Source organism: Callithrix jacchus, chromosome 4 (assembly GCF_049354715.1).
Source record: "Callithrix jacchus isolate 240 chromosome 4, calJac240_pri, whole genome shotgun sequence".
NCBI lineage: Eukaryota > Metazoa > Chordata > Mammalia > Primates > Cebidae > Callithrix > Callithrix jacchus.
Window position 1 is genome coordinate 80,001,069 of NC_133505.1, and position 72,089 is coordinate 80,073,157.

A 72,089-nucleotide genomic window follows, 5' to 3' on the forward strand; every position below is an offset into this window, starting at 1 on the left:
CTTTGGGACAATCGTCAAATATCAAAGAGGTTTTTAAATAACCAAATGGCTATTTGTGGAAAATTTATAACTGTTTTCCATTATCAGATGGATAATTTCAGAGCTGCTCAACAAAATATTGCTTTGTCTATAATGTCTTTTAAGTAAAACGTGACACGTACAGATTTTTGAAAGCAAGTAAATTATTTCTTCTTCAAAATACATTAAGTACTTGATAAGTATCAGATACTTGAAAAACATAAGGATTGCCCTTGAGAGATTTATGGCCTAGTAAGGAAGCAGTTAACTAAATTAGGTTAATATATTACAGATGGGAGGGGAGCAGTTACCCGAACCAGCCTCATCCCACCACCCAGAATCTGTCCCCCTTCTTGCTTAGAGTAGAGAACTTCCACTGATACAATTTCATACATAAAGACTTCCCTACAAATGAATAAGAAAGGCAAAAGTATCTGAATGAAAAAATGAATTAAGCCAATAAACATATAGTATACCAAAGAAAAATACAAATGGCTAATATATTGATTCATTGAGGAGAAACTTAAGAATTTTTAAAATAAGGTCATGTGATAATTAGCTAATGGAATTTTAAAGAATAAAATTAGTAAATTAGTAATCATGCATAGTTTTAAGGAGAATATATCTGATCTTTGACAAACGTGACAAAAACAAACAATGGGGAAAGGATTCCCTATTTAATAAACAGTGTTGGGAAAACTGGCTAGCCATATGCAGAAAGCAGAAACTGGATCCCTTCCTTAAACCTTATACAAAAATTAATTCCAGATGGATTAAAGATTTAAACATAAGACCTAAGACCATAAAAACCCTAGAAGAAAACCTAGGCAATACCATTCGGGACATAGGCATGGGTAAGGACTTCATGACTGAAACCCCAAAAGCAATGCCAGCAACAGCCAAAATAGACAAATGGTACCTAATTAAACTAAAGAGCTTCTGCACAGCAAAAGAAACTATCATTAGAGTGAATCAGCAACCAACAGAATGGGAAAAAATTTGCAATCTACCCATTTGACAAAGGGCTAATATCCAGAATCTATAAAGAACTTAAGAAAATTTACAGGAACAAAACAACTCCATCAAAAAGTGGGCAAAGGATATGAACAGACACTTCTTAAAAGAAGACATTTATGCAGCCAACAAACATGAAAAAAAGCTCATCATCACTGGTCATTAGAGACATGCAAATCAAAACCACAATGAGATACCATCTCACACCAGTTAGAATGGTGATGATTAAAAAAAATCAGGAGACAACAGATGCTGGAGAGGATGTAAAGAAATAGGAAGGCTTTTACACTGTTGGTGCAAGTGTAAATTACAAATTAGTTCAACCATTGTGGAAGACAGTGTGGTGATTCCTCAAGGATCTAGAACTAGAATTACCATTTGTCCCAGCAATCCCATTACTGGGTATATACCCAAGGATTATAAAACATTCTTTTTATAAAGATACATGCACACATATATTTAGTATGACACTGTTTACAATAGCAAAGACCTGGAACCAACCCAAATGCCCATCAAAGATAGACTGGATAAGGAAAATGTGGCACATATGTGCCATGAAATACTATGCAGCCATAAAAAGGGATGAATTCATGTCCTTTTCAGGGACATAGATAAAGCTGGAAACCATCATTTTTAGCAAACTGACACAAGGACAGAAAACCAAACACCACATGTTCTTACTCATAAGTGGGTGTTGAAAGATGAGAATACATGGACACAGGGAGGGGGACATCACACACTGGGGCCTGCCAAGGGGTCAGGGACTAGAGGAGGGATAGCATTAGGAGAAATACCTATGTAGATGATGGGGTGATGGATGCAGCAAACCACCATGACACGTGTATACCTATGTAACAAACCTGCACATTCTGCACATGTACCCCAGAATTTAACATATAATAAAAAATTAATTAATTAATTTTAAAAAGAAAAATAGATGCTTTTCAAAAAATGCTAAAAGTGTATTACATTTTTGGAAGATAATATGAAAGTGCATTTTAAAGCCTTATTGTATGTATACCTGTCAATCTATCAACTTAATTCTTTGGAACTTCACTCAAAAAATTAGATGTATATATAAGACATTATAAGGATACCCCTTGAAGCATATATTATAAATAGCAAACACTTGGAAACAACCTAGCTATCCAAAAGATGAAGATTACAAAGAATAGCATTATATTGGTTTTAAAAGCATGGATTCTGATTCCATCCCTGACCTTCTTACCTGTTGTATGGCATGTTCAGGGGAGGGAAAGAAACATGGATGTATATCTATATATGTATTTTAAATATGCAGATTATATTTGATGACAGAGAAAAATATTCATAATATATAGTTTTTTGGAAAGCAAGTATTATTTTATAGCATATTTCATTTGGAGAAAAAGTATTTATACACATATACATACAGACACTATTTGTTGTTTATCTAACAATCATTCCCTAAACCTTCTTACTGACTAGCAGAGCTCACCTCACACTTTAAGGCTGGAAATGCCAGTAACTAACTTTCCCAGATTGCTTTTCCCTTACGGTCATAGGCAGGTGACTCATAGGCAGGTGACTCAATCTTTACGAACAGAACTTGAGAGGAATTATACTTGGGGGCTTCTGGGAAAATTTTTCCTTCCTGAGAAAAGAAAGATATAAGGAGAAACTCCACATTCTGTCTCTATAGGAGGCAGTGAGAGAAGTGATATCTGAGCTTCAGTGACCATTTTGCAACCATAATAAGACAAGCCAAGAAACAAAAGCCAGTATACCATGGACACTAGAGCAGCTTATACAGTGCATTAGTCTGCTCAGGCTACAGGAGATTAAAAAAAAAAAAGACTGAGTGGCTTAAACAGCACAAATGCATTCTCTCACAGCCCTGAAGCTAGAAGTCCAAGATCAAGATGCCAGCAACGTTGGTCTCTTGTGATGCCTTCCTGCCTTGCTTGCACAGTCACCTTCTTGCTGTGTCCTCATATGGCCTTTCCCCTGTGCATGCATAGAGAACAGAGCTATTTCTGGTGTCTCCTGCTCTTCTTTTAAGGACACCCATCCAATTTTAAGGCAACACCTTTATGACCTCACTTAACCTTAATTACCTCCTTAAAGGCCTTATCTCTAAATATAGACATGTTAGGGATAAGGGCTTCAACATATGAACTTGTGGAAACACAATTCAATCCACAGTGGGCAACAACCATCTAACTATCTTGTGATTACACATGTGTATATACCTTATCAATTATATTTAATGCTCAGGGGGAAAGTCTGGGAAGGTCGAAAGCTGGAGTTAGATAAAAACACAAAGATTTAGTTTTCATTCAATTTCACTTGAAAATAAAAGCATGACTTTACAAGCAAGACATAACATTGCAAGGCAGAAGAACCAGCTCTGTGGATTAAAAATCACATTGTAGTTAACAAATGTTTCTTCAAAGAGAAAGCATTCCTGTTGCAATCTATATTTTAAAAACACACTAAAAATAGGTCAGAAAATCATTTGCACATGGAGAATATGTAATCTTAGCCCCTCCCCACAGATTATAAAACTGTGTCTCTGAATGTGAAACAGTTTAATAAACTATGTTAACAGTAAGCATACTTTCCTTAGGAATTTGTTCTATTACTGGAAATTATGTAAATAGCTTCCCCTGTTTTTTTCAGTAATTTTTAAAACTTTATTTACATTTGTCTTCCACATTTTTCAGAGAAAATATTTACTAACAAACTTTGTGGGATTATCTCAACTATTTACATGGTTCTTTATTTCTCTTAAAGTCTGCACCATTACACAACTTTGCATTCCTATTTGTGGAGTTGCCATACTGATTAAAATAAGATTGGCTATTGTACTATTCTCTGAACTGAATTTTAATGGTGGAAGTTTTGCCACATGAAAGGAACCAGATTTGTCATTAAATTTCATGATATTTGGAAACATAATTCAGTCTAGGAACATTATAAAAAATGGTTCTTTGGAAATTATGAAAAAGGCTCAGAAAAGAATCGTGTCATTTAAGTGTAAAATACAAAATCATTCAACTGCCATTTAAGTCACGTCATTTAAGTGCCTCATATGGAATCATTCATTAGTAGACAGCAGGAGTCCAGAGGGTGACTGAGGGATCTGAAAGATGTGCAGGTGGATGGCAGGAATAGGGCACAGTGGTGCCAGCTGGTACTTCAGTGGCCAATGAGTTCTTGTGACAACCAGTCATCCACTGTTCCAATGATTTTTCTTTATTAAAATAATTTTCAGGCCAGGCGCGGTGGCTCACGCCTATAATCCCAGCACTTTGGGAGGCCGAGGCAGGTGGATCACGAGGTCAAGAGATCGAGACCATCCTGATCAACAAGGTGAAACCCCGTCTCTACTAAAAAAATACAAAAATTAGCTGGGCATGGTGGCGCGTGCCTGTAATCCCAGCTACTCAGGAGGTTGAGGCAGGAGAATTGCTTGAACCCAGGAGGAAGAGGTTGCAGTGAGCCAAGATCGTGCCGTTGCACTCCAGCCTGGGTAACAAGAGCGAAACTTCGTCTCAGAAAAATAATAATAATAACAATAATAATAATTCCTAGTAAGTGGAATTATTACTGCCTAAGAAAACAGGTCTCTCAGTAGACGACATACCATAAATTGAAGAGAAATTAGAAGGGAAAAATCTAGACAGTTTAGGATGGTATGCTGGCTTTCACACGTTTGCTTTAGTTACTATTACTGCTAATAGCTGTATCATCAAACCACTTAAACCTAAAAACGTCATTTGGTAAAATCACTCAGTTTTCACTTTAATGGCAAATGAAAGATTTCATATGCATTCTAAAAACCCACAAGTGCTGTGGAAGAACTAAATCAAAGGAGACATACTCTTTTTTGTACCCCTTTTGAGAAATAGAATTCTAAATGCAAAAATAATTTAAATACTAGCTAGAAATGTAAAATGTGTAACTTATTTTTACATTAGGTCAAGATTTGACTTTAACAAAGGAGATGTTAACATTACCAAGGCCAGAGAGCAGGCATCTGGAGTAGAAGTGGGGGCTGGCAAACAAAAAGCACACTTTTTCTTTCCACGCAAAGAAACATTTGTAGAATAAGTTTATGAAAAGTCCAAATTACTGGATACAAAAGTTGAAAAAGACACATTTTGTGACCGGGTGCAGTAGCTTACACCTGTAATCTCAGCACTTTGGGAGGCCTAGGTGAGTGAATCACGAAGTCAGGAGATCGAGACCATCCTGGTCAAGGTAGTGAAACCCCGTCTCTACTAAAAATACAAAAATATTAGCTGAGGGTGTGGTGGTGGGTGCCTGTAATCCCAGGTACTCAGGAGGCTGAGGCAGGAGAATCTCTAGAACCAGCGAGATGGAGGCTCCAGTGAGCCAAGTTCGTGCCACTGCATTCCAGCCTGGGCAACAGAGTGAAACTGTGTCTCAAAAACACACACACACACACACACACACATTTTGCTTATAATATGAATTCAGTTTATAGGGCTCTTCTGATTAGTAAAGCAACAGATTTACTGAGCCAAATAAAAAGAGAAAAAGTTACTTTAAGCTGCTTAGTCTTGGTTCAGAATTTCAGCTCATATTTTGGATAAAAAAAATAATTTCAATAAGAATTTTGTGCTTCAACTTTTTATAACTATTTTAATAGGTATATTTAAATGTAAACCTTAAGTTATTACATTTTTATTCAGTTTTGGAATGTTGTTTGGGGCCTATTAAAAGGTTTTAAATACAAATTTTTAAGTATTTTTATTATCAGAAAGGTCAGTAAATTCACTGAATTTAAAAGTCTACTATAACTTCATTAAAGCACTTTGGTGTTTGGAACCCTCTTGATGTTTGGAAAATCTTTGCTGTTTGGAAAATTCCAAGTAAATCAGAGTAAATGTGATCACATTTCAGCATCCTTACCTTATGATGATATAAAATACCCCACCGAACAAGATGTTTTAGTAAAGAATTTTTTTAATGAGAAAAAAAGTAGAGATTCAAAAGGATAAGCAAACAAGCCTGAAAAATATTCGTTATTATAAAATGTTGCAATAAAAATCAGACTATTTTTATTAAATAAATACAAGTTATAAGCAAAAAATTTTCTCATATTTGAAAATGCTCTTAACTGTGACAATATGTGTCTGGTTAACAGCTTAGAGGTATGTATTGGTTGATACTAAACAGTTATATTCTGTAGAAAATGGAAACTAAACATGAAGACTAACAGAAAAGCAGTTACCTTTTTCCTTTCACTTATTTTAATTTGTGGGTTTATTCTGATGCGCACTCACAAGTTCTAAATCTACATGTTATGTCATCACCACGGTATTAAGTTTCCTAGGGATATGATAACAAAATATCATAATCTGTGTGGCTTAACTAACGAATTTACTGTCTCCTAGTTCTGAGGCTAGTGATCTGAAGTTAAGTTATTAGCAGGTTCAGATTTTTTCCAAGGGCTATGAGAGAAGAATCTGTTCCAGGGCACTCTCCTTGGCTTATAGGTAGCCATCTTCATGCTCATGTGGTCTTCACCAATATGTGAGTCTATCTCTAAATTCCTCCTTTTTATAAGGACGCCAGTCATATGCAATTGAGCCCACCCTACTTACCTCATTTCTAAATTGGTAAAGACTATTGAGGTACTGGGGGTTAGGACTTCAGCACAGGAAAGAGCACACAATTCAACCCATAACAATCATAAATCTCAACAGTCATCACTGCAAATACTGGAACATACATGCTTAAGAGGCAGGTACTATAGACCACCTTTCCAGCTCTTTGTGGAAGCAGGGGATTTTTTTGTCCAGGGGAAAAATACTGGCAGTCTTTTTTGTTTTCACTAACACGAAATAATCTTACTATCTGCTTCTCTAATTTCTCAAAGTTAATGTACTGTGGTTATTAAGTGGTGTGAGATATTTACAGAATGGAAGATGGCTTAAAATATATGCTTTGTGCACATTCCTTTTAAAATTATAAGTACACTCTTGAATCTAATCCTAGCAACTTTGGGAGGATGTGGCAGGCAGATCACTTGATGTTGGTAATTCAAGACCAGCCTGGCCAACATGGTGAAATGCCATCTCTACTAAAAACACAAAAATTAGGTGGGCATGGTGGTGCATGCCTATAATCTTAGTTACTTGGGACACTGAGGCAGGAGAATCACTTGAACCCGGGAAGCAGAGATTGCAGTCAGTCAAGATTGCACCACTGCACTCCAGCCTGGGTGACAAAGCAAGACTCCATCTCTCTCTCTCTCTCTCTCTCTCTCTCTCTCTCTCTCTCTCTCTCTCACACACACACACACACACACACACACACACGCACACGCACACGGATACTATGCTCTTTAATCAAGTGAGTCATTGAAGGTCTACCTCAAAGTCTACTCTGCCAAACTGATTGATACTTTGGATCTTTTTATATTAACTACTTGCAGGGTGTTGGTCACAGACTTACATTTTTATTTTAGGGTTCAGTTTATCAAGGTAAGTACTGGAAGCAGGCCTTTGAATTATGATTCTAGATTTGCTGAGGAACTACTGTTGTCAATTTTTGCTAAGTTTGTTCATTAGGAAAATAATTGTCTTTCTCAACAGCCAGCTTGTTTTCTCTTAACTAAAAATGAAAATTGCATTAATATAAAATGTCATCTTTTTTTTTGCATTGGTGTTCTGTTATCAGAATGTATGTTTTCAGAACAATTATGTTGAGTTTTACATTGGACATATTTGTTTTTCTCCTCTTAAATGTATTATTGTCTTTAAAAAACTCAGTTTATGTGTGTATCTACTGTTTGGCAAATTTCTCTCTAAAACTTTTTGGAAATGCAAAGGGGAACTGAGTTAACAACTTGAAATTTAATGTACATGGAAATGAACACATTTTTTGTTCTTTATATTGTCTGTTAAACTGTGCCCACATATATGACAAAATTACTCTCAATAACTAAGGATAATTAACACAATTCTATCTGCCCACAGGTTGAATGGTTCTTAGAGTTTATAATTATCTGTTATTCCAACTGCAGCACTTGGCTGAATGAAGATTACTGGATGATTTAAGCAAATATCAGCCTGAAATACTATGGGAATCTTAATAGGCTCCTTAATAGACATAGTTAAGAACCACCTTGTCTTAGTAACATGTGACTTATTAAGGGCTTAATTAAAATTAAGTCGGCTAAAGTTATTGTCAGTAACTTTAAAGCAGAAGTTATGCTTCCCTACTGTCAGACACTTCTGTTAATTTGCCCTCAGTAGGGATATAAGAAAATTTTATATCAAATATAAAACCAAGTTCAGAGACAGAAATTTTCAATAATGTTTTTTCTTTCATATATTTTATAAATTAATTTTGTTGGTTTTTATCTGTAGTATCACCAGAATTTGATGAACATTTGAGATTGAACAACATTCCATTCATGTGCATTTGTAAGTTGGGTAACAGTGTTAAATTAAGGAATTAAACAAATTCCTTAATTTATCTGACTCTCAGAATCCCCCAAATCAGATCATTATACATTCACATCAAGGTTGCTTTTGCTATTAAATGAGTTGAATACCTCTTTCCATTGCTTGATGTATAACTCTTAGACAATTACCAGTTGGGTAATAACCAAGTTCTTATCTTCCCACTTCTGTCCAGGAAAATATTTGATATCTGAGGTATATTATTTTAATTTTTGTTTTATAAGCTGAATCAATCAGAGTATAAAGTTTAACTCAGAGTTTAGGCCAATTGCAGCTTTCTATCTTGGCTATAAGAATTCTATTTCACAAAGGATATTAATCCAGAGTCCTTGCTTACCTAACAAGTTCCTTCATGCTACGAGAAAACCTCATAACCTAACAATTCCCACTACTAATTGATATTTATACTATTCTATCTGCTGGGCCTATTTGCCTGTGTTTGATAATTCAATAGCATTTTTCTTTTGTGATGAGATGTTTATGTCCCATTTTTCATTATGATGTGGTGTTATCCAAGTATCTGTCTCATTCTCACAGGTCATCTGTTCACTCTCCTGGAGACAGCTTTTGAAATCTTAATCCAAATGGAGCTATGATGCCTGGAAATGAGTCAGATGAGTTTATGCAGGGATAGGTTATCCAGTCTTGGTCAAAACATTTTAATAAATTCTATGTGGGTTCCACAATGTTCTTTTCTAAAAATAGATTAAGTTATATTCTAAATCTCAATAGAAAATCTGAAAGTCTAAATTAGGGTGTGAAACTTCTCACATCTCAAGTTATAGAGTCACATATTTTCACAAACCATTCATGAAAATAAGATATTATAATAATAGTTTGTTACTAAAATGTATTGGTGCATTTCAGATCTTTGTAGAGCAAATAGATCTAAGCCAAAATTAAAAGGAAAGAGTAACCAATATCTAAGAACTAAATACTTGAAATTTTTTAAGTTAATATATCATGTTCTCCACAGTGTTGACTTAACCAAAATTGGAGAAGCTTGATAGATTGCTGAATGGCAATAACATACTTTAATCCACACTTGCAATCATTTTATTCTATTCATATGTATGTATTTCCATATATTTCCTATAAAAATATTCTAAACATAACCCATTCCATTTATATGTAAAACTTTTCATGAAACAAATATCTTTAAACTTGTAACCAAAGGAATAAAGTTACTTGTGTTTATTTTTAAGTATATTTCAGTGTCTGTGGGACTCAATATTAGAGGTGTTGTCAAAAGAAACAGCTGGATAATTCAATATTACTTGTCAACTAAGGCTTTTTTGGTGTTTGTTTGTTTGTTTGTTTCAGATGAAATCTCACTCTGTTGCCCAGGTTGGAGTTCAGTGGCATGATCCCAGCTCACTGCAACCTCTGCCTCCTGGGTTCAAGCCATTCTCCTGCCTCAGCCTCCAGAGTAGCTGGGATTACAGACCCACACCACCACATCTGGCAAATATTTTTGTATTTTTTAATAGAGATGGGATTTCACCATGTTGGCCAGGTTGGTCTCAAACTCCTGACCTCAAATGATCCACCAGCTTCAGCCTCCCAAAGTGCTGGGATTACAGGCATGAGCTACCATGCCCAGCCTCAACTAAGGTCTTCAAAATAATTTGCAAAATTTCATCTTCCCAATATCTATAGTTGCTATAATTGCCTCTCACTTATCTTCTGTTATGGCAGCAGAAATCTGGAACTAATATGTTTAGAAAATGAAATAAACAATTTAAAAATATTGTGAGTGGTAACAACCAGAGAAGGCTGTCAGAGCTTTAAAAATTCAACTTCATAATCCCATAACATACATTGTAGATCCGTTTGGTGACAAGACCATCTGCAACTCCTGGCGCTAACAGAAAACTTTACACGACAGACTTAGTTGCTTTTTTTTAAGTACTTTAATCTTATTTTATCCACTTGAATGTCAGTACTGCTGCCAAAGCAATTTAGCAATTACTCTATGTAGTGTTTGCATCAGAAGCTGCTAAAAACAATAAGAAGATGGTGAATAATTTCCAGAAAACGAAACTCAGAGCATGAGAATGTACAAAAAATATGCTGTTGTTAATTTACCTCATAAAAAACCTTGAGAATAAAGTACAGATTTCTTTTTCTTTATTGAGATAAAATATATGTCTATGATTTACCATCTTTATCATTCTATCTAATTTCTATCTAATTTTAAAAAGTAGGATTTACTTTTTAAGGAGCAGATACTTTTCAAGTAGCAGAAGGTTATTACATTAATAATACGTTAAGTCATTTTCAGTCAAGTTTTTATTTGTCAAATAGCCTAAATTTATAAAGTTTTAAACTTCTCATCTGTATAAAATTATACAAAATAACATCATAAGTCCTAAAATCAGCAAGTTATATCATTGCTCATAGGTTTCCGTAAACTGAAAATGATGTAAGATAGGCACTGAAATACATTTTCCCGATTTTTATATGTAGATTATTTAAAAGGCATGAAGACAGTGAAATATAGTTAAATACACAGATAACTAAAACTACAAAACTATTATGACCAAAGGAAAAAAAATTGATTTCTTTTGCATAAAAAGTAAACACCACTAGGCCACGCATGGTGCTCAGCCTGTAATCCCAGCATTTTGGGAGGCCTAGGTGGGCAGATTACAAGGTCAGGAGACTGAGATTATCCTGGCTAACAGTAAAACTCCATCTCTACTAAAAATAAAAAATAAGCCGGACGTGGTGGCACACGCTTGTAGTCCCAGCTACTCAGGAGGCTAGGGCAGGAGAATCGCTTGAACTCAGAAGGCGGAGGTTGCAGTGAGCTGAGATTGCGCCACTCCAGCCTGGCAACAAAGCGAGACTACGCCTCAAAAAGAAAAGTACACACTGCCAACTTTATTAGACATCTATGTGCTTTTATGTAGGATTTCTTGCTATGATCATGCAATTTACTGCCAACCACGAAGCTTGGGTGATGACCAAAATATTTCTTGCTTCACCCACCAAGTGTTGCTATTTCACTTCCACTCTGTGAAGCCAGAGGGAGATTCTTTTTTTTAATTTATCATTGTAGACAGGGTACCTTTTCTAAGTTACTGCATGTGATGGCAGGGAAGCCCCATCTTTTGTATCATTCTATTTTTAGTAAAACCTACCCAAAAGTTTCCATTAAGTCTAGTAATTTCATATATTATCAATCTGAGCAGTTTGCTATTTAAAAGCCTTCTGGAAAGATGGTATTTTTGGTGTACATTGAAAATTTTGGTGTACATTCTGAAAACACTTTCAGACTAGTGGAAACAAAATAAGAAACAATAGAGAGGAAAATGTATCTATTCTCAAATTGGGAAATACCTCATAATTTATAAAAGGTGCATTAAATAATTTAAGAAAGATATAATTTGGTCTAAAATGAAGGAAGACCTTGGATGTGTTCCACTGTTCCCAAGATGTAGGCACCAGCACTGGAGATTAGATAGAGAGGAAATTTCTATACATTTCCACATATCTACAGGTCATCTGTGGGGGTGAAACTGGGAGGGACACCAGGAGCTTACATGCTACCATTACATGTTACTATTACTTCTCCTCTCTAACCTTACTTCTTAACTGAGAGATGTTAGATGTGAAGGTGAGAATGAATTGTTTGAGAAGTGGAAGAGAATATTCCCAAAGCCAACTCTGCAGTTTCAGACCAAAGATAACTTTGGAAGGGGAAAACAAACAAACAAGCAAACAAAAAGCAGTGATCTATGAAACAAAACTTGAGCTTTTTTCTAAACTGGATTCTCACCAAAGTGCTGGCTTACACAGAAGCAGCAACAGTGAAGTGTCACAATGAACAGCACGAGAGTCTCAACCAATTTATAGAAAAATTGGGCAAATAAATGTAAAACAGAGTAAAACAAGAACTCAGATATTATCTGCCCATGGTGTGAAATTTACACTGTTGATGACTGAAGAAAATATAAACTATCAACATTTAACCCTCAAGCTTGAAAGGGAATATTTATACAATGCACAAGTAAACAAATAATGAAGTCAGAAAACTGCAACCACATTATTCTGGAGCAAATAGCAGGTGCAGAAATAACCATCCACTGTAAAACAAATAGATGGAGAAAATAGCATAACCTGAAATTTCGATAAAAAACTTATTGCTACAAAAATGATTAAAAGCAAAGGAACAGTGGGTATCAGAAACATGTAAATTTTTAGAAATTTCTATATATATATATATATATATATATATAAATTTTTAAAAACCACGTCTGTACTTTCAAGATATGTTGAAGACTCAGTGAAGCATGCTAAAAGATGAGTTAACAATATTATCATTAAGATGCTATTTTATTTTTGAAATTAAATAAGCACAACCAAATGAAAATTATGGAGAAAAATAATACCAATGGATAACTTATAACATCAAATCATTAGTATACAAAACACTCTAATAGCAGTATGGAAAAGTAACATCAGAGAAATTTACACAAAATGAGGAAATGAACAAATCGATAAAATGATTAGGAAAAAACATTAAGACTAATATTAGGGATCCAAAATATAAAGAATTAGAGTTCTTCCAAAGTGACTGGGGTAAATAGAACAGGAAACTTCTCACAGATATTAGTGGACTTCCATTTATATATGACAGCTTAGCTATAGTTGCTTATATCTTTTCTGACACAAATATGCACTAAAATGGCTTTACAGTAGTGAAAAATTGTATTAGTCAATACTGTTGCAATACCAGTGACAGATTGCATTCTGGAAGATGGAAAACTGATAGAAGGTGATATTGAAGAGAGATTCAGAGACTGGGCACACCATAAACCTGAGAGGTAAGGTGTACTCTTACTTCCTTTGGGTATCCCACGACTACTCACACTTTCAGGGATTCACCAGAAGGAATCATAGGACTCAACAGCTAATTTTACTAATGGCAAATGTTTATTACAGTGATAGAATAAGAATCAGTAAGAGAAAAGACATACGTGGATTCTGGAAGAATGAATGTTCAGGCTTCTTATTCTATCTCCCTTCCTTGTCACATAGAGTACACATTCCCTCCATCACGGAAAATGCAGCAACATTCTGTATTATATTTCTTCCTAGGGGAGCCTGCTTGAGACTAATAGAGTTTGTATTTGGGGCAGCTCAGTAAGTACCTTTTGGCTAGCAACTACAAGAATTCCAGACTCCTAGAAGGAAAGCAAGTCTTCATTATAAATCGCAGTGTCTGCCCAATCTAGGCACAGAAAAACTACCTTATCAGTTAGCGACAAAGTGAACATTTTGAAAGCCAAGTTACCAGATGCTGGCCAAAGGCCAACCATGTAAGCAAGCCCTTCTACAGACCTTCTAACCTCAGGTCTGCTGTTAACTCCTCTGCACAGTCCCATTCCCAGGCTTTCCTAAAAGACACCTTCCCCTACTCCTTTGCCAGATAAAGAGAGATAAAATTAGACGAGACAAAACTTAACTAGGATGTTTTAAGCTGCAGACCCAAATACAGAAATGAAACAACTAAATGCAAGAAGAGTAATTAAAAGTCTGTCTATTGAGCTGAAGGGCTCTCAGGCTACCCCACTGCCGAGAGGATTGGAAGATTCTCCTCTGAAGAAACGAAGTATTTCCCAAGAAAACCCTATATGTTACTTCATGTAAGGATTTTTCAGTAAAATATTAAAATATCTGTAATGTATTCTTAAAATTAAATAACTTACTAAGTTGTTTTTGTAGGTACCTGAGACGGTTTGCTAAGTATTCCTTTTCTAAAATCTGCCTCTTCCACTATCAACATGATTTATATGGAAGTGCTTCTTTCAATATAGTGTAACGCTGACCCCTGGTCCAACTTGATTTAGGGTTTATGCCCAATTCCTCTTGCATCCTTTTCCAGGATATCTTAATTCAGCCCTAAAAAAAAAAGCTTGAGGTAATTCTCTTCTTAGTGCCTTCAAAATAATGAAGTGTCAAATATGGAAACCATTGGCAACCACATTTGCTACCATGTGGATAAATTTGTCTTCCAATGAAAGAGGATAAAGTTCAACAGTGAAGAGGAATGGTAACAGGTGAGAACTTGGTATAAAATGTGCCATTAGGCATTCAGCTTTAGCCCAATTACATGTTTGCCTTTCCATAGTTTGGTATTCAACATTTTCTTGAATTCTGTAAGCCAATGTATTTTGCTTTATTCTTATGCTGTGTAGGGGTGGCTTTCTGTCACTTGTAAATAAAAGAGTAATTACTATATATATTTAAAAATAAATTATTTTTATTAGATGAATTTTAAAATTTATTTTTAGTTTTATGCATTTCTTCTTAAACTCAAATGCCATTCTATCAACACTCCCTATAACCTAATTATCTCATCAGTAAAATAAAGGAACTAGACACTGGTTTTCAACCCTGCCTTGGCTTATAGGGTCACCTAGAGAGGTTTTTGTTATGTGTTTTTTTACAAAATCCAGATCTCACTTTCCATACTTTTTCTTTTCCAGGTACCAAATCCTATCATCCTATGATTCAACATGAAAGGTTATTTAATACATTAGGCTAACCTGAGAGATATTATGGAGATGGAGATTTTTTTAAAAAATTAATGAAATGAAATTAGATCATGGAATATATATGCATATAACTAATCTAATGTACCCATATTCCAAAAGATGCTAGTCAATTAAACATTAGATTTGTTATTGTCACTATTTATCACAATGAGAAAAAAGGAATAGAAGTACCTGAAGCAAAAGAAGAGTACAAATAATACCAATGTAGAAACATAAGCTTTTGTAGTATTTAAAGAAAATCTTGCTGTACAAAGGCAAGAGGTTTTTAAAGACAATAATATTAAATTCAGTCATCTACAAAGAATTCAAGAATTGTTTTCAAATGTCTATTTTCTCTTAGAGAACAACTATAAAACAAAGATAAGTAGCTCTTCCAGCAAGGCCTTCCAGACTTCCAGCCTAGTATAGATAACCTGAGAATACAACACACCCAGAGGTCACAGCCTTCTTTCCTCCCTCCCAAGGAAAGAAACAGAAGAAACGTGTCCATTTCTCATTTTCATCTAAGTCTTAACATCATCAAAAACTTATCTTTCAACAGTTTTTTTTAATTTTTATAAATTGAGTCAATTAAACATTCAGAGCATCTAGACACAACACAATACCAGCTCTAAAAGAAAAGAAAAATAAATACAAATTCTGCCTTACTCTGAATTTAGGGGATAAAACATGTCCACACATAAAAAAGTAGAGACACTACAAATATGTGTGTATACATACATTTATATAATATATACACAGAGAGAGAGAGCTCATCTGATATAAAAATTTATGTGTATATAATCTTTATACCTTACCTGATATATACTGACACATACACACACACACACACACACACACACACACACACACACATTAGGTGAGCTGTAAAGATAATAAGATCACATATTAGAGCCATTATAAGTGAAGAGCAAAAGTCCAGATTTGGAATCCAGGATACTCGCTTAATAACAGTTTGTTTAGTCTCAACTTGCCTATTTTCAAAATGGGAATAATGATATTTATTTCAAAAAGCAGTTGCAAAAATTAAACAGGTTTATATCCAATATGAATATCATAATACCTGGAATAGAGAAACTACTAAAAAGAGTAATTGTCTTAGTCAAGACTCTTGATGGCAAGTTTCAAAAATAACAAAAAAGCTCAACTATTTTAAATATCTTTCCCAAGAAAATTTTTTCATCAAACTGACACAAGAACAGAAAACCAAACACCGCAAGTTCTCACTCATAAGTGGGTGTTGAAAAGTTAGAACACATGGACACAAGGAGGGGAACATTGCACACCGGGGCCTGTCAGGGGGTTGGGGGGACCAGAGGAGGGATAGCAGGGGGTGGGGTGATTGAGGAGGAATAACATTAAGAGAAATACCTAACGTAGATGACAAGGGATGGATACAGCAAACCACCATGGTATGTGCATACCTATGTAACAAACCTATACAGTCTGTACAAATATAATATTTTTTAAAAAGAAAGCTTAATTGGGCATCAAGAAGCACAGAAATTAATAATTGGAACTCTAAGTAACTATTCTCATAATTGTTTCTCTTTTTCTTTTTCTCTCTGGTCACATAGCCACAGCACATGTAAACACACACTTTGGAACCAGCAGAAAACTCATAACCACCCATCCAGATCCAGTTTAAATATGATTTGTTCTGTAACGTGTTCACAAATGCTGCAGAGCAGAATTAATTAATTACCCTCCTCTTTGTGGTCCCATACATACATGAATACTGGTACGTACTCTGTGAATCTGTGAAGGTCTATCCTCTTTGACAGTGGTAAGAGTGAGAGCTCATAACCCATGACTACAGGAACAATCAGAGTTAGCTTGGTTCTCTCTACAAATGGTTTTCAAACTGCTGCCTCTTCTATTTCTTAAAGTTCATAGTTTTCCTTTTTGGTTTCTAAAAATTATGTGCAGATGTTCTCGTTATCTATCACTAGTAAAAAATAACTTCAAGACTTAGTAGCTCAAAACAACAACTGTATTTCCGATCACAGTTTCTATGGATCAGGAACTCAAGAAGATCTTGAATAGGAGGTTCTAACCCAGGGTGTCTCATGTGGTTGCAGTCAAATGTTGGCTGGACCAGGTGCCTGGAGATTTTTTCTAAACATTGTCCCAGAGCTTCTCCATGAGATCTCCATGTAGGATCGTTTGGGCTTCCCTATTACTTGGTCTTCCCAGGACAACTAAATTGCTTGTAAGGCAGTTTAGGGTTCTAGTGTTATTGCTACGTAACAAACTACCCCAAGTGGCTTAAAACAACAAAAAATATTTATTTGCTTAGGAACGCTTTCAAATTTCATGGTCTGAAATTTGAGCAGGACTAAGCATAGTGTCACCAAGTCACTCAATTAGAAATTGGAGAGTTCACTTAAGATGTCTTGTTCATGTGGCTGACACATTAGTATAGTGTATTGGCTGAAAACTCAGCTAAAACCATGGAACCAGGATCCCAGAGTAAATCTTTTAATACATTTTTGGGGCTTCTTTAAAGTACAATATTTGGATTCCAAGAGTGAATATCCTGCAAGAACAAGGGAATTTTATGGCATTTTAAAATCTAGTCTCAGAAATCACATAGTATCATGAATGCCACATTCCATTGGTTATAAAAAGTTGCTAAATATGCCAAAATTCAAGGGAAAGGAATTAAACTCCACCTCTGGATAGGAGAGTGACAAGGTTCTAAAAGAATGTGTGGAATGGGAAATTTTGTTGAGGACATCTTTGGAAAACACAATTTTTCTCAGCATATTTCTAAGAACTGGAAAATGTGAAATCTTTGGGGTAGGATGTGTTGTAGAATTCAAAATTATTCAGCTATTAGATAGGTTACAACGTATATGGACTATTTCTTTTGTACACTCCCCAGTAGATCTGGGAAGTAATTGTAATCAAACACATTAATACTTTCCCAATACGGTAGTCATTCTAAGTAAATAAACATTACAGAGAGATGGGTGTCAGTTCAGATCACATTTGCCACCAAATGAACTGGGCACATGTATACAAAAACAAAACATTTTCAGAACTTTGTGGGGTTTGGATTGATAAGTACATGATTATATAACAAATGTTACAATGTTTAGGAGAGATTAATCCCTTGGTGTTTTCTCACGTATCTAAATCTTTTAAAACTGTATTTAGTTTTTAATTATTTATTTTTAGGTCACCAATTTTCATGGAGTTTAATACCAGTATGCAATATTTACATGCCAAAGTGAACTAAAAGTGGAATATTAACATCTCAAGATCTCCAAGATTTTAAGAAGGAAATCCAAAACTATGTTGGCAGTGACAATGAAAAGTGTCTTCTATCTAGAAATAAAACAGAATATGAAGAAAAAAACAACGGTGCTGTCAGAGAAAAGTAAGGCTATTACATTAACATTAATTCAACATAAATATGGTTTAGAAGTTTCTCAAGAGCAATTTGTTGTTGGCAGTGCTCAGAGATCATTGCTTCTGCACAATTTAACCCCTTTAAAATGTTTAACATTTTCACATGAAAAATTGTATAACAAATTTTTTGATAAAATTTTGGGTTTTTCTCCATGGCCCTCTATGATGCTATTTAACCTCAGCTTTAACTGGACATTGCCTTTAACACCCAAACTCTCAGCATCTGTTCAAAATGTGTATTTTGCTACCTCTTTAAACAGTTCAACATACAGAATTGTTACTCATTTACTTAAATAATACTTGACTACAAAAGCAAGAAAAGAACAAATTAACTATTACTTGATCTTCAATATTTAATAATGTACATTTTCCCAAAGACTTGTGTTACAGTACCTATGTTATAGTACTATATATTTTTCAATCAACTTTTCTTTAGGTAATTAAGAAGATAAAAGAATCATTACATTATAAAGGTTACAGAAATGTTGCATACTTAATCTCACCCCATTTATATAAGGGATAACCAAAACACAGGGTAGCAAGTTGGTTTGCTCAAGCAAGTTTTTAATCAGTGTTGTAGAAATTTTCTTCACTTCAGTTTTCTCCATAAACCCATGTTTCAAAAACCAAATTAACCCTGACACTATAAATGATAGTAGAAGCTTGACTTCCACTCATTTTCACAAACTAAGAAAAAGAAATTCTTTTTACAGTTTTTCTTCAACAAAATATTTCTTAACCTCTTTCTGATCAAATATTAGTAATATGTATAGTTTTCCTGATGAATAGATGATTTCTTAGGTAATATTAAGAAATAAACAGCTGAATAGAATATTCACTGTTAAAAGTTTATAAACTATAATAAAATAATACATAAAAGATTTTTATTTTTTGTGTCAAATGTGAGTCCATAAAGTTATATGCAACTCAGATCTGACCTATACATCAGTAAAATCTGAATAACAAACTAAATAACAACGTTTACTTTCTCTTTGAAATCTAATTGAGAAATTTTCTAATCATCACTCTTCACACTCCCAATGAATGCTTTTTGGGTGGTAAACTACTTGACTTTCATTTTGATAAAGTGTACCTGCATTCAAAATTTATAATATATTAATTTTCAGCATTTTTCCAGAAAGATTTCTACACTCTATGTTTTTCTATAAAATATAAACTGTAAGTCATGTATTCATTCCCCCTAAACTTTATTTCCTCCTTTCCTCCACTACTTTCTCAAAAAGAGGAAAAAAACCAGCTGATTTAACACTTTTAACATTAACCTCAGCTATGTCTGCGAGGATGTGGAGTGACGTGATTTTGTTTCGAGGTTTTTCTTTTTCCTTTCGGAATGTGGAACGTTAATTCATGCCTCCGTTTTGTCCAGACTTAAACACCCATTCTCTATTTTATAAGTCTTGTAGGACCCACAGAGTCTGAGAATGTGACAGAAAAGCCCTTCCATGTCTGGGAATGCAACAAGGAACATATTATATCTATTTTTAAATCTTCAAAATTCTTGTAGTAGCTGAAAGCTGGAAATGCTACTTGGATTATCTCACTGTTGGACCTCACCTAAACCCAGTTATCCTTTCCCTCACATTGTGTACTTGGACGTTGCTCCTGCCATTTATTTGCTCCCTGCAATATCGTCATAGACCACCATCACCTCCACATTCATTCTCCAACCACTGCTAGCTACCACAATACGCTGACTAAATGATAATCTGTGGCTGGAAAGAGTTAGGATACTTTTCTAAAGGACAAACTAAACTCCACTCAACAAAGTAATTGAATGGTATCTTTGTGAGTGTGAATAGTTAAATAAGGTATCTATAAAAGATACCACAGGAATGAAGATTGGCAGAATCCAATATGGATTGGACAAACCAAGAGACTAGAGCCTCATACTTTGGAGAGATAATATGAGTTTTTGTTCCATTGAATGACATTCATACCTGAAAGATACCTGAAGATATTACAACCACAACATCTCCAGATGTGTTTCCAATGGACTCTTCCTCTGAAATTCAGTTTGACTGAATATATGTTAAATGATTTCCTTCCACATGAAAGGCTTTATGTTTACTGACTTTTCTGTGGCAAGAACTATGATAGGCAATAGGAAGATAGAGAAGTCATGCATCCTCCTTCCTTAAATATGTCACAATTTAATAGGGATGACAGACACTGGTGATACTAGGAAAAAGTAGATGTGCTAGAAATACAGGCAGAAAGAGCTGGAAACCCAGAAAAGGGACACCCATCCATCCTGAAGATAAAAGTGATACTTTCAGGAGAGATATTTACATGGTGGATGACAATGGATGAATGACAAAAGGGATTGGGACATAAGGTGATTCTAGGCAAGGGAAACAAAACAGATAAAAGCACTGGATTAAGCAAAGCACTTCAAGAAACCACAAATTGGTGTGCTGGGAACACATATGTAGGTGTGAGATGAAATGGGGCTGGGGAGATAATATCATGGAGTAACATTATGAAGGGTTCTATACTACCAGGCTACAGAGTATGGATTTTTACCTACAGGCAATGAAGAGCCATTGCACAATTTAGCCACGGGACAGGAGAGATTTGCATTTAAAAAAATTTCTGGAAGCAACAGAATGATGAGATAGATTTCTGAACTAAAACAGTGGTCATGGAAATGAGAAGGAGGAATTTGAAAGTGATTTAGAGTTTAGTCATTTGAGAAACAAAAAAAGGTATACAATGATCCTCATGTTGCATATTTGTCTTAATACAGGGTATCTGCAAAAACAAATGAGTTAGAGAAATAAGTTTGGTTTTGATGAAGCTGAGTTTGAGAAACCTGAGAGATATCCAGGAAAGAGCCCTCAAGGGCTCATAGTCTGGGGAAGGTGGCTGCATGTGAACAAACATTAGAATGTGAGTGATATGGTTTGGGTGTGTTCCCACCCAAATCTCAACTTGAATTGTATCTCCTAGTATTTCCATGTGTTATGGGAGGGACCCGGGAGGGGAGGTAACTGAATCGTAGGGGTCCGTCTTTCTTGTGCTATTCTTGTGATAGCAAACAAGAGGTTTATCAGGGGTTTCCACTTCTGTTTCTTCTTGATTTTCTCTTGCCCCTTTCACCTCCAGCCATGATTCTGAGGCCTCCCCAGCCATGTGGAAATATAAGTCCAATTCAACCTCTTTTTCTTCCCAGTCCCAGGCATGTCTTTATCAGCAGCATGAAAACAGACTAATACAGTGAGTACATAGTAAAGGCATAGACAGTGGTTGTTTAGAATATAGTTCACCTTTCCTAGGAGACAGTCTTGTCGAGGCAATGTCACAGAAAGTCTCTCATAGGAGAGGTGATATGTTAGAAAAGTCTCGAGGATCCTTAAATGTGAAAAGGAAAAAGAGGCAAAAAGTACTAAAGTACAGGATCATCAAGTTCTACCTAGTGGGACTCTGGATAGTTCAGTAGTACCAGACCACAGAACAGACCAAAAAGAAGGAATGACTAAAGATTATATAAGGCTTAGTTTTTATGTTTCCTTGCTTATTTTAAAACCAAATGGTGGGTTTTAAAAATGAATTGGATTAAGTGAAGATTTCTTAACATCAGCATTATTGACCTTTGGGCCCAGACAATCATTGTGAGGACATGGGGCTGTCCTGTGTGCTAGAGGATGTTCATTGTTCATCACCATCCCTGGCCTTTACTCATTAGACACAAGTAACACACTTCCCCCTATTTGTGACAACCAAAAATGTCTCCAGACATTTTCAATATCCCCCCTGGTAAGGCAAAACAACTCAGTTGCGAACTACTAGGTTAAGTTATCCAAATTATTGGTTTCCCAAATCATATACAGAAAATGATCATTAAAAGGACCATGTATCTGTTTCATTTTTTAGTCATCTCATATTTTTGCCTACTTATCAAAATTATATTAATATTTGAATCAGGGATCACTAGCATCACAGTTTTCTAATCTCTAAACAAGACATGTTATATTTTTTCTCTCCTGTAATTATCACTACATAATTAAATTTTTCTCTATTTATGCCTTTTTCTCTTTTTTATTTCTATCATTTTATTTCTATTACTTTCCTTTTTCTTCCTATGGCAAAGTTTACCTAACATTATAGTACTTTATAACTGTTCAGAGCTCTTTCACAAAGAGTTAGTCATTGTCAGTGGTTGTGAAGAAAGGAAGTTTGGAAGTTTGTTATTGACTAAACCTGGAAATGAGAAAGAAATGAAGAAGGTTATGTCAGTAGTAGCTAAGGAAATACCCTATACTGGGAAACTGAAGGGAGGAGGGAGGGTCGCCTTCTTAATAGACACACTCCTTTTTTCTCTCTCTCTTTTTCATTGAGAAGCTTGTTAAGCCTGCAGAAATAGAATGATTCATTTACATATATAATTGATATTCTGTAGATATCTGTAATTATGCTAGCAGTGAAAATATAACGGAATGCACTGGAACAATGCTAAGGCCTCCCAGGGTTCATATTGCTACAAATCATTTAACAAAATATAAATGCATAGCAGTAATACAGCCAGGTCACCAGGTAAATGAGTTCCATCCCTATTCTCTCAAATCTTCTGACACATTTCAACCTAAGAACATCAGTATCCTTTCATCTAAAAAATTGTTTGAAATGTTTGATTTCAAGAAAAGACAAAGTACTTTTTGCCTTTCAAATACCTTATTTAGACATTGAGTCGTTAATGTTTTATTTAGAATGATTAATCACTCTGCAAGATTTATAAAATTCTATGAGAGGGAAAAAAGACCTTTAAGTTGGAAAATTCCTCTCAAAGGAATTCTAAATGTCGCAAAGAAAATACTGGGCCAATTTTTTTTTTTAATTCTCTCCGCATCATAGTGTATAACTCACATCTGGGTTGCAACAGAGAGGCCGTGACTGTTTATGGATCATCATTATCAGAGACAGAAAAATCTAACTGCAGTGAAGTGGGGTCCAGGATAACTGAAATCGCAAGCAGATCTCCCTGAAGGAAGCCCTTGAATCTGGTCTCCCATCCAAGCCAAAGAAATAGAGATGAAAGCATTTTTGTGTGAATGCATAGCTCCCTCCTGCAGAGGGCTGCCTGTAAGAACAGTGACTTTGTAGTTAGTGCTTTCCCATCATTTTTGTCCCCTTCTAGTCTGTTTCTGGAAGAATTTTACAAGTTTAGACAAGATAAATGTTTTTCTGTTAACCTCCTTGTTAGCTGTAAAAAGTGTATTACAATCCTTTCACTGAAATGATTGTATGGCTTCCTACTAGTAGTTTAGGTTTATGTTCTGAGCACCTCAAGGCAAGATTTCAGAACCAGCTTTACTGCCCCCACAGTCTATTCTTTTTACATATATTCCTACTGGCCTTGCTGAAAATCCAGTCCTGCCTAACAGAAAGTACTTCCAATTCTAGTGCCTGGGGAAAACAAGGCCAGACTGGGAGGTAGTGAGAGACCTCTGTGGGAAGAGGGATTAGGGGGAACATATGAAAGAATTCAAAAGCATTGTGTCAAACAGCTAAGCATCCTGTCCAGTTGCTCTAAAGGTCCTTCTTTCTTCCTCCAGACATCCAAGAAGAAATATTACATTAATTTGTTGTCTTTTCTTTTGAGCAAAAGCTCTAGAGCTCAGCCACAACAGACAGTAAGATAAATCAATGTCCAGAATTCTGCCAGCACTGGTATAGAGGTGTTAGGAACGATAATAAAATAAAACAGCCATGCTGCCTATGGAGAATCTACCCACCTTTGATGGGTCCCCAGCATTGAATAGGCAGCTCTATTATTGCTTATTCAGTTATATTCATGGTTTGCATAATGGTATGATCCTCATAATTATTCTGTCAATAACAAGCAAAAAAAGGTTTTTCTTTCAGTAAATGTGTTTCCTGGTAAGAAACAAAACAAAATCTCAATGTTCTTTCCATAAAATATCAAGAATCCAAAGAAAACTCTTAATTGACTCTGTACCTAATCCAATCGGAGTAATGGAATAGGTATCATCATTTCTTCTCCTTATGCAGAGTATCTAAGAACATTTTAAAGAATATCAGTATTTCCTGGAAAATAAAGTGTTAATAGAAAGTGCTTGACAAATTTGTGATGGAATTTTATTTGCATTTATGGCTTATGATAGATTTTCTTTTTAATCTGGTGTTTATCATTTCTCCTAGAACTATAATTTTATCCTATTTTTCAAACACCAGATGTTTAAAATCAAATTACTTCTACAAATATTATGTTTTTAAAAATTATATCTCATTGCAGTTCTAATTTGCTTTTTTGTAGTATTGGGAGTGAGATCGTTATTTTTTTAAAATAGGTTTAAGAGCCATATCTAGTTATTTTTCCCTCTGGTCATATTCCTTGTGCATTTCATTGTTTGGGTTTTTCTTTTTCCTTTGGTCTTGATTTGGAAGAACTGGTTATCTCATATACCAAGAAAGTTAACAACTGAAACATTTGTCTGTCGTAAACAACTGAAACACTTTTGTTCTCCTATTTTTTGTTTTGACTTTTTGTAGTACATTTGCAATACACAATTTTTTTAAAGTGATATGCTATTGAATTGCACATATGCTAATTGATAAACAAGATTTATCAATCCTTTATTTTATAGTTTCTAGATATTACACCATACTCACAAATAATTTCCCATATTCCAATTAGTTATTTTGATATTTTCTAATTTTTTAAAAAATTTAAATCTTGTATATATCTGCAATCTATTTTGGAGTGAGTTGCAACTTTCTAAGAAATCCAAATTTATATTTATCTAGATAACTACTCATTATGGCAAATCCTTCTTTTCTTCACCATCACTTTCACAATGTAAGACAATTTCTGTGTGGTTATTCAGCTAGATTTCATGGATCTGCTTGTGGTTCATGCTCCAATATTCTGCTCATGTATTTGATAAACTTTCCTGAGTACTTACTATGTTCCAGGCACTGTTCTTCTGTTTCAGGTACTAGAGATACAGCAACATTAAAAAAAAAGTTTTTTTAATAATAATAGTAATGAAGAAGAATAAGAAGGAGGGAAAAGAGAAAAGGTAAAAGAAACAAGCCCTCTTGCTCCCTTGGGTTTGACATTCTAGTTGATAGATATGATAAAATAAATAAATAAACATATATTAGATGATGATAATAGCTATGAACATAGAGCAAAGCAGAAATCGGGGAGAGGGTGGACATTTTAATGTGTTGGTTGGCAAAAGCTTCATTGACAAAGGGGCATTTGAGTAGACACCTGAAAGAGGTGAGAGAGTAAGTTATTGGATCTCTTGGAAAAGAAAATGAACAATGAGTGATTGTATGTTAAGGGGCTGTATGGAAAATAATGCAGCTGGAGTAGAGTGAGCAAGGGAACAAAAAAGGGAAGGACTTGAGATGGATAGAAGAATTTGGAAGGTGCTGGGTTATGCAGTAAAATGTGGGATTTTTGGAGAGTTTTGAGCAAAGAAATTATTTGTTTTATGCACTGAAAGGATTAATATAATTAGGGTGCTAAGAATAATTACACAAGATTAAAGTGCAGAAATTGAGCAACTAGCTAGAAGATTAACAATAACAGTAGCTTAGATCTGGGTGTTAGGGATGAAAGTAGTAAGAAGTGCCAATAAAATTGTTCATGTATTTTGAAGGTAAAACCAATAGGTGTGGTTATTCTATTGAATGCTGGGTGCAATAAAAAGATAAATGTGAAAGATAGACAACGTTCAATCAAATAATTTAACAAATGGAATTGCTATTAAGTAGACTGGGAGTACTATGGAAGAAGCAGGCTTAGAGAAACATCAGAATTGATTTTTAGCAATTCTCACATCTGCACTACAGATGGGAAAATTAAAATGTTAAAAGCTACAACTAATTAGGACTGTTCACAAACATTCCAGTCTTCTTCCCAGGCATCCGGTAGTATTAGCCTTCCCTAGTCAGCTTGAAGTTATGCATGTCCAAGCGACTAGCTATAGCCAATGAAAGTTAGTTATACCGAATATCCATCAACCGAAGCCTCCATCAGCCTGAATCCCTGAAGAACTATACAAGCAAAGCTCTTCTATTGTCCTGTGTTAGACATGTAACCATAACAAGAAATATTTTTTAGTTAATCTATTTGAATTTTAATAAATTTTGTTTGGTTAAACCACTTAAATTTCAGAGATGTTTGTTAGTACAGCATATTCTTGCAAACACTACCTGCAATATACAGAATAACAAACATATTCTGATTGGTATAGAAATCAGAACCCAATGTGAAATATAGTCATAATACATAACATAAAACTATTAATACATACAATTGCTTAGTAATCAAGTGTCAAGCAGCAATGAAACTGTTATTGGAAGCTGGAAAGATTATAATCAATAGTACTTTTGGTAAAACTCTTTCCTGTAATGACTTAGAAGGAAGAAGATGTATCTAAAAAGCCTGAAGCTTTCATAAAACAGATCAGAAAATAATGTTAGCATTGGGTGCTGATTGCTATTGGCTTCATTTGATAAGGTATTATGAAAAATAAATGAGTTCAGAAAAGAATTGGCTAACTTCAGCCACTTCCTTAGAAACAAAAATTGAATAGCAAAAATACACATATACACACAAAGCTGCTAATTTTCCTTTTTCAACTTCTCAAAGAAGAGCTTAAGAATGCCTTACAATGATAAGGCCAATTATAACTCAATAAGGATAAAATCAAGAATATAGCTTTCAAACCCATTCTTATGACCTCTAGCTAGGTTATGAAGGCAAGAAGAGCAAGTGCAACTAAAGGCTTAATGCTTACTTATTTCTTTCCATTGAAAAACTGGTTTAGAGGAAAGACCAAAAAAATCTAATAGGTCCCTAATTAACAGAGGGTGGAGATGGGGGGAAATAGAATAAACCTAATTAGTATGTCTAAAAATAAACTATGTGTGTTTCTTGGCATACAAAATTGCATGTAATCTAATACAGTTATACTACCAAAGAGACCACATACATAAACTGAAAAAGGTCAGTGACTTAAAATGATTTTAGGTCTCCAAACTTCCACAGTTATGAAGCGAACTGATAAAATTCCTCAGTACTCAATAGCAGACCAATTTCCCAGTGTCTACTTTAGATTAAATCAAAGGGTAATGGCAAAGGAAGAATATTCTGAGCAGCAGAGCCAAGAACCGTGGGGAGTAGTGAATGGGAAGCCCTCCCAATTGGAAGAATTGGGGTCCTATTAAATAACATTTTTCACTGTCAGTGTAGGCCTGGCTGGATTTCAGAATTGCTATGCAGTGCTTTGTGTCTCACACTCTTCCCCTTACTTAAAGAGGATTTTGTTGTTGTTGTTGTTGTTATCCTATCTCTCTCCCACCATCGTATAATGGGTGTATCAGAGATAGACAATTTTCATTTATATTTACATGTCTGCAGACTAAGAAGAGCCATGCCCAGACCTGATAAAAAGATTATGGAGCACCATTCAGAGATCCTGGACTCGAAAATTGATTCAGTCACTGGATGGAACTTTGGGGTAAGAGGGAACCAAATATTTGGGGATCATAAAGGGCAGACTTTGGCAGTCACTAGGGCTATTTGCAAGGGTTCCCATTCTCCTTCTTGACACATGAAAGTGTTATGCTTCAGTCTTTTTGAGGGTAGGCTTAGAAATATTGCACACTTTGACCAATAAAAAGTGATTTATGTCACTTGTAGATAGAAACTTTAGTAAAGTGAGGTTCCTCATTTATCTTTTCCTCTCTCTGTGATTATGAAAGTATATGACAAAATGGATCCTCCATTGTTTTGGGTTCTGGACTGACTATAATGAGCAGAGCCCTCCCACTAATCTGTGTTGGACTTACAAAGTGAGCAAGAAATAAACACTGTGTTAAGTCACTGAGATGCTGTAATTGCAACTGCAACATAACCTATCCTATCGTGACTCATGCAATGTTATATTTGAGTGGAGTTTCTTTCAGAAGCCCAGAATTGACTGCTAGAGCCAAATACTAGACATAAAGTGACAACAACTACCAGGCCCATATCCTGAAGCAAATCACAAATAACTAGAGCAACACACAGTCTTAAAACTTGAGCAGACTTGCCACCCAGGAAGGCTGGCTGCTGACTGAGGCAACAGTAGGTAATTCTGTAAACAGTCAGAAGAGCTGAAGCTGCAACCAGATCTCTCATGTCAAAAACTGTGGAATAGGAGGCCCCCATAGGGCCCTCTGAAAATACACACCTGCCTCTCCTCAGAGCCAGCACAGCAAGGCTGACACAGCAAGTCAGTGTTATTCACAGAAAGAGTGATGACTGACAGTAGTAGCCAGCTACAACGGTGATATAACATATTCTCCATCTTCTGCTCCCTGTTCCATTCAATGAAAGAGCTACATATAGCATAAGAAGAGAGAAGAGAGAGAAGAGTTATCCCTGGGGGATTTCAGGCCCAGCCTCCCTCCCCACAGGTTAAAAAAAAAAGAATAAAAGAGGAGATCATGATCACTCCCCATTTCAGATCTACTGGGGAAACAGGAGGAGCTAAATTTCAATCAGATAGGAAATTAGAGTCTTAAAATTGACTCACTTTAAATAATCTAAAGTGACCCAAGATCTTTCCAAGATGTCTAAGATGTTAATCTGTCCAAGATGTTAAGTTATTTTTAAAAAAGAGAGATTCATCTGAGTATGGTTTCAGTAAGTGACTGGAGAAAAACAGAATGGTTTCATATTCACTTCCCACTGCGTTTAGACTGTTGAAGAAACCAGTCACAGCTGTGACCCTGTTGGAAACCTGTTGTAGAAAGATGAATGGGATGCTGAAAAAGATGAATGTGAGAAAACCGATGTGAAAGAACCAGGTTTGAAAGCATGTTCAGAATGCTTTGAATCTCCTAAGAAAATATAGAATGATACTCAAAAATTTGAAAAAGAAAAAAAAAGGAAGAGTACAGTTTTGTTGCTCAAGAGATAGATTTCTCTCTCATTACTAGAAAAATATGAAAAATGGAGGAGCATTGAAATTGATTTTTGATGTTCTTTCTCAGATCCTGAATTTCCCAAAAGGAAATCTCTTTTTAAATAAAAAGAACATACAGTGACCAGGATGTCAGAGTACTTGGGTGTGAAAACATCCCCATAGCTCCACACCTTAACATGCCAGTTAAGACATCAGCTAATACACTGGAGTAGACAGTAGGAATGTGGTAATCCTTTTGATGAAAAAGTAAATTATCAATAATTGAGTTCATCTTCCAATAATGATATTCTCGCCCTAAGAAACATATGAACTATGGCTAGGACATATTACCAAATACTTTAGGAAAGGTGGGTAGCCAAAGGACTGTCTTAGGACCAAATCTTGGTGATCTTCATGCTGCCAAAGCCATTAGTACTTCAGTGATTGTGAATGAATGTCTCAAGTAATCAAACAGGCTGCTAGATGTGGTTGAACACCAGAGAGCAGGGTATGTCAGCCTTTTGGATAAACACCAGGAGGCTGGTTGAAAAGATGTCTGTATATATAAACTATAACAGTAGACTGATCTGGAGGGCTCTGGCTAGGGTACATGCTACAGATTGAATGCTTGTATCATGTGGGAAGAGCTTTCATGAATGAGACTAGTGCCCTTATAAGGAGCTGAAAAGAACAGAGTTCTTTTTGTCATATGAGGACATAGCAAAAAGATGGCTGTCTGTGAACCCAAAACCCATGCCTTCAGTGGACATGGAATCTCCAAGTGTCTTGATCTCAGACTTTGCAGCCTCCAGAACTGTGAGAAATAAATTTGCATTGTTTATATGCCAGCCAATCTATGGTAGTTTGTCAAATCAGCCTGAAAAGCCCAAGATAGTACATTTAGACTCAGGAAATGTACTATCAATCTCTTTAAAATAAGAGTAGGAGTGCAATGTTTGGCAAATTAATTTGCTCTGAGATCAATCTGCCTAAAATCTGACACTTCTTTAATCTTCTTTCAACTACTAATGCTAAAAAAATGAAAGAACAGAGAAAGAAAGTGATAGCTCACATCAAGATTTAAGAAACAGGTGTCAAATGGATTTCAGGGAAACTGGCCTGATGTTTGTAGAGCAAACAAGGCATTATCAGAACATGTAAAAAGCCAAGGAAGCCACTTTGTCAGATTTTGGGAAGGCTGGTATAAAGCCCTTTCCTGAGACCCCTTCCATAATGCACTGTATAAACAATTGTGCTCACTCATACATACAAATGAGCAAGTCCATCAAGCTGTCTACTATGTGACTGAGCATTATGCAAAGCTACAAGGATTTACAGGAGGAGGTCTAAATCTATAGTGGGCTACAAATAACACTGTACACCACAAAACAGAAGGATTCAGAAATACCTATAGGAAGTTAGAGAAGGACAAATGCCCAGCTTTGCCTGTGGGAAGGTACACATTTTGTGGCAGGCTATACTCATCAACGTGACATCATCAAAGCATGAGCATAGTGTAAAAGCAAAGGCAGGCCTGTGGACTTTGAGAACTGCAAACCAGTTAGGGAGATAAATTGCCTGGTCCCACAAGAAAATAGTCTCTCATCCTGTTAGTAAAGAGGAAAAACTTGAAACTCTCCCTGGTGATGAAAACTTGGTAGACGAGGGGTTGTCTGTGACCTGACAGCACCAGCCTCTCCTGGGTAAAGGAAGAGCCTGCAGTGCTCACAGCCTGGATACCTTTATCCAAGAAACCTATGTAGAAATGCAGAGTGTTATAAAATAAAAGAGAGTTTTCTTAGCCAAGTTGTTTACTATAAGGTTGTTGAAGAAGTGAACGATATTTTATGAATTCTGGTTGGAAGATCAGCCCAAACTGTTGTTCAAAACTTAATCCTACGTGGCTTTCTTTAAGGCAAAGAGAGCTTCTCAGTGTCTGGTGAAGCTGTAGATGCCTTGAGCAGTCAACCATGGGAAAATGAAGAGCTTGGAGGGTCCTTGGCCAAGTCTTCTGACCAGGCAAATTCCTAGAACTTCTGTCAAGGCCACTGAAAGAATAGAACCTTCTCAGAAAAGGAAAACTAAGGTTAAATTTTCCACCAATAAAGCATGGAGGATAAAAGCCCTGTGAAGTTAAAGTAACACAAAATATTAAAATGTGACTTTTCTGCCATCTGAGTTTCATAGAGCAAATTCACATTTAAATATACATATATTGCATAAATATATCTCTAATCAAAGACTACTCTTTGATACAAAAATATTTCTTTAATACTTGGAAAATGTGGATTTAAAGAGACAAAAATCTCTGCAAAATGTTGCTGCTAAAACTTTGCTATTAATGACTAGTTCACATATCACCTTAACTGAAAAAGGCATCCTAATGGATCAGATAACATTAAATACCTCTTGAAACAAAACCTACTGGAGTCGCCTGAGGTTTGATATAGTTGCACTTATTACTCCAAATTCCATAATTTAAATGCCATCTATATATTCTGCTGACTCCTAGCCTCACCCCTGAGCTCAGTGCATCCAATTGCCTACTTGCTATCTCCACTTAACATCCAAGGGTCAAACTTGATATGCACAAATATCCTGCCCACTTGAATTCTTCACCTTAACTAATGAGATGTCCATTACTCAGTGGCTTAAGCAAGGAAGAATTTTAGGAATCACTTTTGATGGTGCCTGATCATTCATGCTTCATAAAAAGTCTATCCTAGTACTGTCGACTGTGGGCACAAAATAAATTTCAATTTCATCCACGTTTCCCCAGCTCACTGTCTCATGATAGTCCCCAACTACCTGTTCCTCCTCTGGACCACAGCAATAGCCTCTAATTTGCTTCTTTTCTTCCTCACCTGCTGCTTTGTAACATCATCCAGTATGTGCCTACCACATAATGTTTTCTTTCAGTTCCTCTGGATTTTTACTTTTTGTACTGTCTTCTAATAATATTTTTCATTCCTCTCATCCTCTGCCTAAGTTCTACTTTGGATTACAGAAGTATCACTTGTGCAGAGAGATCCCAACAGACTCCTAATCTAGACTAGATTCCCTTCATGTTACAGTCTCTGAAAAAGCCCAGTGAATGCCCTTCACAGCATTTATCCAAGTTTATCTGTTAACTTAAATTATTTTTTCCATTATGTACTACCTTCTGTGTTACTTCGGCATGGTGTTAGCAAAGTGCTCAATAAATATTTATTGCATAAATGAGATGATACTGCTCCTCCTAGAGATCAACCTGGAAGAATGCTGCAAGGGAATTTAGAAACTGTCTATTCCAACTCCTTCATTTTAGGGGCATGGAAATCAGTAGCTATCAAATGCCTCCCTCAAGGTTATGCAAATGGCCAAGTAACAAAACAAGAATTTCTGATTTTTAGCCTTTCTTCTCCTATAATGCCACTTAAGAGTAATGAATTTCAAACATTAATTTAACACTCATTCACTTTTTTTTCAGCCATGAATTGAGTGCCTGCCATATTGACACACTCGGACCACAATGAAGAAAATAACCACCGACCCTGTGGAAGTTTTAGCTAATGAAAATAAGTTCCTGAGTATCCATGTACTATTGGATGCTCAGCATTATTATCAGGATTCATTACTTAATATATCATAGGAATTTAAGAACATTTTCTCAAGGAAAATTTCATTATTCTTATTGAATTCAGGAAAAATATTTCTTACTAAGTTTAGTGATATCAAACTACATGAAACTAAAAGTAGCTTATTAAGACCAATAGCCAAGTTCATTTTTAATGTCTTTACCCTACAAATCAACAAAACTTATCCATGAAAAGAGGAATATTGATCAATTACTTGAATGTTTTATTAAATTCGAACCTTTGGTATCACAGCAAAAAGTATTTAGTGTTTGGATTGTTCAATTTGTCTTTATCTGCATGGGATTTTTGCTATTATTTAGTTTAGTTTTTGATTTGGGATTTTTTTTATTTTGGTAAAGTCATCATGTTCTCTCTTGGTCTTCTGTTTTCAACTATCAGTTTGCCAATTCAACTACTCACAAATCTCCCTGAAAAATATTTTGAAATTTTTTTGTTTATGTCTTATTTTCTGACATCTGTCTTTCCTTTAAAAAAAAATAATTGACAGACTTTGCAACATGACTCTTTTGTAAGGAAATATTACTAAAGAAATCACTACTGTAGTTTTGTTTTTAACTTTTTTAAATTGTAAAAAGAAGGCAATATACTATATTCTGAAAATTTTCAATTTCAATGACTTTTTTGCTTTTCCATTGGAAAGCAAAATGTTTATGCATTAGATGAATTTAAATAGGAATGAAGAGTGTGTGTTCTGTTCTATGAATATTATATATTACATTACATATATAGCAACACTAATTACATATCTAAAGACTTTTACTAGACAAGGTTATAGTTAAAAACAGCTAACAAAATAAGATTTTTTATTAAAAAAAACAACAACAACACTTTTTTGAACTAAATCCAAAAAGTTGAAATGCGTGATACTAGAAATAGGCAGCATTGGTAGATTTTTCAACAAACAAAAACAGTTAACTAGATAGGAAGATTTACCTGTTTTTAAATAGAGAAGAACAACCACGGACATTTAAAGTTGGGCAGGGGGCATAAAACGCTCTCTTCCATTTTCTAACGCAGGCCTCAGTTGGCCTACTCTAGCACACGCATTGCAGAATCCTCCTGTGGGAAAATCATGTGAACTGCTTATTTAACATTTTTGGTAATATAATCCCTACAAGTAGAAAGTAGCACAAAGATTCATGGGTGCGATGCTACTGGTGTCACAGCACCAAAAGGAACTAAGGAGGAAATCCAGCTGCTAGAATTTGAATTAGAAGAAAAAACCACTGCAGATTGTTTATGGAAGCACAGATGGCTAAAAGGAAAACAGCCTTCTCAGAGCCAGCTTGCCAGGAGAAACACTGGCAGGACACAGTTGCACTCTGTTAACATTTCCCTCCAATTTGAAAGAATCCTAATTTCACTGCTGGACAATGATATTTGACACTTTTCATATATGACTTGTATACAGATTACAGCAATAAAAGTTTAAATTGCAAAACATCTGGAGGGAGAAAAAAGCAGTTCTCCTAGCAGGAGGTCAGGGCACACAATGACCTTTTGGAATTACAGAAGCTTAGGAATGGCCAAACATGGAAGGGACTGCCAAGCATGACAAACACATAATTTAAAAAGCATGGTCAGATTCAGGGTTATAAAAAAAATAAACTCATAGAAAAGGAATCCACTTGTAGATAATTTATGATAATCATTTATCAAAAATGAGATTAAGAGTTCACATTGCAGTTTAAACTAATAGAAAAACAACATTCTAGGAACAATTCGGACAAGTTTATATAATTGTTCATACAGAGGTACACAACTGAGTACACAGTTTGGTTTATATAATTCTATTTTGGTTTCAATCTCTTAAATTTTACACTGAAAGAAAAATTAACACAATAAAAATAATACATCATAACTTCATTCTGCTTCCTAACATAGAAAAGATTTCATATCATACAACAGCCTGATCCAGAGATAGCTACATAGATTGAGAACGGAATAGGGTTCAAATAATTCTTAAAGCTTTCTGTATTTATTTAACTTTCTAATTAGAGTTGCTTACGAGTCCCAATCTCTGAGTGCAAGTACACACACCTGTGTATACACACACCATACCCATGCAAAGACCAAGACAATATAAATATTCCAGCTGAGCACCAGGCATAAGAGGGTTTGCCTTCTGAAAGTGATTGTTTTTTCCAACTTCAATCTAAATATAAATAAAAGAATGTGGAAAGATATCAAATGTAACCTACTCATCATGTTCTCCCAGTTTTATATTAAGAGAAGACTCAAATCAATCTGTATTACTTAACTATGTCAATACTACATTACTGAACTATGTTAATAAAATGTGTATCTGGAAAACTAGACACAAAAAAAGCTTCAGAAAATTAAACACCAAAATGAAAAATTAGAACATATACTTCCACATTGATTTTCAATGATGATGCAAATTCCTACTGCTCAGACTTTCTTTTAATGCATACATGAAATTATCTGTGAATCAGTTTTCTTTTCTTTGACTTTACCTAACAGTAAGCTCATTCATTCTCAAGTTCTATATTTGTGATGCCAAACATTCAAGTAAAGACACATGCAACATGGATGTTCATCGCAGCACTGTTTACAATAGCAACGACCTGGAACCAACCCAAATGCCCACCAATGATAAACTGGGCAAAGAAAATGTGGCACATATACACCATGGAATACTATGCAGCCATAAAAAAGATGAGTTTGTGTCCTTTGTAGGGACACGGATGAAGTTGGAAACCATCATTCTCACGAAATTGACGCAAGAACAGAAAACCAAATACAGCATGTTCTCACTCATAGGTGGGTGTTGAAAAATGAGAACACGTGGACACAGAGATGGGAGCATCACACACTGGGGTCCTTTAGTGGGGGCTAAGGGAGGGAAAGTGGGAGGGAGAGTGGGGAGGGATAACATGGCTAGAAATGTCATGTATAGGTGATGGGGGGATGGAGGCAGCAAACCACCTTGCCATGAATGTACCTATGCAACAATCTTGCATGATCTGCACATGTACCCCAGAATCTAAAGTACAGTATCAAAAAAGGACCAAATGATTTATTGGATCTTCCACAGGTTACTATCTGCTCTTCAGTTTTCTCTCTGCCATATTCTTACTTTTCATGGCTTCATTTCCTCTTCTGAACTCAGGCAAAACACTACAGGGTAGTAATTCTCAATGTGTGTTCCAAACTATCAATCAGCATCACCTGACTGAAGGGTCTGATAGTCAACAAGAAGACTTGCAGCCTTTCAAGCATATCACTTTGACCACCATCTAAGACAGCCATAACTAGAGAAAGGCTAGATGAAATCAGACCTATCAAGAGGAAGTGATAATTGTCTAGGCAAGAGCTGCTGTGGTAACAGGGATGAAAACAATGAAAAATATTTAGGAGTTAAAAATGGCAGGATTTATGATATGCTGAATATTATGGAGTGGAATAGGGAGAGTGAAGCAGTTTTGTTTGTGACTAAAGGGCAGGGACTTCAGAGAAAGAGGGGGTTAGAGCCTCGGCTATGCAACTTGTCAACTATCTGACCTTGAGCAAGTTATTTTCCCTACCCTAAGCCTCAAGCTCTTCATCAAAAATAATGCTGACATCATAGGGTTGTTTGAGGGTTAATTTGGATCATATATGATGGAGATTAGCACAGAGCTTGGCACACAGCAAGAGGTCATACATCCAAGCAGGTTTACATTACTCCAGATTTCTGGCCTGAATGGGAAAAAAAAGGAAGGGAAAGGGAAAGAAAGAAAAGGGAAAGGGAGAGAAAGGAAAGGAAAGGGAAGGGGAGGGAGAAGGAGAGGGAGAGGGGAAAGGGGAGAGGGAGAGAGGGAGGAAAACAGAGGAATTTGGTGTGAACATGTTTTTGGAAATTAAATTCCAGATTATTCATTTTCTAAAAGTCATCTCTATTTCTTTTCCATGTTCTTTTGTAAAAAAATTATTATTGATGCATAATAGTTGTACATGTGATAATATAATACATTAATATGTAAAGATCAAATCAGGATAATTGAGATATCCATCATCTTAAATGTTTGTCTTTTCTGTATGCTAGAAACATTTAACTTATCCCCCTCTATGTTTTGAAATGTACAATAGAGTTTTGCAAACTACAGTCACCCTACTGATCTATCAAACACTAGTTATTTCTTCTAACTATTTATTTGTACCACTTAATCAGCCTGTCTTTGTCCACCCATCCCCTTTACCATTCCCAGGCTCTGGTAACAAGCAATCTACTCTTTATCTTCATGAGATCCACTTTTTTAACTCCCACATACGTGTGAAAATGTGATACTTGTCTTTCTCTTCTTGGCTTATTTCACTTAATGTGTATCTCCAACTCCATCCATCTTGCTGTGAATGACAGGATTTCACTCTTTCTTATGGCTTAATATATTTCATTGTGTGTGTGTGTGTGTGTGTGTGTGTGTGTGTGTGTGTGTGTGTGTTTTATTCATTTATTCATTTGTAGAAACTTAGATTGATTTCTTATCTTGGCTACTGTGAATAGGCTGCAATAAATATTGGAGTGCAGATATCTCTTCAATATATTGATTCCTTTCTTTTGCATATATACTCAGCAGTGAAATGCTTTTAGTTTTTTGAGAAACCACTGCACTGTTTTCAATAGTGGCTGAACTAATTTACCTTCCCACCAACAGTGTACATGGGTTCCCCTTTCTTCATATCCTTACCAGCATCCATTATTCCCTGACTATTTGATAAAAGCCATAGTAACTGCAGATGGTATCTCACAGCAGATTTGATTTGTATTTTTCTGATGATTAATGATGTTAAGCATTTTTTCATATACCTGTTAGTCATTTATATGTCTCCTTTTGAGAAATTCAGGTCTTTTGCCCTGTTTTTAATTGGTTTGTTTTTTTGTGGTGCGTGTTTTAGTTTTGTTGTTTTTGTTTTTGTTGTTGTTTGAGCTCCTTACATTCTGTTTATAAATTCCATGTCAGATTGATAGTTTGCAAATATTTTCTCCAATTCTGGGAATTATCTTTTCATTCTGCTCACAGTTTCCTTTGCTATGCAAAAGCTTTCTAGTTTGATGTAATACTTATTATCTATTTTAATTAGGTGCTTGAACCTTTGAGGTTTTACACAAAAAAATCTTTGCTCAAACCAATGTTGTGTAGACTTTCCCCAACGTTTTCCTCTAGTAGTTTCATAGTTTCAGATCTAAAATTTAAGTTTTTAATCCACTGTGATTAGCTTTTTATTTATGGTGAGATAGGAGTCTAGTTTCATTCTTCTGCATATGGTTATCTAGTTTACCCAGTACTACTTAGAGAAAAAACAATCCTTTCCCCATTTCATGTTCTTGGTGCCTTAGTCAAAAATGAGTTTACTGTAGGTGTGTGGATTTATATCTGGGTTCTTGCTTCTTTTCAATTGGTCTATGTGTCTGTTGTTATGCCAGCACCATGCCAAGTCTGTGAAGAATGTCACTGGTATTTTGACAGAGATTGCATTGAATCTGTAAATAGCTTTGGGTAGTATTCTCATTTCAATAATATTAATTTTTTCAATCCATGAGCATAAAATATATTTTCCTTTCTTGTGTCCTACTCAATTTCTTTCATTAGCATTTTATAGATTTTCTTGTATAAATCTTTTACTTTTTTGGTTAATTGATTCTTAGATATTTTATATCCTTTGCAGCTACTATAAGTGGAACCTATTTCTTGACTTCCTTTTCAGATTCTTCACTATTGACATATATAAATACTACTGATTTTTTTTGTCAATTTTGTATCCAGCAACTTTACTGAATTTGCTTATTAGTTCCAACAGCTTTTTAATGGATAATTTAGGTTTTTCTAAGTATAAGATAATGTTGTCTGTGAAGAAGCCTAGCTTGACTTCTTCCTTTCCAATTTGGATGCTCTTTCTTTCTTTCTCTAATTGCTCTGATTAGGACTTCCAATATTACATTGAATAACAGTGAGGAAAGTGATTGTATTGTTTCAGATCTTAAAGGAAAGACATTCAATTTTTCTCCATTAAATACAATCTTAGCTGTGGATTGGTCATACATGGCCTTTATTATTTTAGGTATGTTCTTTCTATACCTAATTTATTAGGGTTTTATCATAAAGGGAAGATGAATTTTATTCAATGCTTTTTTATATCTGCATGTATTCAACTGATCATATGTTTTTTGTTGGTGGTGCTATTAATGTAATGTTTTATTTTTTTAAATTTGTTTACGTTGTAACAATCTTGTATCCCTGAGATGAATCCCATGTAATCATGGTGAATGATCTTTTATATGTGCTGTCAAATTTGGTTTGCCAATATTTTGTTGCAGAATTTTGCATTTGTGTTCATCAGGGATATTGGCCTGTAGTTTTCTCTTCTAGTTGTGTACTTGTCTGGTTTTGGTACCAGGACAATTCTCACCTCATAGAATGAGTTTGGAGGTATTTCCTCCACTTAAATTTTTTTGAAAAGTTTGAGTAGAATTGGTATTAATTATTTAAACTTTTGATAGAATTCAGCAGTGAAACCATCAGTGCAAGACTTTATTACAGCTTCAACCTTATTACACATTAATTTGTTGAGGTTTTCCTTTTCTTCATGGTTCAGTCTTGGTAGGTTATATGGATTCAGGATTTATTTATTTCTTCTAGGTTTTCCCAGGGTTGTTGGCATAAAGTTGCTCATCATAGTCTCTAACGATCCTGTTTATTTCTGTGGTCTCAATTGCTATGTTTCCCTTTTCATTTCTGATTCTATTTATTTGAATCTTCTCCCTTTTTTTCTTAGTCTAGCTAGAGCTTTGTCACTTTTATCTTTTCAAAAAACCAACTTTTGCTTCTGTTAGTCTGATACATTTATTCTAGTCTCAATCTTATTAATTTCTGTTTTTTATTATACCTTTCCTTCTTCTAATTTTATGTTTGGTTTGTTCTTGCTTTTCTACTTCCTTGAGATGTATCCTTGAGTTTTAATTTGAAGACTTTCTGCTCTTTTGATGTAGTTACTTATTGCTATAAACTTAGTTCAGTACTACTTTCACCATATCCTATAGATTTGGGTATGTTGTAATTCCATTTTCATTTGCTTCAAGAAATTTTTTAATTTTCTTCTCACTTTCTTCATTAACACATTGGTTATTCAGGAACATGTGTTTAATTTCCATGTTTTTATGCAGCTTCTTAGGTTCCTCTTGTTATTCATTTTTTGTTTTATTCCAGTGTGGTCAGAAAAGATACTTGATATGATTTGCCTGTTTTTGAATTTGTTGGGATATCTTCAGCGGACTAAGAGAGTCTGTTCTAGAGAAAGTTCCATGTGTTGATAAAACAAATGTGTTGGATGAAAAGTTCTGTAAATAGAAGTCAGTCCTATTTGCTCTATTGTGTAGTTTAACTCCAAAGTTTCTTCATCAATTTTCTTTCTAGATGATCTGTCGATTATTGAGAGTGAGGTGTTGAGGTCCCTAATATTATTGTATTGCAGTCTATCTGTCCCTTTAGATCTATGAATGCTTTAAATACTTGGGGGCTCCAGTTGGTGGATGCATACATATTTTATAATTGTTACATCCACCTCCTGAATTGACCCTTTTATCATTATATAGTAACCTTCTTTTTCTCTTTTTGTAATTTTTGAGTTACAGTCTATTTTATCTAAGTATAATTGCTCCTGCTCTTTTTTGGTTTCCAGTCGCAAATAGTATTATTTTTCATTCCTTCATTTTCAGTCTATTCCTGTTTCTATAGGAGAAGTGGGTTTCTTGTACGTATCATATTGTTGGGTCATATTTCTTTATTCATCAAGCTTTTATCCTTCTATACCTTTTAATTGCCTTTTAATCCACTCACATTCAGTGTTACTGCAATTTTGTAACTTGTTTTCTGGTTGCTTTGCAACTCCTGTATTTTTTTATTCCTTTGTTTCTATTTTCTTTTATGGTTCCCTTCTTGTGTAGCTTAATTTATTGCTTGTTATTTTTAGTGGATCTATTATAGTATTTTGCATTGTGGTTACCATGAGGCTTACAAAGAAGTTCTTATCGATATAACAAATTATTTTAAAGAGATGACAACTTACCTTAGGTCACAAAGAAAAGACAAGAAACAACACCTCTGTACTTAAACTCCATCCTCCCCACATTCTGACTTTTTGTTGTCTCAGTTTACATATTTTTATATTGCCTGTCTCCTAACATATTGCTGTAGCTACTATTGTTTTTGATAGACTTGTCTTTTGGGCTTCATACTAAAATTATTAGTAACTATATATCACAATTACAGTCTTTGATTATTCTGGGCTTGTCCATGTATTTAACTTTATCACTGAGTTTTATACCTTTAAATGTTTGCTTGTTTTGCATATCTATTGTTTTTTCACCTTCAGATTGAATAATTCTCTTTAGCATTTCTTGTCAGATGGCTTTAGTGGTAGTGAATTATCTGTTTTTGTCTGGGAAGAACTTTATCTCTCTTTCACATTTGAAGAATGGCTTTGCTAGACACAGGAGTCTTGGGTAGTAATTTCTTACTTTCAGCACTGACAATGTTGTTCCATGCCATCCTGGCCTCTTTTTTTTAATTTTGTTTTGTTTTGAAAAGTTTGTTGCCACATGAATTGGAGCTCCTTTACACAGTATTTGTTTCCTTTTTCTTTCTACTTTTAGGTTTCTTCCTTTGTCCTTGACCTTTGACAGTATGCTTATTATATGCCTTAAAGTAGTCTTATTTGAGTCCAATCTCTTTGGTGTTCTGTGCTCTCCTATCCTGGGCCTGGATATTTAGATCTTTCTCAGTTTTGGAATGTTTTGTGTTATTATTTATATGAATAAGCTTTGCTGTTACTGAACTCATTTTTGAACATTAACATTTCTTAAATTTGATCCTTTTAGGTAATTTTTTGTATCCCATAATCTTCATTTTTTTTGTTTTATTCCTCTGTATTTTAGTATAACCTGTCTTCAATCTCACTAATGCCTCTGCTTGATCAGTTTTCTTGTAGATATCCTATAATAAATGTTTCAGCTCAGTAAATACATTCCTAAGTTATAAGATTGTTTAATTTTTAAATTATTTTAATCTCTTCATTAAATTTCTCTGATAAGTTTCTGAATTGATTTTTTTCTGTGGTATCTTGGAGATCACTAAATTTCCTTAAAAGTGTCATTTTCGATTCCTGATCAGAGAACCCACAGATCACTATTTCATGAGGGTCAGTCAGAAATTTATTTTTGTCAGTTGGAGAAGTCATGTTTTCCTGTTTGCTATTGTTTCTTCTGGATATATGTCTATGTCTTTGCATTAAAGAATTAGTTATTTATGCCAGTCTTCTATGTTTGGCTCATTTTGGTTATTACTGAATATGTTTACTGAGAGTTTCTTTGTAATTTACCTATCAAATATCATTTTTCTGGTAAATTGCTGCCTTTTTCCAGCACTAGATGGCACCTTAAACCCAGGTTTGCCTTGGCTCTAGTAAATGATGAGCGCATTGCCTATCTCAAATGAGGGAGATCCTAAAGGGGTTATCTTAGCAGTGTGGGAAAGCTGGCGAGGGGATCTTGCCCAAGACATCTGTGGGAACAAATCTCCTAAACAGTGCTGCTGAACAGTCATTCTGATTTGGCATCTCCCTTTGCTGAATTACAGAGCAGAGTTTCCTGGGCTTGGAACTGTTGCCCAGCCTTCATTTTTCTCTGCCTATCTTCAGGAATATCTCTTCCTTCAGGCACTCTTAATTGTTCCTGTGGGTTGAGACAGGAACATCTTGCCTGCCAAGGAACCCAGGATGTCAGGAAAACTGGTTGTTCACCTCAATTTCACTTTTTCTAGTGTAGAAACCACGATTTGGAAAGAAATTTTCTGCATTTTTGGTGTCAGATTTAGGGGAGGAGCAGCACAGAATGGAAGTCCTATCCTCTTACCATCTACTTGGAGTATTTTCACTTCTCTGTGACCCTGGGAAGTGTTTCCTTGTATATGAGTTCTGGGATATTACTGGTGATAAATCTTGGTGCTACATATTTTTGGTTTTCTGTGGTGAGGAATGTAGCCAGCTTGCTTCTATGCCACATTTTGGAACCAGAAGTCTCTATTTCCATATTCTTCTTAATGGATTATGATAATTCCTACAGATGGTCTCTTTTCTATGAATTCCCATGTAGGATACTCCTGCTTTTCCCCACCCACATACTGACACACCCATCCATTTCTTGAGCAAAGTACTTATTCTTCAAGAACCCACTCTTAGGTTTCTCCTTTGCTTATCTGTTTCACCATCCCTGCTTCCTTATGCAGAATGAAACACAGCCTCCTTTGTGCTGGAAGTATGTCAAATACTAACTGACACATACCCCCGCCTTTACATGAATGTATTTACATGTTCATTTCTCCCAGAATGAGCTCCTTGAGGAACCATGTTATCAACCTCTCAATCCCCATTACCCAGCTTAGTACTTGGCACAAAGCAAGTGCTCCACAACTTTATTTCTCTACAAAAGTATGCCCCGTATATTAATGCAAGATATCTGAATGTCAGACATATGTAACTGTATCCTATTCGATCACTTATGATTAGTAAGATTTACTAAGTCCCAGATATTACGACAGAGACAACAAGGTAAAACACATGTTCTCTGCCTTCAAGGAAGTGAGAAAACAAAGAGCTAAGAAATAAATGCATGGAAGATTAAGTTAACAGTAATACATATCAAGAAAAGTTCAGAGTAATACTAAAGCCATATCATAAGGCATAAGGTTATGCCCAACAAGTTAGTCACTGACACTAAGAACTACAAAAGCTCAGAAGATGACAAAATTTACTCCCTTCTGCCACAGTTAGACATAACTTTACAGTAATGATAGGTTTTACATTATCCTAAAAAGTTTACCAAATTCGGATATGTAGAATGGACTTGCAGAGAGAAGATTCTCCTAGTGAATAGGGTAGTATGAGCCAAAGCAGAACAGCAATGAAAGGTGGGAAAATGAAAACCAGTTTCTGGGGATAGTAAAAAAAAAAAAAAGTCTGTTTAGATGGAGTAAAGCATTCAAGTATGTAGAGGAAAAGATGATAACCACATAGCTTAGAACCAGGCTTTGGGGTGCGTTGAGTACTGGCAAGTCCAGAGGGTGAAGATAGTATGCTAAAATGGTTTAGTTAGACTGAATTGGCAGTGTTGAGCTTGGAAAGTAGAAGAGCAGCAAGATGGAAATCAACTTTCATTTATAGAGCTTGGTTTGTGTCAAGTATTATGCTTTATGTACATTATTTTTTTAGTTACTGCGATTGTATAAGATGGCTGTAACAACCCTATTTTATTTTCCCACGCTAGTAAATGACAGTGTTAGGATTTGAGTCCAGGGTATCTAACTCCAAAAAAATCTGTTCTGTATCAAGTGCATGCTGCTTCCAAGCTATGGTATAAAAAGAGGCTATGGAGATGGCCAGGAGGGGACAAGATACATGGGAAAGATGGAATAAAGAACTTGGTGACTCACTGAATGTGAGGGAGAGAAAGTAAAAATTAATTTCAAGCCTTCATGTCTAAGGGATGAAAAAATCATTATGTTAACATAAGGAAGGAAAGAAAAGGAATGGGTTTGGGAGCAGTAAAAAGATGAGTCCAACATTAAATAAGCTTCAAATGGTGGCAGGATATTTGAGTGGAAATGTCTGGTGGTTGGAGATTTTGAGAATGAGCTCTAGTTGTATTATCCTCAGCTAGAATGGATATTGTAACACTGGCACTGCAATGGAAGATGAAAATGCTGATGGAAATCTAACCTCAACCTATGATCTCAAGATCTGTTCCTTCCCAAATTTTCTACAAGTTTGCTTAAAAATATGAATCCGTTTTTTAAACATACATGATTCTGAGGAGCTCATTCATTGTGGTTCAACAGAGCAGACTTTTTTTTTAACCAACCAAGCCTTTCCTGCCATCTGATGCCAATTTGGGCTAAAATACCTTTTTCCCCTAGTAACTTAAAGTGTGAGAACATATGCTTTCCTCTGCCCGCACCCTGTCCACAGTACATCCTGTAAAATTCCATCCTTCAGCAGTTAACTTATAACTTTAGAATGACACAAGTCTTAAAATAAAAGTTTGAGGGCTCAAGGAAAACAGTGAGTTCCTAATGTAAATATATCATGAAACCAAACATTTTAGAAAATATTCAAGTTTCATAATTTTCCCTTTTTTAAAGGAGTCTTTAGAGAGCTATTGCCTGTTCTTTTTCATTAAAAAATATGCAGTTTGTGCAGTGATCATTTCCCCTAGGGTTGCAGATGTAGGCAAGCTGTATTTGGCCCTCCAAGAAAGATACACAAAGCTTAACCTTTCATTATACTGTGAAAAACTGAACTGTTTCCTAAGTAGGCTTGTACTGTTGGAATAAATGGTAATGCCAAATTTAATGTATGCCTGACACTGAGAAAAAAAGAAATTTTGAAACTTCAATAAATGTTTATTTATAAGTATGATCCAAAAGTGGATAGCATGGCATTATTCAGCAGCTAAAAGTTAGATGGCCAAGCCATTTCTAAATGTATTCCATAACTTCAGAAAGAAAATGTCTGATGAATAAAATGTATATAAATATCTCATATTCTGTCAAAACTTGTAATAATGAAGGCAGTAAGGAGAATGAAAATGTAATTTTAGTGCAGGTGGATTCAATTAGGAAAAATAATGTTTTTTGGATCCATAAATTACTGAGTAGAGAAATAGAAGAATATTCTTTGTAGAGAAATAGAAGAATATTCTTTTATTAACAGCAATACTCTGAGTATAGCTTACAGGATAAAGAGAAGAGAAAAACAACAGAAAACATGGAAACAGCAATGGAAGTACATTTTAGCAGAGTGATTGACACCAGGTAACTTATTCCAAGAGATGACTGATAATATAAAATGGGGTTCTCTTCTGTAGGAATTTGGCATTGTTTGTTCACTACCGCTCCCATTTCTGAGTGTCAAATGTGTGTGGTGATAAATGTCCATGGGGATGCTTGGATGAGCAGGCTGTGCCAAGTCCTCTTCTAAAGAATTGCATCTGTGAAATCCAGGCTAGCCTTTTTAAATCCCAGAATATACTAAGTTGCTTTTCCAAAGGATACTGATATTCTGTAACTAAAATCCCAGAATTCAGTTTGTTAAGAAATACTAAGTTTAAAATCAAAATGTATACAGATGATTCAGGTTGGTGTGTTTTTTGTTTTTAGGGTTTTTCATGAATTTTTATGAAAAGTGACCCTAGATCATGTATGCAGAACAAGTAGAATTGGAAAAGATCCAAATGCCTGGTAATAGAGAAATGATCAGGCAAATTTTGTTATAACAAAATTTATTTAGTAATTAGATGAAATATTATTTAGTAATTAAAAATGACAATTATGAAAACTAAAATAAAAATTAAAACTTGTGATTTATTATTATTCCTGATAAACAAGAACACAACATCAGTTATAAGTAAAGAAAAATATAATTTTGCACAAAGGCTAAAAAGAAATACATCATGTGAAAACTATGGATAGATTTTTTTAAATTTATACTGATTTTAGTATTGTTTTATATATTTCAAAATAATTTCTGACTATCTATTGTAGTATACTATGTTTATGTATCCAACACAAAAATAGAAATTTTAGAATGAAACTTTAGTTTAATCTTCATTAAAGAGGCAGTAAAACACAACATTTTACTGGATTCAAAGCCTGGCTCTGCCAATGTATTAATAGTGTAACCTTGGGAAAGTTATGAAACCCTTCTGTGCCTCAATTCTCTGCTCCATAAAATGAAAATATTTAAAGAACGCAGTGTGTGATGCTCCCCTCCCTGTGCCCACGTGTTAATTGTTCAACATCTGCCTATGAGTGATAACATACGGTGTTTGGTTTTCTGTTCTTGTGTCAGTTTGCTGAGAATGATGGTTTCCAGATTCATCCATGTCCCAATGAAGGACATGAAGTCCTCGTTTTTTATAGCTGTATAGAATGAACCTGATCATTGACAAGATCAAATGAGATTACTCATATACAGTCTTAGTAGAGTGGTTGGCATACAGGAAATTTCACTAAATGGCAGCTACTATTTCTAATACACAAAATGTAAAGCACACTATGTACATATGTGTTATCTATATGTTTACATGTGTAAAGGACTCATATAGGCCTGTCACAGTCAACTCCATAAGCAGGAGCTATCACATAACACCCATAGAGCTGAACACAAGCACATATTATATGCCAAGAATTCTGCTAGGAATCTTACAAAACATATATATCATACATTATATGTAACACATTATATGTTCTATATTACAGCATTTCAGCCTTACAAAAATTCTAAGGCCTAGGAATCATTAGACCCATCCTAAAGATGAGAAAAAGGAATATCAAAAAGCTGAAATAACTTCCCAACATCACAGAACTACTAAGAGGCAAGAACAAGGTTAGCTGACACATAGACCAAGCTCTCAACTGCTGGCCACACTGCTTTCAATAAGTGAGAAATAAGATACACTTGGCTCATATTTCAGCCCAGTACAAGCCTCATCAGTCTGGTGACACTCAATAAAACAGGTTCCAGGTATTCCTTCAATCATCTGTGAGGCTGAAGCCCTGCTGTGAAACCCTTCTGCTTGTCCTCTCAGTAGGAATTCTAGTCCTCCTCATCTCAGCTACCGGCAGCAAAGTATTGGGCTACCCTAAATTTGAGAAATGAGGATGAAGGTAGTGAAGTCATTTCAAACTTAAGTGAAAATAATTCCCCATTAGAAAGGCATACAAAGAAAAGTCTTTGTCTGCAGATAAGTCATTTTAACTATTTAACATTGTTAAATAAGTTTCTTCTTTACTGTTGGAATTCTTAGAAGTCTTTATTGTACTACTGTGTACTTTGGATCTTCAAGAGAGCAATTTAACATGCAATATTTCCAAGGTTATTTTTCTCCCAAAAACTTTTGTTCTGGGAGCCCCAATTAACACATCTGGAATTAGTGTTCCTGAGATCCCATTGTGGAGAGCTGATGTAGTGGAAAAAGCCCCTGCCAGGCATCAGGAGGATGTAGTTTTGGTCCCAGCCCTCCACACATTGAGTGTGATCTTAGGCAACTGCTACAGACCTTGGTTTCCTTCTGTAAAATAAAGAAATGAGGTCTAATATGCTACTGTTGGGCAGAATGTTTTCTTGTGTCAAATCTATGAAGAAACCTACCTACCCACATAATAACCCCACTCCATAGTATGGCTTTTAATGTCATACTTCCGCGTGATTGAGAACTAGTTGATACAGGAACAAGTGTTAACAAGAGTGAAGCCTATATTATTTGTTCTCTGCATTATACAGGAGAAACGTAAGAATTATAAACCTAATAACAGAGAACTTAGCAACCTAGCAGGTCTTCAGAAATATATTTTTATGCCAGACTGCACACATATGCCATGCTCAGAAAGCTACCCAAGTGTTTTTATCATGGAATTTCTTACTTTGCTTACTCAGGCTTACCTCCCATCACTCTCCAGTGCTCCCTCCCCTCCAGCCAAGCCAACCGACCTTATAAACAAAGCTCACTCCACTTACAATGCTTATTCTTCTAGGTGAAGTTCTATTCTACTGCCCAGAATAGTGTATCTCACCTGAAACCTGAAGCTTTCCTTGGTTCAGGTGATTCTCAGTTTCTTGGGAATAAGAACTCTGCCTTCTTGTATTTCCAGTTTCTTACATAGTGCTACACATATTGTAAAGATTAAATAACCCCAGGTCACTGTATTCACTCCTATCTCAAACTCCTTTTCTACTTCTGTAACCACACAGATATGCACTTAAAACTATAATAGGTTAAACATAATGGTAAAAGGATCAATACAGCAAGAAGAGCTAACGATCCTAAATATATATGCACCCAATACAGGAACACCCAGATACATAAGACCTATAAAGAGACTTAGACTCCCACACAATAATAGTGGGAGACTTCAACATCAATATTAGATAGATCAAAGAGACAGAAAATTAATAAGAATATCCAGGACTTGAACTCATATCTGGAACAAGTAAACTTAATAAACATTTATAAAACTCTCCACTTTAAATACACAGAATATACACGCTTACCAGTACCACATCTCACCTACTCACAGGTTTAAATAAAATATTGGTTGGCCATTATTAAGCACAATTATTGGCATAAAAGAGGTTTTCAATACCCATTTTTAGAATAAAGCAACACTCCTGTTCTCTCTCCCTCTTCCTCTTCCTCTTTCTTCCTCTCCTTCCTTCCTTTTTTTTTTCTTTCTCTCTTTCTTTTTTTTTTAAATAAAATAAATAAATAAATAAATACTATGACACTCATTAGTTTCTTTTCCTATCCACAACAACCTAGGACAAAAATTTACTCATATGTAATTTTAAAAAAAAATAATCATTTTTCATGAATGTAAGTGGTATCTCCAATAGCAGGCTATAAGAGACTGTCTTACCCCTCAGTTGTCAATCATAGCTAGCATAATGTTATGCAAGTGGAAAGTTCTCCTTAAATACTTGATTGTTTGCTTGTAGCATCTATTATTTTTCTTGTTTAAATATGTTTTACTTTTTACTATATTACCATCAAAGTTACAATTTAATAGACAATCACTATAGACTGGAACTTCTGCATTTAGGCAGACTAAACGTCTGCATGGCCATGCTGCCAAGTCACCAAAGGATGCCTAACTTTATATGCGGCTAGATTAAAAATGACATCCTGAGCACTTTGGGAGGCCAAGGTGGGAGGATCATCAGGTCAAGAGATAGAGACCATCCTGGCCAACATGGTGAAACCCCGTCACTACTAAAAATACAAAAATTACCTGGGTGTGGTGGTGTGCACCTGTAGTCCCAGCTACTTGGGAGGCTGAGGCAGGAGAATTGCTTGAACCTGGGAGGTGGAGGTTACAGTGAGCTGAGATTGTGCCACTGCACTCCAGCCTGGTGCCTGGCAACAGAGCAAGACTCTGTCTCAAAAAAAAAAAAAAGAAAAAAGAAAAAGAAAAAAGAAATGACATCCTGGAGAGGATCCAAGATGGCCAAATAGGGACAACTCTGGATTGCAGTTCCCAGCAAAAACACAGAGGGTGAGTGATCGCATTTCCAAATGAGTTTTTACTGCCCACAGACCAGGAGATTCCTGGGTGGAAAAGCACCACAATTCTTGAGCAGGCACAGCGGATCTCTGCACAAAAACTCACACAAATCCGGGCACCATTTCCACTGGTGACTGGAATGCCTGAGAGACAGAGTTGCCCACTCAACAGAAAATAAAAGGGTCTGAGGCAGGGAACCAGATGATCTGGCTCAGCTTGTCCCACCCCAACAAAAACCAGCAATCTAAAACATTCCAGATTGAGAGTTTCATAGCAAGCACAGCTGGACCCTGGATGATCCAGCTCTGTGGGAGGAAAGGTGTCTGCCATTACTGAGGCAGTCCACTACAACTGAAGTAGCCCATCATTACTGACGCAGTCCACTATTACCAAGGCAGTCCACGATTACCAAGGCAGTCCGCCATTAGGGAGGAAGTCTGCCATTACTGAGGCAATCTGCCATTGTTGAGGCAGTCTGCCATTACAGAGACAGTCCACCATTACTGAGGCAGTTCTAACTATACCCCTATAAACAAAACTGCAAGGAAGTTCACACAGCAGTTGGTCAGAGCCCACAGCAGCTCAGCAACACCTCTGTTGGCAGACTGTGACAAGGCTACCTCCTCGCTGGATAGGGCATCTCCGAAAAAAGGCAACAGAATGACAGGAACTTATAAATAAAGCCCCACCATCCTGGGACAGAGCACCTGGGGAAAAAAAGGTGTTATGAGTTCTGCTGCAGCAGACTTAAATGTATCTGCCCAGCAGCTCTGAACAGAACAATGGAGCTCACAACTCAGCACCTGAGCTTAAGGGACAGACTGTCTCCTCAAGCAGCTCCCCAACCCATGTATAACCAAAGAGACACCTCATAAAGGAGAGCACAGACTGACACCTGGTGGGTATCTTTCTGGGAAAAGATAACAGAAGAAGAAACTGGCAGCAACTCTTATTGTTCTGTAGCTGCTAAAGGTGATCCCCAGGCAAGCAGAATCTGGAGTGGACCTCCAGCAGTCCTACAGCAGGAAGGCCTGACTGTTACAAGGAAAACTAAGAAACAGAAAGAAATAACTTCATTGGCAACAAAAAGTACGTCCACTCAGAGACCCCATTTGAAAGTCACCAACCAAAAAGACCACAAGTAGATAAATCCACAAAGATGGGAAGAAACCACTGCAAAAAGGATGAAAATACCCCAAACCAGAATGCCTCTCTACCGCCAAGTGATCCCAACTCCTCACCAGCAAGGGAGTAAGGTTGGATGGAGAATGAGTCTGAAAAATTGACAGAAACAAGCTTCAGAAGGTGGGTAATAACAAACTTCTCTGAGCTAAAAATCATGTTCTAACCCAACTCAAAGACACTAAGAACCTTCAAAAAAAAGGTTTGATGAAATGCTATTGAGAATAAACAGCTTAGAGAGGAATATAAATGACTTGATGGAGCTGAAAAACACAACACAAGAACTTCACAAATCATACACAAGTTTCAATAGCTGAATCCACAAACAGAAGAAAGGATATCAGAGATTGAATATAACTCAATGAAATAAAATGAGAAGGCAAAATTAGAAAAAAAAAGAGTAAAAAGAAATGAACAAAGCCTCCAAGAAATACAGGATTATGTGAAAAGGCCTAATCTACCTGTGATAGGTGTACCTGAATGTGACGGAGAAAATGAAAATGAATCTAAGCTGGAAAACACTTTTCAGGATATTATTCAGGAGAACCTCCCCAACCTAGCAAGGCAGGCCAACATTCAAGTCCAAGAAATACAGAGAACACCACAAAACTCTTCCTCAACAAGAGCAACCTCAAGACAAATAACTGTCAGATTCACCAGGGTTGAAATGAAGGACAAAATGCTAGGGAGAGCCAGATAAAGGTCAGGTTTGCCAGAAAGAGAAGCTCATCAGACTCTCAGCAGATCTCTCACCAGAAACCCTACAAGCCAGAAGAGAGTGGAAGCCGATATTCAACATCCTTAAAGAAAAGAACTTACAACCCAGAATTTCATATCCAGCCAAGTTAAGCCTCATAAGCATAAGAGAAAGAAAATCCTTTATGGACAAACAGTTGCTCAGAGATTTCATTACCACTAGGCCTGCTTTACAACAGCTCCTGAAAGAAGCACTAAACATAGAAAGGAACAAACAGTACCAGCCACTCCAAAAACATTCCAAATGGTAAACAGAATTGACACAATGAAGAAACTGTGTCAACTAATGGGCAAAATAACAAGCTAGCATCAAAATGAGAGGAACAAATTCACACATAACAACATTAACCTTAATTGTAAATGGGCTAAATGTCCCAATCAAAAGACACAGACTGGCAAATTGATAAAGAGTCAAAACCCATGGGTGTGCTGTATCCATGAAACCCATCTTACATGCAAGTATACACATAGGTTTAAATAAAGGGATGGAAGAAGATCTACCAAGAAAATGGAGAGCAAAAAAAGAGAAACAGGAGTTGCAATCCTAGTCTCTGATAAAATAGACGTTAAACCAACAAAGTTCAAAAGAGACAAAGAAGGACATTACATAATGGTAAAAAGGATCAATGCAACAAGAAGAGCTAACATTCCTAAATATATAAGTGCCCAATACAGAAGCACCCAGATACATAAAGCAAGTTGTTAATGACCTACAAAGAGACTTAGACTCCCACACAATAATAGTGGGAGACTTTAACACTCCACTGCCAATATTAGACAGATCAACCAGACAGAATATTAACAAGGATATCCAGGACTTGAACTCAGACCTGGACCAAGCAAACCTAACAGACATTAACAGAACTCTCCACCTGAAATCCACAGAGTATACACTCTTCTCAGCACGACATTGTACCTACTCTAAAACTGACTGTATAATTGGAAGTAAATTATTCCTCAGCAAATGCAAAAGAACGGAAATCATAACAGTCTCTCAGACCACAGTGCAATCAAATTAGAACTCAGAATTAAGAAACTAACTCAAAACCGCACAACTTCATGGAAACTGAACACTGGCTCTTGAATGTTGACTGGATAAACAATGAAATGAAGGCAGAAATAAAGATGTTCTTTGAAACCAATGAGAATGAAGACACTACATACCAGAATCTCTGGGACACTTAAAGCAGTGTCTAGAGGGAAATTTATAGCAACAAATGTCCACATGAGAAGCAAGGAAAGATCTAAAATGAACACTCTATCATCAAAATTGAAAGAGCTAAAGAAGCAAGATCAAAAAAACTCAAAAGCTAGCAGAAGACAAGAAATAACTGAGATCAGGGCAGAACTGAAGGAGATACAGGCACAAAAAAACGTTCAAAATAAATAAATCCAGGAGCTGGTTTTTTGAAAAGATCAACAAAATAAGCAGACCACTAGCCATATTAATAAGAAAGAAAAGAGAGAAGAAATAAATAGATGAAATAAAAAATGATAAAGGGGATATCACCATAGATTCCACAAAAATACAAACCATCATCAGAGATTACTACAAACAATTCTATGCATGTAAACCAGTAAACCTGGATGAAATGGATAAATTCCTGGACACTTACATGATCCCAAGCCTAAGCCAGGAAGAAGTCAAAACGCTGAATAGATCAATAACAATGGCTGAAGTTGAGGAAGCAATTAATAGCTTGCCAACCAAAAAAAGCCCAGGTCCAGATAGGTTCATAGCTGAATTCTACCAGACATAAAAAGAGGAGTTGGTACCACCCCTTCTGAAACTATTCCAAACAATCCAAAAGAGGGAATCCTCCCCAAATCTTTTTATGAGGCCAACATCATCCTGATACCAAAACCCAGCAGAGACTCAACAAGTAAAGGAAACTTCAGGCCAATATCCATGATGAACATAGACGCAAAAATCTTCAATAAAATACTGGCAAACTGATTGCAACAGCACATCAAAAAGCTTATCTGTAACAATCAAGTATACTTCATCCCAGGGATGCAAGGCTGGTTCAAAATACACAAATCTATAATGTAATTCACCACATGAACAGAACCAAAGACAAAAACCACATGATTATCTCAATTGATGCAGAGAAGGCCTTCGACAAAATTCAACAGCCCTTTATGCTAAAAACTCTCAATAAACTAGGTATCAATGGAATATATCTCAAAATAATGAAAGATATTTACCCAACCCCACAGCCAATATCATACTGAATGGGCAAAAACTGGATGCATTTCCTATGAAATCTGGCACTAGACAAGAATGCCCTCTGTCACCACTCCTATTCAATATACTATTAGAAGTTCTAGCCAAAGCAATCAGGCAAGAAAAAAAAATAAAGGGGATTCAATTAGGAAAGAAGGAAGTCAAATTGTCTCTATTGGCTGACAACATGGTTGAATATTTAGAAGACCCTATCGTCTCAGCCGAAAATCTCCTGAAACTGATAAGCAACTTCAACAAAGTCTCAGGATACAAAATCAATGTGAAAAAATCACAAGCATTCCTACACAACAATAACAGACTTAAAGAGAGCCAAGTCAAGAACGAACTGATATTCAAAATTGCTACCAAGAGAATAAAATACCTAGGAATACAAATAACACAGAATATAAAGGACTTCTTCAAGGAGAATTACAAACCACTGCTAAATGAAATAAGAGAGGACATAAACAGAGGGAGAAACTTTCCATGCTCATGGTTAGGAAAAACTGATATCATGAAAAGGGCCATACTGCCAAAAGTAATTTACAGATTCAATGCTATCCCCATCAAGCTACCAATGACCTTCTTCACAGAACTGGGAAAAACCACCTTCAACTTCATATGGAACCAAAAGAGAGCCAGCATAGCCAAGTGAATTCTAAGCAAAAAGAACACAGCTGGAGGCATCATGCTATACTTCAAACTATACTACAAGGCCACAGTAATCAAAACAGCATGGTACTGGTACCAAAACAGAAATATAGACCAATGGAACAGAACAGAGGCCTTGGAGGCAACACCACACATCTACAACCATCTGATCTCTGACAAACCTGACAAAAACAAGCAATGGGGAAAGAATTCCCTGTTTAATAAATAGTGTTAGGAAAACTGACTAACCATGTGCAGAAAGCAGAAACTGAATCCCTTCCTGACACCTTACACTAAAATTAACTCCAGAGGGATTAAAGACTTAAACATAAGACCTAACACCATAAAAACCTTAGAAGAAAACCTGGGCAAAACCATTCAGAACATAGGTATAGGCAAAGACTTCATGACTAAAACACCAAACATTGGCAATGAAAGCCAAAATAGACAAATGAGATCTAATTAAACTCCAGTACTGCACAGCAAAAGAAACAATCATTAGAGTGAACCAGCAACCAAAAGAATGGGAAAAAAATTTTGCAATCTACCCATCTGACAAAGAGTTAACATCCAGAATCTACAGAGAAGTAAAACAAATTTACAAGAAAAAAACAATCCCATCTAAAAGTAGATGAAGGATATGAACAGTTTTCAAAAGAAGACATTTATGAGGCCAATAAACATGAAAAAATGCTCATCATCACTGGTCATTAGAGAGATGCAAATCAAAACTACATTGAGATACCATCTCACGCCAGTTAGAATGGTGACCATTAAAAAAATCTGGAGAAAACAGATGCTGGAGAGGATGTGGAGAATTAGGAACAACTTTACACTGCTGGTGGGAGTGTAAATTAATTCAACCATTGTGGAAGACAGTGTGGAGATTCCTCAAGGATTTAGAAATAGAAATTCCATTTGACCCAGTAATCCCATTGCTGGATATATATCCAAAGGATTATAAATCATTCTATTATAAGGACATATTCACACCTATGTTCACTGTTTACAATAGCAAAGACTTGAAACCCACAAAAATGACCATCAATGATAGACTAGACAGGGAAAATGTGGCACATATACACCATGAAATACTATGCAGCCATAAAAAATGATGAGTTTGTATCCTTTGTAGGGACATGGATGAACCTGGAAATCATCATTCTTAGTAAACTGACACAGAAACAGAGAATCAAGCACCACATGTTCTCACTCATAGGCAGGTTTTGAACAATGAGAACACATGGACACAGGGAAGGGAGCATTACACACTGAGGTCTGCAGTGTGGGGACAAGGGGAGAGACGGTGGGGGGTAGGAAGTTGGGGAAGCATAACATGGGGAGAAATGCCTGATATAGGCGATGGGGATGGAGGCAGTAAACCATATTGCCATGTATGTACCTATGTAACAATCCTGCATATTCTTTACATGTACCCCAGAACCTAAAATGCAATTATATACATATATATATATATATATATAAAATTAAAAATTTTTTTTAAATGACACCCTGTTCTTAGTTCTGGGTCTGGAAAAACACCTGCAACTTTTCCCACTATTTTGTCCCACCCCCAGAGGGAAAAACAAAATGGCGATTCGAAATGCTCAGGGTTGAGAGTTTCACTGCAGGCACAGCTGAATCCAGGACAATGCAGCTTGGTGGGGGAGGGGCATCCGCCATTACTGAGGTATTCCGCCCCTACTGAGGTACACTCCCATTGCTGACACAGCCTGCCATGGCCAAGGCAAACCACCATAAGAGAGAGACTCCGCAAAAGGGCAGAGCCCACGAAAGCAGGGCAAAGCCCAGAACAACAGGGCGAATTCTGTGGTAGCAGGGTGGAGCCTCAGCAGGCAAATAGTGACTAGCTGGGCATGACAGTGCAACAGATACTCATAAAGAAAGACCTAACTCCCTGAGACAGAACATATGAGGAAAAAAAGGGGTTTTATAAGTTCTGCTTCAGCAGACTTAAATGCACCTTCCTAACAGCCCTGAATGAACAGCGGAGCTCACAGCTCAGCACTTGAGCTCCTATATAGTACAGAATGCTCCTAGCTGGGCATGACAGTGCAACAGATACTCATAAAGAAAGACCTAACTCCCTGAGACAGAACATATGAGGAAAAAAAGGGGTTTTATAAGTTCTGCTTCAGCAGACTTAAATGCACCTTCCTAACAGCCCTGAATGAACAGCGGAGCTCACAGCTCAGCACTTGAGCTCCTATATAGTACAGAATGTCTCCTCAAGCAGTTCCCTGACCCCTGTATATCCAAAGAGTCACCCCAAAAAGGACTAAAGACTGACATTTGGTGGACATCATTCTGGGACAAAGACAGCAGAAGAAGAAACTGGTAGCATCCCTCACTGTTCCGCAGCTGCTACAGGTGTACCCCAGACAAGCAGGGCCTGGAGTGGACCTCAGCAGTCATACAGCAGAGGCGCTAGACTGTTAGAAGGAAAACTAAGTAACAGAAATACTTCATCATCAACAATCTTGGTGTCCACTTAGAGACCCAATCGAAAAGTCAGCAACTACTCAGACGACAGGTGGATAAATCCACAAAGATGGGAAGAAACCAGTGCAAAAAGGAGGAAAACACCCAAAACCAAAACACCTCATCTCCTACAAAGGACCAAAACTCCTTACCAGCAAGGGAACAAAGCTGGACGGAGAATGAGCGTGATGAAATGACGAAATCAGACTTCAGAACGTGGATAATGAGAAACTTCCACGAGCTAAAAGAACATGTTCTAAATCAATGCAAAGAAACTAAGAACCTTGAAAAAAGATTTGAAAAAAGATTCGAGGAAATGATAACAAGAATGGACAACTTAGAGAGGAGCTGAAAAACACAACACAAGAACTTCGCAAAGCATGCACAAGTTTCAACAGCCGAATTGACCAAGCAGAAGAAAGACTATCAGAAGCTGAAGGCCAACTCAATGAAATAAAAAGAGAAACCAAGATTAGAGAAAAAAAGCACAAAAAGGAATGAACAAAGTCTCCAAGAAATGTGGGACTATGTGAAGAGATCTAACATACATTTGATAGGTGTACCAGAATGGGACAAAGAGAATGAATCCAAGCTGGAAAATACTCTTGAGGATATTATCCAGGAAAATTTCCCCAACCTAGCAAGGCAGGCCAATGTTCAAGTCCAGGAATTACACAGAACACTACAAAGATATTCTGCAAGAAGAACAACCCCAAGGCACATAATCATCAGATTCACCAGGGTTGAAATAAAAGAGAAAATATGGAGGGGAGCCAGAGAGAAAGGTCGGTTCACCCACAAAGGGAAGGCCATCAGACTCACAGCAGATCTCTCGGCAGAAATGCTACAAGCCAGAAGAGAGTGGGAGCCAATATTCAACATCCTTAAAGAAAAGAACTTTCAACCCAGAATTTCATATCCAGCCAAACTGAGCTTCATAAGCAAAGGAAAAATAAAATCCTTTGCAAACAAGCAAGTACTCAGAGATTTTGTCACCACCAGGCCTGCTCTACAAGAGCTCCTAAAAGAGGCACTACACATAGAAAGGAACAACCAGTACCAGCCATTCAAAAAACATTCCAAACACTAAAGAGCATCAACAAAATGAAAAATCTACATCAACTAATGGGCAAAACAGACAGCTAGCATCAAAATGGCAGAAGCAAATTCACACATAAGAATATTAACCCTAAATGTACATGGGCTAAATGCACCTATCAAAAGACACAGACTGGCAAATTGGATAAAAAGCCAAAATCCATCAGTGTGCTGTATCCAGGAAACCCAACTAACAGGCAAGGATACACAAAGCCTCAAAATAAAGGGATGGAGGAAGATTTACCAAGCAAATGGAGAGCAAACAAAAGCAGGAGTTACAATTCTCGTCTCTGGTAAAATAGACTTTAAAGTAACAAAGATCAAAAGAGACAAAGGTCATTACATAATGGTAAAAGGATCAATACAACAAGAAGAGCTAATGATCCTAAACATATATGAACCCAATACAGAAGCACCCAGATATATAAGGCAAGTCCTTAATGACTTACAAAGAGACTTAGACTCCCACATAATAAAACTGGGAGACTTTAACACTCCACTGTCAATATTAGACAGATCAAACAGACAGAAAATTTAAAAGGATATCCAGGGCTTGAACTCAGACATGGAACAAGCAAACCTGATAGACATTTACAGAACGCTCCACCCCAAATCCACAGAATATACATTCTTCTAAGCACCACATCACACCTACTCTAAAATTGACCACATAATTGGAAGTAAAGCACTCCTCATCAAATGCAAAACAACTGAAATTGTAACAAACAGTCTCTCAGACCTTAGTGCAATCAAGTTAGAACTCAGAATTCGGAAACTAACTCAGAACCGCACAGCTTCATGGAAACTGAACAATTGGTTCTTGAATGTTGATTAGATAAACAATGAAATTAAGGCAGAAATAAAGAAGTTCTTCAAAACCAACAAGAATGAAGACACAACATACCAGAATCTCTGGGACACATTTAAACCAGTCTCTAGAGGAAAATATATAGCAATAAGTGCCCACATGAGAAGAGTGGAGAGATCCAAAACTGACACCCTATTGTCAAAATTGAAAGAGCTAGAGGAACAAGATCAATAAAATTCAAAACCTAGCAGAAGAAATAACTAAGATCAGAGCAGAACTGAAGGAGATAGAGACACGAAAAATCCTTCAAAAAATCAATAAATCCAAGAGCTGGTTTTTTGAAAAGATCAACAAAATAGACAGACCACTAGCCAGACTGATATAAAGAAAAGAGAGAACAACCAAATAGTTGCAATAAAAAACAATAAAGGGGAAATCACCGCAGAGTCCACAGAAATTCAAACCATCATCAGAGAATATTACAAACAACTCTATGCACATAAACTAGTAAACCTGGAAGAAATGGATAAATACCTGGACACCTGTGCCCTCCCAAGCCTAAACCAGGAGGAAGCCGAAACTACAAATAGACCAATAACAAGGTCAGAAGTCGAGACAGCAATTAAGAGCCTACCACACAAAAAAAGCCCAGGTCCAGATGGGTTCACAGCTGAATTCTACCAGACACACAAAGAGGAGCTGGTACCATTCCTTCTGAAACTATTTCAAATAATCCAAAAAGAGGGAATCCTTTCCAAATCATTTTATGAGACCAACATCATCCTAATACCAAAACCCGGCAGAGACTCAACAATAAAGGAGAACCTCAGGCCTATATCCTTGATGAACATGGATGCAAAAATATTCAGTAAAATACTGGCAAACCTACTGCAACAGCACATCAAAAACTTATCCATCATGATCAAGTAGGATTCATCCCAGGGATGCACAGCTGGTTCAACATATGCAAGTCTAAAAACGGAATTCACCACATAAACAGAACCAAAAACAAAAACCACATGATTATCTCATTGATGCAGAGAAGGCATTTGACAAAATTCAACAGCCCTTTATGCTAAAAACCCTCAATAAACTTGGTATCGATGGAACATATCTCAAAGTAATAAAAGCTATTTACGACAAACCAACAGCCAATATCATACTGAATGGGCAAAAACTGAAAGCCTTCCCTTTGAAATCTGGCACTAGACAAGAATGCCCTCTCTCACCACTCCTATTCAATATAGTACTGGAAGTTCTAGCCAGAGCAATCAGACAAGGAAAAGAAATAAAGGGTATTCAAATAGGAAAGATGAAAGCCAAATTGTCTCTATTTGCAGACGTCATGATAGTATACCTAGGGGACCCCATCACCTCAGCCCAAAAACTTCTGAAACTGATAAGCAACTTCAGCAAAGTCTCAGGATATAATATCAATGTGCAAAAATCACAAACATTCCTATACACCAATAACAGACTTAAAGAGTGTCAAATCAAGAACGAACTGCCATTCACAATTGCTACAAAAAGAATAAAATACCTAGGAATACAACTTACAAGAAATGTAAGGGACCTTTTCAAGGAAAACTACAAACCACTGCTCAACGAAATAAAAGAGTACACAAACAGATGGAGAAACATTCCATGTTCATGGTTAGGAAGAATCAATATCGTGAAAATGGCTATACTGCCCTAAAGTAATTTACAGAATTAATGCTATCCCCATCAAGCTACCATTGACTTTCTTCACAGAACTGGAAAAAACAATTATGAACTTCATATGGAACCAAAATAGAGCCCACATAGCCAAGTCAAAAAGAACAAAGTGGGAGGCATCACACTACTGGACTTCAAACTATACTACAAGGTTACAGTAATCAAAACAGCATGGTGTCGGTACCAAAACAGAGATATAAACCAATGGAGCAGAACAGAGGCATTGGAGGCAACACAACATATCTACAACCATACAATCTTTGATAAACCTGACAAAAACAAGCAATGGGGAAAGGATTCCCTGTTTAATAAATGGTGTTGGGAAAACTGGCTAGCCATGTGCAGAAAGCAGAAACTGGACCCCTTCCTGACACCTTACACTAAAATTAACTCCAGATGGATTAAAGACTTAAACATAAGACCTGGCACCATAAAAATCCTAGAAGAAAATCTAGGCAAAACCATTCAGGACATAGGAATAGGCAAGGACTTCATGACCAAAACACCAAAAGCATTGGCAACAAAAGCCAAAATAGACAAATGGGATCTAATGAAACTCCACAGCTTCTGCACGGCAAAAGAAACAGTCACTAGAGTGAATTGGCAACCAACAGAATGGGAAAAAATTTTTGCAGTTTACCCATCTGACAAAGGGCAAATATCCAGAATTTACAAAAACTCAAACAGATTTACAGGAAAAAAAACAAGCCCATTCAAAAATGGGCAAAGGATATGAACAGACACTTTACAAAAGAAGACATATATGAGGCCAACAAACATTTGAAAAAATGCTCATCATCACTGGTCATTAGAGAGATACAAATCAAAACCACATTGAAATACCATCTCACGCCAGTTAGAATGGCGATCATTAAAAAAATCTGGAGACAACAGATGCTGGAGAGGATGTGGAGAAATAGGAACACTTTTACACTGCTGGTGGGAGTGTAAATTAGTTCAACCAGTGTGGAAGACAGTGTGGCGATTCCTCAAGGCCTTAGACATAGAAATTCCATTGGACCCAGCAATGGAAATTACTGGGTATATATCCAAAAGACTATAAATCATTCTACTATAAAGTAACATGCACACGGATGTTCATTGCAGCACTGTTTACAATAGCAAAGACCTGGAACCAACCCAAATGCCCATCGATGATAGACTGGACTGGGAAAATGTGGCACATATACACCATGGAATATTATGCAGCAATTAAAAATGATGAGGTCATGTCCTTTGTAGGGACATGGATGAATCTGGAGAACATCATGCTCAGCAAACTGACACAAGAACAGAAAATGAAATACTGCATATTCTCACTCATAGGCAGGTGAGGAAAAATGAGAACACATGGACACAGGGAAGGGAGTACTACACACTGGGGTCTATTGGGGGGAATAGGGGAGGGACAGCGGTCGGGGGAGCTGGGGAGGGATAGGCTGGGGAGAAATGCCAAATGTGGGTGAAGGGGAGGAAGGCAGCAAAACACATTGCCATGTGTGTACCTATGCAACTATCTTACATGTTCTGCTCATGTACCCCAAAACCTAAAATGCAATAAAAAATAAAATAAAATAAAACAAAAATAAAAATAGCATATACTGATAACTATTGTTGATACATATTTCCATCTCTAAAGTATTTTTGAGAAATGTTTTCATTGTTTTAAAGTTTTTTTGTTTGCTATTTTTTTTAATTGTGCTTTAAGCTCTGGAGTGTCTGTGCACATCCCGCAGCGCTGTTGCATAGGTGCAAACATGCCATGGTCCCCCCATCACCTACATCAGGCATTTCTCCCAGTGTTTTCCTTCCCAAGACCCCGGTGTCCCTCCCTTTGCCCCTCACCCCCAACTTACCCCAGTGTGTGATGTTTCCCTCCTTATGCCCATGTATTCTGATTGTTCAACACCTATGAGTGAGAACATGCGGTATTTGGTTTTCTGTTCTTGCGTCAATTTTCTGAGAATGATGGTTTCCAGATTCATCCATGTCCCTGCAAAGGACACAAACTCATCGTTTTTTATGGCTGCAGAGTATTCCATGGTGTGTATGTGCCACATTTTCCAGTCCGGTCTATCATTTATGGGCATTTGGATTGGTTCCAGGCCTTTGCTATTGTTAACAGTGCTACAAGGAATATACCTGTTCATGTGTCTTTACAATAGAACAATTTATAATCCTTTGGGTATATACCCAGTAATGGGATTGCTGGGTCAAATGGTATTTCAGCAATCGCCACACTGTCTTCCACAATGGTTGAATTAATTTACACTCCCACTAGAACTGTTCCTTTTTCTCCACATCCTCTCCAGCATCTGTTGTCTCCAGATTTTTTAATGAATGCCATTCTAACTGGCATAAGATGGTATCTCAATGTGCTTTTAATTTGCATTTCTCCAATGACCAGTGGTGATGAGCATTTTTTCATATGATTGTTGGCTGCATAAATGTCTTCTTTGGAAAAGTGTCTGTTCATATCCTTTGCCCACTTTTTGATGGGGTTCTGTGTTTCTTTCTTGTAAATCTGCTTTTGTTCTTCATTCTTTTTAAGTTTTCTATAAAATATACTGCAATATTCTTCAAGATTGTATGGTATGACAAATAAATTTGAAATTATAACACTTAATTTTTTATATACAATATACTTTTTAAATGAGAAACACACTTTCTAAAGGTTTTACATACTCAGAAAAATACGTGCTAAATGAAAGTTATTCTCATTTCTATTTTTTTATATTTTTGTGTTGAAATAGACTAATTTTGCAGCACAAGTAATTTCATTCAGAGTTCTCCACAGAACTTCATTTTGCACAAAAGTTATAAAAATGTCTCTATAATTCTTTGAATACTTTTCCAAATTTAGACACTGCAAAATTGTAGGCCCTCTTAATTTCATTTCAATTCCAATACAGAATTTTTAAGCTATCCAAATTAAAATATGAGTTTTGTTAAAAGTTTATTTCCACAAGTGAGGATATTCTAAATACCATTTTAGAATTTACAAATTAAACCATCAGAGCACATGTCATTTAATTTGATCATTTTCTTCTTTACTTTAGGTAATAAATATCATTGCTTTCCTGTTGCAAGCATTGATCTCAATAACTACAATTTGTTAAAAATCTTTGAAACCTTAAATTTTAACACCACATTTATTAAATATTTTCATTAAAGATTTCCAAGAAATTTGAAAAAAAAATGAGGCCTCATTTAAAGAACATATTTACAAAGAGTGTAATTCCATTGTAAATTAGGTAATTTAAGTTGAAGCATTTTTTAAATATCTAAATATTGGTAGGCAACACAGGGAAATTTTTTTTTAATTCAATGTCACTGTTTTCACCAAAGAATTATAGTTCAGTTATTCTAGATGTGTGTTTAAATTAGACATTTGACAACCAATTCCAGAGATCTTCTCTATACATTTTTGAATTTCATAAGAGCACTACATATGTTTTGACAATATGCTCTACCAAAATCTGCATTTCTAGTGCTAGAGATTTTATACTCAGTGCTAAATTTTTTAATTGAATTACAATAGGATGCAAAGTTTTAGCTTCTTTCTTAATGGTACTACCAAAAATCCTTTCCAGAGCCAATTTCAGCAGAATCTGCAGACATCCTGAAATTTACTTTTATGTTACTATATAAAAGTTTGAATTTTACATATATAGCAACTCAAAATTTTATTTTCTTAAAAATAAACCCAAAATGAAAAAAGCATAGGTTTTTGCACATCTCTGGAGTTCATAAATTTGTTAATTATTTTTTAAACTTTTTGTAAGGCAAAATAATTTTAGATTTATTTTCACTTGAAGTTCAATTCAATTACTCTCTTCAGCAATGTTACCTTGTAAAATAACTAAAGTGTAAAAGCATATCAGGATTACAAGTATGAATGAACCAAACACACTTTCTACAATAAGAACTTGAAATAACTATGTCTACACAAAATAAGCTGGAAGACTGCAAATTACAAGTCATAAGCTTGTGCTATTGATCAGATAAAAGTCATGTTTCTTAGATTTGGGTTGTTTTCAGCAATAAAAGGTACTATTAGAAAGCAATCAAGTCAGTAATTGCATGGATACCTTGTATGTAACTCAGGAGACATATTTTAACTCTGTAGGATATCCCATATTGATATTTTAAATCAAAAACTATAATATAATCCTGTTACAAGCAATGGTCTTGAAAAAAATAAAGTAAGGAATACACGCCAGTGATAGCACTACCTCCTCACCCTTCTCTCAGCACAACTATTCCTTTGCCCACTTGCCAAACAGCTCCAAAACCTAAACGTGAACAGGTCAACTTCAAAGGCACTCTCCTTGCTATAGAATTAACTACAGCCTCCTTAACATGACACACAGCATCCCGTACCTTCAGACCCTGATTTCTTTTCCAGCTCCCTCTCTTTCTCATGTTGTGCCTCATGGCAGCCTTCCCACTATTCTGCCTTTGCATGTGCTGTTTCCTGTGCCTGCATCATTCTTTCCCATCTGCTCAGCCAGCTTGTACCCAGTATTCAAGGCTCACATCAAATGGAACCTCTTCGTTGCAGAGAATTAAACACACCTTCATTTATTACACCCCAATACCTTGCAGATAACATATTTTAAAAGTTACTTTTAGATAATTGGCTCTGCATCAAGGCAATACATTTCTAAAGGCAGGACTTTTTAATTATTAATTTTTGTCTCTTTAGTTACTGCTAGATCATTTCTTTTTACATCAACTAAATAATTAAATACATGTTCTGTTTTTAGTTTACAAACTTTAACTGAGGGATTTCCATAGATATGAACAAAACTGTCTCGGAGCGAAAGCTAATCACCAATAGATGATGTTAGTGACTGTAGCAGATTGTTACACATTTGGTTATTGTGCACTTCATTAGTTGATGTGCTTTCTATAGGTATGGGTTGTTTTTCAAACATTACAAAGTTTTTAAGGCACTGTAAGTGCAGACATAGTGAGAATATTTAAAGTGACAGTAAAAGGCAAATAAAAGCAGAAAAAGGTAAAACTAATAGTAGAGATTAAAATGACAAATGTTACATATACATAAAGGATGACTTGTTTGACAGTAAAATTGTAGAGAATAAAGAACAAACTATGTATGCAAGAGTTGTAGTGTGTCTTTGTGGTGACAATAATCCAAATAATCAAAATGTGAGTTCCATAAGGAAAGATACAATGGGTAGGTTTTCAGCTTGGTTTGCCATGTCTGGCACACAGTACTCTGCACTTATTTGTTGAATAAGTTCATGAACCAACCAGTCAACCAAAGTTGAGGAAATTGGCCAAATAGAAAGACATTTTCATGCATATTTAGAGGATCAGCAGTAATCGGTCTTAAAGCCTGAGAGGGAAAACTTAAAGGTGGAACTAGATGAAAGGGTTGCTGTTCCTAATCTGTTACTACCCAGGGATAATTCACTGAGTTAAAGATTCTTTCACATCTTTTGAGAAAACGAGTGTGTGGCAAGGTAGTACATGCCAAAACTACTGTTGCTAAGGAGGTCTACACCACATCAGTAAAAGGAGGCTATCTGCCTCACTGGTATCTCAATCTAGGAAAGTAATAGATTTTTTTTAAAACATCTAAAAAAATGTCAACAAGAATTAGAGTACTACACTGGTTTACAAATAAGCAGAAAAAAGAGTTACTCATCTTCATAAGTCTTCATGCCAGGGTAAAAGAGAGTGAGATCCTAGCCTTGCAGATCAATGGTATCTCAACTTTTTTCAAGTACAAGATATCCTTCCCTGTTACTCTGTAACCTTTGAGTAAATATTCAGTCATTCAAATTTTCTCTCATCTCCATGCTCACCTTCTAGGTGGATCTTGGTTAAAGACAAAAGTGAAGAAAGGTAAGTTTATAAGACTTCATTGTTGGGGAGGGAAAACAAAAATGTTCTGGTCTTATCCCGTGGCTTGGGGATCTCTGTTCTTCATGCTGCTGTCCCTTGGTAGCCTCATGATTGGCACCCTGTTGGTCCTCAGGCAGCTGGTGTTCTCTTGTTTGCATATCTTGCTGAGTCAGCCTATATTTGCTTATATTTGCACTGTTGGCCTCCTATGAGCTCTGTCTATAATTTTTTTTCTCTTTTTTGAGACAGAGTTTTGCTCTTGTTACCCAGGCTAGAGTGCAATGGCGCGATCTCGGCTCACCGCAACCTCCGCCTCCTGGGTTCAGGCAATTCTCCTGCCTCAGCCTCCTGAGTAGCTGGGATTACAGGCACACGCCACCATGCCCAGCTAATTTTTTGTATTTTTAGTAGAGGCAGGGTTTCACCATGTTGACCAGGATGGTCTCGATCTCTTGACCTCATGATCCACCCACCTCGGCCTCCCAAAGTGCTGGGATTACAGGCTTGAGCCACCATGCCCGGCTCAGTCTATAACTTCTATTCAGTCCCTGCCTCGACAAGTTTCCTTTTCTCCAGTCCTTGTGAAACATTAGTTTGTCTTAACTAGAGTAAGACTCTCTGGCAAGTTAACCAGTCAAACTCTTTTTTTTTTAATTTTTTATTGGATTTTAGGTTTTGAGGTACATGAGCTGAGCATGCAAGACAGTTGCGTAGGTACACACATGGCAGTGTGCTTTGCTTTTCTTCTCCCCTTCACCCACATTTGGCATTTCTCCCCAGGCTATCCCTCCCCACCTCCCCCTCCCACTGGCCCTCCCCTTTTCCCCCCTATAGACCCCAGTGTTTAGTACTCCCCTTTCTGTGTCCATGTGTTCTCATTTTTCATCACCCACCTATGAGTGAGAATATGCGGTGTTTCATTTTCTGTTCTTGTGTCAGTTTGCTGAGGATGATGTTCTCCAGATTCATCCATGTCCCTACAAACGACACGAACTCATCATTTCTGATTGCTGCATAATATTCCATGGTGTATATGTGCCACATTTTTCCAATCCAGTCTATTATCAATGGGCATTTGGGTTGATTCCAGGTCTTTGCTATTGTAAACAGTGCTGCAATGAACATTCGTGTGCATGTGTCCTTATAGTAGAACGATTTATAGTCTTTTGTATATATACCCAGTAATGGGATTGCTGGGTCAAATGGAATTTCTATTTCTAAGGCCTTGAGGAATCGCCACACTGTCAGAGAATGTCAGAATTTCTGCAACATCAGGGTCTGAGGTCAGCCTTGAGAATTCCCAGTCAAACTTATTTATCCAGACATCTTCTTTGGCTACTGCTAAACTAATGTACATCATTACTATAATCCCACTATGTTATTTTTTTTGAGACCAAAGCTAAAGAAGTGTCTTTCAAGAGTGATCTCATATTCCTCAGCTTTAGACTTTAAGTTAAAGAACACAACTTGTTCCCTGATGTTTGGGTCCAAAGTAAGAAGTCCTGTTATATATTTGACCTCCAACTTCCTTTTCCCACAGTCCCATGGGAAACACAGGTGGCTTCCTACTTCCTCTTTCTCTTTTAGTAGAACTTTGTCTAGACCTTGCTCTACTACTTCAGGAGAAAAGACAGTTGCCTCAGGCTTAACTGCAAAGTGCTATCCTTTCTTTACAATGAGAGAAACTCTTGATCTGCTTCAGCAACTGAAGTTCTTCATAAAGAAATCGGATCTTGGAAATATAAAGACAAGAATGTATTAGCTAAATTTCTTAAAAATATTATTCCCTAGAAGAAACCCTAGGAAGTACCTTCAGGATATAGGCATGGGCAAGGACTTCATGACTAAAACATTAAAAGCAATGTCAACAAAAGCCAAAACTGACAAATGGGATCTAATTAAACTAAAGAGCTTCTGCACAGCAAAAGAAGCTATCATTAGCATGAACAGGCAACCTACAGAATGGGGGAAAAAATTGCAATCTATCCACCTGACAAAGGGCTAATAATATCTAGAATCTACAAAAAAAACAAATTTACAAGAAGAAAACAAACAACCCTGTCAAAAAGTGGGCAAAGGATATGAACAGATCCTTCTCAAAACAAGACATTTATGTAATCAACAAACATATGAAAAAAGGCTCATCATCAGGTCAAAACCACAAAGAGATACCATCACATGGCAGTTAGAATGGTAATCAAATATCAGGCAACAACAGATGCTGCAGAGGATGTGGAGAAATAGGAACACTTTTACACTGTTGGTGGGAGTGTAAATTAGTTCAACCATTGTGGAAGACAGTGTGTTGATTCCTCAAGGATCTGGAACTACAAATACCATTTTACCCAGCAATCCCATTACTGGGTATATACCCAAATGATTATAAATCATTCTATTGTCAAGGCACAGGCACACATGTTTATTGTGGCACTGTTCACAATAGAAAAGATTTGGAACCAACCCAAATGCCCAACAAAGATAGACTGAATAAAGAAAATGTGGCACATATACACCATGGAATACTATGCAGCCATAAAAAGGATGAGTTCATGTTCTTTGCAGGGACATGGATGAAGCTGGAAACCATCATTCTCAGCAAACTAACACAAGAACAGAGAATCAAACACCACATGTTCTCACTCATAGGTGGGTGTTGAACAATGAGAACACATGGACACATGGAGGGTGACATCACACACTAGGGTCTCTGGGCAGGGATGGCTAGGGGAGGGATGGCATTAAAAAAAATACCTAATGTAGATAACAGAGTGATGAATGCAGCAAACCACCATGGCATGTGTATACCTATTTAACAAACCTACACGTTGTGCTCATGTATCCCAGAACTTAAAGTATAATAAAAAATATATATAAAAAATGTTATTCCCACTTTTTCCAGTTTTAAAGCTTAAGGAGCAACTTTCATTCCTATTTGAAATCTATTTATAGAAGATAAACTGTAGCCTGTTTATAGAAGAAATTTTGGTAGCCTGTTTATAGAAAAAATCTTCCTATAGCTAGGGAAAAATTATTTTTGAGAAAAGTAGCGAGCATATGAATTATTTACATATATCATAAATGCTCATGATTCAAGAGTGTTATATAGTATAAATAATACTCTGTTGATTACTGTAACACCACGAAAATATAAATTTGGCCATCTTTAAATGAGTTCTATTAGCTAAATGTAAAGAAATAAGGAACTTTCACAACCTGTTAATTTTAACATTTAGATGGAAAATACATGCACATTAATAACCTATCCCATTTGGTAAACATTTACAATACAGTACATTAGCAGCTCAGAGAGGAGTAATGAGGTATATTAATGTTATTATTATTTGGTTTCTTTTGGAGACTGGGTCTCATTCTATCACCCAGGCTGCAGTGCAGTGATGCAATCTTGGCTCACTGCAACCTCCACCTCCGAGGTTCAAGCAATTTTCATGCCTCGGCCTCCAGAGCAGCTGGGATTACAGGCACCTGCCGCCACTGACTAATTTTCAGATTTTTATTAGAGATGGGGTTTCACCATGTTGGCCAGGCTGGTCTCAAAATCCTGACCTCAAGTGATCTGCCTGCCTCAGCCTCCCAAAATTCTGGGATTACAGGCTTGAGCCACTGTGCCTGGCCATGAGTTATATTAATATTAACAAATAATTTGAAATAACAAAATTCCTATGTTCATCCAACACTAAAAAAGATTAACCCAAAAGGAAAAAAATCATAACTGATTATATATTTTGTCTGTAGGTCTTGGAAGCTATAGGTTCCATATTTATATTTCTAAATAAAAGCTTTTTATATTTCTCTATTTTATTTTCCTTGTCTATATGGTACGATGCATGTATAAGATATTTTTAAATAAAAAATAGGTTTCTACGGTCACAAACACACTCTCTCTTTTGGGGATGCAAAAGATTGACTTTCACCATTCCATCAATAATGCCCGTTTACTCCTCTCTGAGCCTGTTTCACATTCACTCTGAGTGCAAAGCTAAAGGCTCAAGATGTAAAGTTGATTGAAACACAAGGAGTATATTTAGTTTGAAAATAGAAAATATAATTATAAAAGAATTTTAATATAAAGGACCTAATAGTGACAACTGTATGACATCCCTCACTGATTATTGCTCTAGTAAGCGCCTGTTCAGTGCTCAGATGCAGAGCAGAGGGCACTATGTCCTGGGGGAGAGAACCCGTTATATGAGGTCTGACAAGTCCGTGCACTTCTCTATTCCTGCAACTTACTCGATGGAAGAACTTGGGCAAGTTACTTAATGTCTATGGGTTTGCTTGCTTGTCTACAAAATGGAATAACAATGCTCAACAGATTGGTGTAAGGATTAAATGCAATGTCAGTGTCACAGGGTCATCACAATGACTGGCATAGATACACTGTTTCTCTCTCCAAAGACCCCATACAGGTTACGTGAGCCATGCTTCCTTTTTCCAGAGCCATATGTGGTCCTCTGAATTTACTTTTATTAAGAGCACTGTATCACTCATTTGTTCTAGCATATATTTCTTGATGTATGGGGGTTAAGAGAAAGAAGGAACAGAAAAAAACAGGATAGTATGGGCTATGGAGAATTCACTAGTTTATGACTGAGAATCTAGGTTCAAGAATCATATACAACATATTACAATGTGTATTTCCATGTGATATAATTAGTAGTCACACACATAATTTTTACTTTATTTTATTTTACACTGCTTTATGAGTTAAAAACTTCAGTCTTTTAAACTATTTTAGATGAAGATTTTGAATTTATCTTGCCCTTTCCTCTGCATGTTTTATATGGAATCTGTTCATTTCTGTTTTTCCCATCTTGAGACTTAGTAACTTCAGCAAGCAAATTTGGTTTCTTGAAACTTCTTGTTCACATTTGGTTTAATTATGTAAAAATGTTAGAAAAAAAATCACTGCATGGAAATATCTATAGTCCTTAAAATAATATTAATTATCAAACAAAAAACTACTCCACTGGCTAATATATATAACTTTTCACCAGGCCCCAAAAATGATACACTTGTAAAATTATAGACAAGTAACATTTGAATCAATTGAATAA

At 36.2% G+C, this 72,089-nt stretch overlaps 1 long non-coding RNA gene across 2 annotated transcripts; it reads left to right on the top strand.

Moving 5' to 3' along the window:
• Positions 1-16,446: 16,446 nt before the first annotated feature.
• On the top strand, positions 16,447-33,320 carry LOC118152690 (uncharacterized). Of its 2 annotated transcripts, XR_008480716.2 has the most exons (5): positions 16,447-16,820; positions 18,263-18,464; positions 25,471-25,557; positions 27,915-28,014; positions 32,915-33,320. It is a non-coding gene; the product is annotated as an uncharacterized LOC118152690 (long non-coding RNA). The 2 variants fall into 2 exon arrangements; XR_004741422.3 differs by lacking the exon at positions 25,471-25,557.
• The last annotated feature ends 38,769 nt before the right edge of the window (positions 33,321-72,089 follow it).